This window comes from Ornithorhynchus anatinus, unplaced genomic scaffold (genome assembly GCF_004115215.2).
Source record: "Ornithorhynchus anatinus isolate Pmale09 unplaced genomic scaffold, mOrnAna1.pri.v4 scaffold_224_arrow_ctg1, whole genome shotgun sequence".
NCBI lineage: Eukaryota > Metazoa > Chordata > Mammalia > Monotremata > Ornithorhynchidae > Ornithorhynchus > Ornithorhynchus anatinus.
The window spans coordinates 1340299-1412387 of NW_024396724.1; the positions used below are offsets into that span (position 1 = coordinate 1340299).

Here is a 72089-nt window from a genome sequence, read left to right on the forward strand (position 1 = left end):
GGTTCTAATCCCACCTTTTCCACTTATCAGCTGTGTGACTTTGGGCAAGTCACTTAACTTCTCTATGCTTCATTTACCTCATCTGTAAAATGGGGATTAAGACTATGAGCCCCACTTGGGACAACTTTATTACCTTGTATCTACCCCAGCACTTAGAACAGTGCTTGGAACATAGTAAGCACTAAACAAATACCATCATCATTATTATTACTTAGGAAGGAGAGAATAAAGAGGCATGAACCCTACCGACAAGAGAAGCAGCTTGGCTTAGTGGATAGAGTACGGTCCTGGGAGTCAGAAGGACCTGGGTTCTAATCCCTGCTCTGCCACATTCTGCTGTGTGAGCTTGGGTAAATCACTTCGCTTCTCTGGGCCACAGTTACCTTATCTGTAAATGGGGATTAAGAGTGTGAACCCCATGTGGGACTTTTGTCCAACCAGATTAATCTATCTATTGAACCTGATATCAAAGTGCTTGAGAAGAGTGCTTGAGAAGAGTGCTTGGTATATAATAAGCACTTAAGAAGTACCATAATCATGATTATGATGATGATTAAGAAGCTGGGGGAGAGGATCATAAAATTATTTACAACTGGAGCGGTCAAAATAAATGATTAAGTTCGCTTAAATACATCCCAGGACTTAGTACAGTGCCCGGCACATAACTGTATATATCTTCGTTACCCTATTTATTTTGTTTATTTTGTTTAATGAGATGTACATCACCCTGATTCTATTTATTTGCCATTGTTTTTATGAGATGTTCTTCCCCTTGACTCTATTTATTGCCATTGTTCTTGTCTGCCTGTCTCCCCTGATTAGACTGTAAGCCCGTCAAAGGGCAGGGACTGTCCCTATCTGTTGCCGATCTGTACATTCCAAGCGCTTAGTACAGTGCTCTGCACATAATAAGCGCTCAATAAATACTATTGAATGAATGAATAAGTGCTTAACAAATACCACAGTTATTGTTATTACTATCATTATTATTATATTTTTATTATTACATGAATGGGCAGCAAGTTCATAAGTGACAAGAGTTGACTGAAGCAATGGTACTGCTCAGGGTCCCAGGAAGTCTTCAGGGAAAGTTTATTGTTTCCAGCCCTGCACAAACATTTAATTTCGTCAGGTCTAGCCTGGGGTGCACCATGCAGGCAAAGGGATCTGACCCTCTCATTCCTGAACAGAGCTGCTCACAGTCCATACCTCTATCCCTCCAACCAAACTGTCCTCTCCCTCCCTGGTCCTCAAGGGGATCTCAATCTAAGATTGTGAGAGGGGAGAGAGGACAGGCAAAGATACATTAAGTAGGATGAAACCATTAAAGAAAAAGATGTCAGAGGGAAGGAGAGAGAGAAGGAGAGGAGTCCATACTTCACTCTGCTGTCCGGATCATTTTTCTACAAAAACGTTCATGACATGTCACCACCCCCTCCTCAAAAGACTCCAGCTCCATCCACCTCTGTATCAAAAAAAACAAACTCCTCACCATTGGCTTTAAAGCACTCCATCACCTTACCCCCTCCTACCTCACTCCACTTCTCTCCTTCTAAAACCCAGCCCACGCTTTGCTCCTCTAGTGCTAATCTTTTCAGTGTGCCTCGAGCTCACCTGTCTCACTGCGTACTCTAAGCCCACATATTGCCTCTGGCCTGTAATGCCCTCCCTCCTCAATCTGACAGAGAATTACTCTTCTCCCTTCTAAGTTTTATTGAAGGTGCATCTCCTCCAAGAGGCCTTCCCAGACTAAGCCCCACTTTTCCTCATTTCCCACTCCCTTCCGCATCACACTGACTTGTTCCCTTTGCTCTTCCCCCCTTCCAGGGCAGCAGCACTTATGTACATATCTGTAATTTTATTTATTTGTATTGATGTTGGTATTCCCCCATCTAGATGGTAAACTCACTGTGGGCAGGGAATGTCAGTGTTTATCTTTGTACTGTACTTTCCGAAGTGCTTAGATCAGTGCTCTGCACATAGTAAGGACTCACTAAATATGATTGAATGAATGAATGGTGGAACTGGAATTAGAACCCACGACCTTCTGCCTCCCAGGCCCCTGCTCTATCAACTACGCCATGTTGCTTCCCTGTTCACAAAGAGTTCACAGTCTACTAGGGAAGACAAACACTGAACTTAATTGTAGGTAGGATGGTACAAAAAAGTGTAAAAAGATCTACACAAATGCAACCGAAAAATGTGAGTACCCAATTAGTTGGGTAACTCTGAAGGGCTTGGGTGGAATTTGGAGTTGTAGGATGGAGGATGAAAACTTGACTGGGGAAGACCCACTGCAGGAGATGCGATTTATAAGGCACCAAACACCTACAGGCTTTGACCTTCTGCTTCCGTAGGGACTGATGGTCTTCTAAACAAGTAGCATGCCTTAATGGAAAGAGCCTGGAGGCAGGGGAGCTGGGTTCTAATCCCAGCTGCACCACTTGTCTGCTGTGTGACCTTGGGCAAGTCACTTTGCTTCTCTGAGTCTCATTTCCCTCATATTTAAAGTGGCAGCTAAGGTTGTGGGCTCTACGTTGGGCAAGGAATTTGTCCAACCTGATTATCTTGTATCTGCCCCAGTGCTTAAAACAGTGTTTGATATATATTAACTGCTTTAAACCTACCACAAAAAAATCCTATCTCCCTCCTCAGTCAGGAACCTTCCTAGTGTACCTCTAGATTAAAGAGGGAGAAGGAAGCATAGCGTAGTGGGAAACATACAGGACTTGAAGTCAGGAGACCATGATGTAGTCACAGCTCTAACCATGTTGTGTGATCAAGGGCAAGTAGCTTAACCTCCCTGTGCCTCAATTTCCTCATCGGTAAAGTAGGGAAGAGATTGCTGTCCTCCCTACCCCTTAGACTGGAGCCCTGTTTGGGACAGGGACTATGTCCAGTCTGAAAAACTTGTATCTACTCCTATAATTTGTAAAAAGGAAGTGCTTAATAAATGTCACCATTGTTATTATAATTAGTGTGAGCATTATCATTATTTTCACTGTTATTGTTGTTGTGGTTGTTCTATCTGGGAATTTAAGGAAAACACGGAGAAAGTTGATAGCTTAGATCTTCAGAATGGACACGTCACTGAGAGATAGTGGGAGCTTGATAAATACATCACTTAAATTGTATTTGGATCCCCAAATTGCTTCCTGTTTCTTCACCTTTAGATGTAGTTCAGTGATTCCACTCCTTGACAACTAAAGTAATGGCAACTAATTACCTCTGGGTTTTGCAATCCCAGGCTGATGGGTAGCAGAGGTCCAGATCTGAGTGTCAGCGCTGATTAATGCACATTGAGTCACTCATTCACACACACACACACACACACACACACAGGTCACTCCCTAAGGGAGGGAAGAGATGAGGAGAGCAGCTGATAAATGCTGCCTAAGCCTCATTCGTGTTCAGCAAACTACCCTTCCAGTCAACCAGAGAGCAGGGAACAGGTGAGTAAGACAGAGGTACTTCTTGCCTCTTTTCTCTTTCAGCCTCAGGGACCAGACATGTAATGTATAGCAGGGTAGGATGTGTGTGCTGGGCTTGGGACCTTTGGAATGATTGGGCTGGGAGATGGTGAGAATAGAGCAGAGGATTGGAACTTGGGTCTTGCCTGGGATTGAAGAGTACAGATATAGTTATATATCTGAGCAAGAGCTGAGTTGATAACTTACTAAGTCACTGTTGTCCTGTTTTTTTTTTTCCCACCCAAAGACAGAAGGCTCCTGGAGTGGGTTAGAAGCACCTCTTGTGGGCACCTTAGGGACTTGGATGGGTACAAGTGATCGGCAGACAAGATCCTCCTTCTCAACCACACCCTCCACTGAAAAGTCTGCTCCCTCCATTCCCCACCCCAGTTCAACCTGATCATAAGCACTATAATTCGCAGGTGACAAGTTTCACCTGGCCTCCAGCACTGTCCACCGGGTTTAAATCATCACTGCAGTGAGTGCAGCAATGGAACCTGGGACCCCACAAATTAGGCCATAGTATAGTGCCATGAGAAGTCATTAATTATCATAATCATAATCATAATAATAATGGTATTTGTTAAGTGCATATTATAAGTCAAGCACTGTTCTAAGCGCTGGGATAGATACAAGATAATTTGTACACAGTCCCTGTCCCATAAGGGCTCACAGTTTTACTCTCCATTTTACAGATGAGGAAACTGAGGCACAGAGAATTTGAGTTATTTGCCCAAGGTCACAGAGCAGATAAGTGGCCCATGCACTATCCACTAGACAATGTTACTTCCCTAAGTCATTAATAGTAGTTGTGGTAATATTTATTAAGGGTTACTTTACTAAATGCTGTGAAAGAGTGGGAATTAGACACCTTGTGGAGCTCAAAATCTGTGAATATAACTGCAATCATATCAGTCAACCATATTTATTGAGAGATTACTGTGGGAAAAGCACTGAATTGAACGCTTGGGAGATCTCATGGAAAAGATAGGAGAAGGACACTTTGGGAACAGCAAAACGTTATGGCATCGTAAGGAAAAATGACAAAAGCAAAAAATAAAAACTAAGTCAGTAGGGGCTGTGCCTAGAGGAGCCGAATCTGAGGCTTCTCGTGATTCAGATTCCACAGCGTACCCAAAGTTGCAGTAATGGAAAACTATGGCCACTAGATTTCTCGAGATCACATGGGGCCTTCAAGCTGCAGCTACTCTTCTCTTACCTCAATACTCCAAAAGGAAGCAGTTCGAGATCTACTGTCTGTGTCCCAGGTACTAGAGTGTCGAGAGTGCGTAGGGAGGTGAGGCTGTAATTGGCAGATGCTTTTTAGCCACTGTGAGGCAAACGGGTTGTGAGGAAAGGGCCTGGTGTTTTACCTTAGGAAAGATCACACTCATGTGCTGACATGTTCCTCATATAGAATGGTAACAGGAGCCGGGGGTTGTGGACGGATACTGTACCTTTCCCTTTGGACTCTGAGCTGCTCAGACTTGTGGTCAAACTGAATTTACATCATTCACTTTCAGGTTGCCTCTTGTGCACATGACTGTCTAGTTCCTAGAGCAGTAATAGTAGTAGTAGATATGGGTGGTAGAAGTAGAGAAGCAGTGTGGTTCAGTGGAAAGAGCATGGGCTTGGGAGTCAGAGGTTACGGGTTCAAATCCAGGCTCTGCCACTTGTCAGCTGGGTGACTTTGGGCAAGTCACTTAACTCCTCTATGCCTCAGTCACCTCATCTGTAAAATGGGGATTAAGACTGTGAGCCCCACGTGGGACAGCCTGATCACCTTGCGTCCTTCCCAGCGCTTAGAACAGTGCTTTGCACATAGTAAGCACTTAAAAAATGCCATCATTATTATTATTATTGCTATTTACAGAAGTAGTAGGAACATTTACAGAGCGTCCCCTGAGGTCAATACACTGTAGGATTCCTATCACCCATCGCCCGGGGATGTGTTCCTTCGTGAGTCGACGTGACGAGATAAAGAGAGAGACTGGGCTCAGAAAGGCTGAGTTTCATACAAAATTTGTTCCGTGAGGTGAATTGAATTATTTGATTAGTTTAGACACGGCAAATTGAACGTCCCTTTCAGGAGGTCCCTTTCAGAAAGAATATGATTATTTAATGATATTAGAGTTCCCTATGGGGAGAAATATATTTATGTGTTACTTGTGTGTGGCAGAACACCAAGGTTCCACCCACGAGGAATTCACTTATGCCTAGTTCACATGTGGTGAGGCAGTTACCTACCAGCCACAAAAGCTTCCTGCTCAGGAGGAATCCATTTAAGTGTTACATACCCCTGGAGAACTAATTTTATTAATGATGTATATAGATCTATAATTCTATTATATTTATTTTGATTCTATTGATGCCTACTTGTTTTGTTTTGTTTAGTTGTCGTCTCCCTCCTTCTAGACTGTGAGCCGGTTGTTGGGTAGGGATTGTCTCTATTTGTTGCCGAATTGTACTTTCCAAACGCTTAGTAGAGTGCTTTGCTAACAGTAAGCTCACAATAAATACGAATGAATGAATGAATGAATGAATGAATGAATGAATGAATGAATGAGAAGCGCCCTAGCTTCCAGCCCCATGAGTGTTCAGCAGGATATTCATTCATTCCATGGCTCCTCACTTGGTGCAGATAGAGAGGGCATCCAACGCTCTGGGCAGAAATGACATGCAGCTAAGTGCTGTGAGTCTGGATCTACCAACCAGAAGGTCAGAGGCCGGAAATATTTATCACCTGTGCTCCTAGACCATTCCAGCTTCTGGCCTCAGTTTATCTAATCTCTGCCCTCCCTCCTCCTTCATACCTACTTTGATTGGCAAGGCGGTGAGAGACACCTTCTGCATTCCCAGCTTGGGCTGTCAATCTTGCAGTTTTGGTTGTGGGGGCAGTATCCCACAAACACTTCCGAGTTCTGCCTTGCTGCCTTGGGCAGTTGCGAGATAGCATTTGACCTTGAGATGGTAGTTACCCCGGGTTCACCTCGGGGCAATCCCTTCTGTCATTAGCTCGACAACAAGGAGGGTTATGTGAATGCTACTGGAACAAATGTGGGGTTTTAACGTTTTTACACTTTGATATCAGGTTCAATAGATGCAAACACGTGTATTACATGATTTGCTTGTATCCACCTGAGTGCTACACTGAAAACACTCCCTCAAAGGTCACCAATGATCTCCTTGCCAAATCCAATGGCTCCTACTCAGCTGCCTTTGACACTTTGGCCCCCTTCTCCTGGATACATTATCCAACTTTGCCTTCACTGACTCTGTCCTCTCCTGGTTCTCCTCTAATCTCTCTGGTCATTCATTCTCAGCATCCTTCGCAGATTCATTTTCTCCCTCCCACCCCCTAATTGTGGGAGTCACTCAAGGTTTCGTTCTTGGTCCCCTTCCATTCTCCATCTACACTCATTCCCTTGGGGAATTCATTCACTCCCAAGCCTTCATTTACTATCTCTTTGCTGATGATAACCAAATCTACACCTCCTCCTCTGATCTATCTCCCTCTCTCCAGGCTCGCGTCTCCACCTGCCTTCAAAACATCTCTACTTGGATGTTCTCCCATCACCTCAAACTTAACAAAACAGAGCTCCTTAACTTCTCTCCCAAACTCTGTCCTCTCCTGGATTTGTAGATGGCACAACCATCCTTCCAGTCTCATAAGCCTATAACCTTAACTTCTCTGTGCCTCAGTTACCTCATCTGTAAAATGGGGATTAACTGTGAGCCTCACGTGGGACAACCTGATGATCCTGTATCTACCCCAGCGCTTAGAACAGTGCTCTGCACATAGTAAGCGCTTAACAAATACCAACATTATTAATATCCTTGCCTCTGTTCTCTCATACAACCCACATATCCAATCCGTCATCAAATCCTGTCAGTCCCACCTTCATAACATCGCTAAAATGTGCCTTCTCCTCTCCATTCAAACCTCTACCAGGCTAGTACAGTCACTCATCCTATACCACCTAGATTACCACATCAAAATCCTTGTTGACCTCCTAACCTCCCGCTTCTCCCCACTCCAGTCCATATTTCACTCCACTACCCGGATTATCTTTCTACAGAAACGTTCAGGGCATGTCACTCCCTTCCTTAAAAATCTCCAGTGGTTGCCTATCCACCTCCATATCAAACAAAAACTCCTCACCATTGGCTTTAAAGCAGTCCATCACCTTGGCCCCTCCTACCTCACCTCACTTCTCTTCTTCAGTAACCCAACATGCACACTTCACTCCTCTGGTGCTAACCTTCTCACTGTCCCTCGATCTATCCTGTCTCACCAACAATCTTTGGTCCATGTCCTACCTCTGGCATGGAATACCCTACCTCCTCAAATCCACCAGACAATGACTCTCCCCCGACTTCAAAATCTTACTGAAGGCACACCTCCTCCAAGAGGCCTTCCCAAACTAAGCCCCACTTTTCTTCATCTCCCACTCCCTTTCGTGTCACCTTGACTCACTCTCTTTGCTTCCCCCCCGCCCCCCCCGCCCAAAAGAGCTTTTATTATATATATTAATGGCTGTTTACTGATGTCTATCTCCCCCCCTTTAGACTGTGAGCTTGTTGTAGGCAGAGATTGTCTCTCTTTATTCCTGTACTATACTTTCCCAAGCACTTAGTACAGTGCTCGGCACACAGTAAGAGCTCAATAAACATTATCAAATTGAATTGAATAATTTACAGTTCCTACTTAGTAAGCTTAGTAAGCACTTATAAAATACCATGTTTGTTTCTGTGTTTGTGTGTGTGTTTGTGTGTGTGTGTGTGTGTGTGTGCATTGCCACAGTACTCTCTAACCTTCCCCATCCCCCAGACCATGTTCCTTTGGATAAAGTCTCCCAAAGTTCCTGCTGTGTATCCCAGAGAATGGATGCCAGCGAGATATCCTATGGGACCCTGATTCTCATAGAGCTCATTATTGGCATGTGGAGGAATGTCATCCTCCTCCTGGTTTATGCTCACCTGCTCTTCACCCACCACAAGATGAACCTGTTAGACTTGATCCTCACCCAGCTGGCCTTGGCCAACACCGTCATCCTTCTCACTCTTGGTATCCCAGAGACCATGTCAGCTTGAGGGCTGAGAAACTTCCTGGATGCTGCTGGATGTAAAATCCTCTTCTACTCTATCGAGTGGGCTGGGGCCTTGCCATCGGTAACACCTGCCTCCTGAGCATTTTTCAAGCCATCACCATCAGCCCTGGCACCTCCCGGTGGGCGAGAGTCAAAGCCAGATTACCCAGGAGCATCCTCCCTTCCTGCCTCTTCTCTTGGGTCCTCAGTCTGCTGATAGATGTGACTGCACTGCTGTACATGGAGGGACCCCACAACATCACCAATATTGAAATGACATTCGTTTTCAAATATTGCTCCTCCACCAGTCCAAATACAGTCACCACTCTGGTCAATGCCATGGTTCTCTCCCTGCGGGACCTGTTCTTTGTGGGGCTCATGAGTGCAGCCAGCAACTACATGGTGTTTCTCCTGCACAGACACCACCGGCAGGTCCAGCACCTCCACGGGCCTGGTTGCTACCCCAGGGTGATGCCCGAAGTCCGGGCAGCCAAATGTGTGGTTTCCCTAGTCACCCTTTATGTCCTCTTCTTTAGGCAAGAGACAATCACGCTGAGCATTTTAATCAACATGAGGAAAAAAATCCCCTCATCTGGTAAATTCTTTCAAGGTGTTGTCCTTTACCTCTCGGTCGTCAGTCCATTTCTCATCGTTCACAACAACCAGAGGATGAGAATGTTTGGGAGAAGGACATCTCCCATTTCCAACTCTGATTCCTCACCAGCTCCTAAGGAAGTTGCATGAACTTGGTGGATGTCACATGTTGACATCAATGGGGAGAGGAAAGGATCAGGGGTGAGGTGTGGAGAAAGATGGAGTCCTCCCGGCCCCTGATGGGGTCAAACACTCACTGCCCAGGGTTCTCTCATCCTAAGGAATGATTTGGACATGAGGGATTTGGGGAGGCACAGTGGGGCCTGAGCCTCACTACCAAGTGTTTCCTGCAGGTGAGTCAGCTGCCTCTCAGCCCTGAGTGAACTCTGATCTTAGGCACACGGGTCTTCTCAAGACACTCAGTTCATTCCTGAAGGCTTTTGTTCCCAAATTCCACCTTTTCACAAAGATCATTATGTCTTTGGTCCACCAGACCCCAAAGAACAGATGATGCAACTTAAATGGTATAGTGTGGGGAAAGAGGACGGTGGGAATGACCACTCATGGTTCATGGGGGAGAAAGACACAGGATGCTCAATGGTTGTGACTTTAAGTTATAGCTCAGCAGGAACAGTGGGAAGGCAGATGGGTCTTCACTCACAAAGGGTGATGATGGAATGGGATCCAAAGCCCTGACATGAGGAAAGGGACAGGGACAAAAGGCCCCAAAATTCCATGTCAGGCATGGCATATGGTAGTGGGACTAGTGAGAGAAGTAAGTCAAGCCTGTTTCCCACACTCTTTGAGGGCAAAGACCCTATTTCCTACCTCCATTGCCCTCACCCAAGTGCTTAGTGCAGTGGTCTGCAGGCAGTGTGTACCCCAATTATTACCATTCCTTGACATCCTGTCTCACTAAATTGTAAACTTGTACAAGTCAGACATCATGATTTATAACTCCATTATATTCCCTCATAAGCATTTGTGCACTTCAGTGTGACTTTCTTCAGCCAGGGGAATGGATGTTCCAGTTGGGAAGCAGTGTGGCCTAGTGCAAAGACCACAGAAATGGGTCCTAATCCCGGCTCAGCCACTTGTCTGCTATATCACCTTGGGAAGTCACAACTTCTCTGAGTCAGTTACTTCACCTGTAAAATGGGGATTAAAACTGTGATCCCTATGTGGGACAGGAACTGTGTCCAACCTGATTAACTTGTATGTACCACAACACTTTGTAGAGTGCCAGGCCTATAGTAAACCCTTAAAAAAATATTGTAAAATACTACTGATAATTTAAAAAAACCCCTTCAATGTGGCCCCTCTTGGAGTCCTCCAAACTAGGCAACTGTGGCGGGACTTGCTACAGCTATCACGTCAGAGCTTTCTCCATCAGAACCAATGCAAACAATGCGAGAAGCAGTGTGGCCAAGTGGAAAGAGCATGACTGGGCCTGGGATTAAGAGGGCTTGAATCCTAATCCTGGCCCCGCCCCTTACCTTCAGTGTAACCTTGGGGAAGTTACTTAGTTTCTCTTTGCCTCCGCTAATTCACCTTTAAAATGGAGGTTCAATCCTGCTCCCTGCAGTTAAGACTGTAAATCCTATGTGGAGTAGGGACTTCGTCCAACCTGATTATCCTACATCTGTCCCAGCGCTCGGAACAGTGCTTGACATAAAGTTAAGGCATAACAAATACCAGAAAAATACCTCTCTCCCTCCCCACCTAAGAGCCTTGTCAGCTAGTGTACCCCTAGATTTTAAAGGGGGAAGGCAGTGTAATCTAGACTGGAAAGCCCAGGATTGGAAGTTGGGGGGACCTGGATTCTAAGCATGGTTCAAACTCTGTTGTGTGCCCAAGGAAAAGTAATTTATCCTCTCTGAGCCTCAGTTTCTTCATTCATAAAGCAAGGAGAAGATCCCTGTCATCCCTCCATTAGACTGTGAGCCCTGAGTGGGACAAGGACTGTGTCCCATCTGAAAAGCTTGTATCTCCTCCAGTGGTTTATAAAATTCAGCACTTAATAAAGGCCCGCACATTTTTATTATTAGCATCATTGTTATCATTGTTGTTGCTATAGTATTTTTGTTGTTCTTGTTATTCCCAGTATTTTAAGGAAAGCATAGAGATAGTCAATAGATCAGATCTTCAGAATGGGCACATTACTGATTAATTCTGCAGGTAAAGGATAGATCCCTTCAATTGTATTTGGATCTCCAAATTGCTTCCTTTTCCTTCACCTTCTGATGCCACTCAGTGACTCCACCGTGTGACAACACAATTGACAGCAACTAATTAGTGTGAAGACCTCTGGGTGGTCATGTCCCAGGCTGAGGTACTGCCTGTCAGAGTTGATTACACCTCAGCGAGTCACTCATGCAGGTACACACAGTATTCATTTCCTAAGGGATGGGTGAGACAAGGAAAACAGCTGATAAATGCTGCTTCGGCCTTGTCCTGCTAGAGTTCAACTAACTGCCCTCCCAGCCAACAGGAGAGCAGAGGACAGGTGAGTAGAACAGAGGTACTTCACTCTCTCTTCTCTTTTCTTTCTGGGCCAGGGGCCAGCGCACACATAATGTATAGCTGAGCAGGAAGTGTGTGCTGGGCTTGGGACTCTTTTGAAATGACTGGGCGATGGGAGTCGAATTGAGGATTGGATCTCGGGTCTCGGCTGGGATGAAGAGTGCAGACATCACCGGGGAGGGTTGAGTTGCCAACCTACTAAGTCACTGTTGTGCGTTTTTTGGGTGGTTTTTTGTCTTCCAAAGACCCGATGATACAGACTGTGGGGGTGTGTTGGAAGCGATCTCCAAAGGCTCCAAGCAATCAAGCAAGCAAGCAATCAATCCAGAGTATTGATTGAGTGCCTTTCATGTGCACCGTAGAATTTGACAAATCAGCGGGCAAGATCCTTTCTCTCAACCACACCCTCTGTAGTAAAATCCCCCACCCCAGTCCCGCATCCCACATCCCATTTCAGCCTGGACTTTCCCATCTCAATTCGCAGGTGACCACTTTCATTTGATCTCTAACAATGTCCACTATGTTCAGGTCATTACTGTAGGGATGGTGGTGATAGGATGCCGGACCTCACGAATTACATGGACCTCTTCTGTCAAGTCATCAGTGGGGTAGTATTTATTTAACAGTTACTCTGTGCAGATCACTGAACTAGCTGCTGGGAAAGAAGACACAGATGGGTATTAGTCATGGAACTCGACCCTTGAGGAGGTCACAATCTGTGAATATTTATCAAACAATTAATTAATTGATTGTATTAATTGAGCACTTACTGTGTGCAGAGCACTTAACTAAGCATGTGGCAGAGTACAAGATAACAATATAATACCATATTCCCTGCCCGCAGCAAGTTTACAGTCTAGACTGGGGAGACCAATGTTAATATATATAAATACATACATTACGGAATTGGACAAAAGTGCTGTGGGCTGAGGCAGGATGTGAATAGAAAGTGCAAACCAGGGCGTGGCAAAAGGGAGTGGGAGAAGAGGAAATAAAAAGTCAGAGAAGGCCTTCAATAAGGCTATGAAGGTGGGGAAAGTAATTGTTGGTTGGTTGAAGAGAGAGGGTTTTCCAGGCCAGAGGCAGGGTGTGGGCGGGAAGCCCATGGTGAGATAGACAAAATGGAGGTACCGTGAGTACGTTGGCTATAGAGAAGCTAAATGTGTCAGCTGCATTGTAGTATGAGAGTAGAGATGTGAATATAGGTGGGGGCCTAGGGGGCTGTGTGCTTTAAAAACCATGCTAAGCAGTTTCTGTTTGAAAATAAAAATAATAATAATAATTATGGTACTTGTTCAATGCTTACTATGTGCCAGACACTGTACTAAGTGGTGGGGTGGATACAAGCAAATCAGGTTGGACACAGTCCATGTACCACATCGGGCTCATAGTCTCAATCCCTATTTGACAAATGAGGCAATTGAGGCACAGGACAGTTAAGTGACTTGCCCAAGCCCACAGAGCAGACAAGTAATGGAGTTGGGATTAGAATCCATGACCTTCTGACTCCCAGGCCCATGTGCTATCGACTATGTCATGCTGCTTCCCATGATGCAGAAGTAGATGAGCAACCACTGGAATTTCTTGAGGAGTGGGGAAAAATGGACTTAAAAGGTTTGTAGAAAAATAATCTGGGCAGTAGGGTGAAGTCTGGATTGGAGTGGGGAGAGATATCCCCATTTAGAGAAGCAGGGTGGCTCATTGAAGAAAGCAGGGGCTTGGGAGTCAGAGGTCATAGGTTGTAAACCCAACTCCGCCACTTGTCAGCTGTGTGACTTTGGGTAAGTCACTTAACTTCTCTGTGCCTCAGTTCCCTCATCTGTAAAATGGGGATTATGACTGTGAGCCTCACGTGGGACAACCTGATTACCTTGTACTCCCCCCCACCCCCCAGCACTTAGAAGAGTGCTTGGCACATTCTCTGCTTAGCAAATACCATCATTATTATTATTATATCTGGCATGAACTTCAGCCAGGAAGCTGATATAGGAACCAAGGAGGGATAAGTGCTAAATTAGTAAGAGATTAGTTAGGGGGAGAAAACTGGAGGCAGATACGTCAGGAGCATTGAATCATTAAAACAGCAGAAAGAACCAGGACAATGAAAACCAAGTCAGAAGGGACTGTGCCTAGAGGACTCAAATTTCAGGCTCCTCGTGAGTCAGAGTCAAAGAAATACTCCAATTCCAAGTTGCATCAAATGACTACCTTGGCCCCTAGAATTCCCCAAGTTATATGAAGCCTTCATGCTGCAGTTGCTCTTCTCTTTCCTGCAACACGCCAGAAGAAGGCAATTTGAGGTCAACTGTTTGTGGCCCTGGTAAGGGATGGATGAGGGTGTGGAGGGAGGTGAGACTGCAATTGCCAGATTTTTCATTCAGTCACGGTGGAGCAAAGGGGCTGTAACAATTTTATGTTGGGGAAAATCACACAAGTGAGCTGACATGATCCTATTTTGGAGTGGTGACAGGACCCAGGGAGCCATGAAGGGAGTCACTTTGGACACTGAGCTGCTCAAAGTTGCCCTGTGGTAAAACTGAATTCACATTCTAGTTCCTAGAGAAACAATAATAATAATTATATTGATAATGATGGTACTTGTTAAGCACCTAATATGTGCCAAGCACTGTCCTAAGCACTGGGGTAGATACAAGCTAATCAGGTTGTCCCTCATGGGGCTCACAGTATTCACCCCCATTTTAGAGATGAGGGAACTGAGGTACGGAGAAGTGAAGAGACTTGCCCAAAGTCACCCAGCTGACAAGTGATGTTAGAACCCATGACCTCTGACCCCCAAGCCCGGGCTCTTTCCACTAAGCCACGTTGCTCACCTAGCAGATGTGATAGTAGTTGGAGAGGGCATGGCTTAAGGGCTAGATCATGGGCCTGGGAGTCAGAAGGTCATGGGTTCTAATCCTGACTTCACCATTTCTCTGCTGAGTGAACTTGAGCCTGTCACTTCACTTCTCTGGGCCACAGTTCCTATGTCTGTAAAATAGGAATAGAGACCGTGAGCCCTATATGGGACAGGGACTGTGTCCAACCTGATTATCTTGTATCCACCCCAGTGCTTAGAACAGTGAGTGCCTGACACATAGTAAGCACTTAACAAAAACCAAAATAATAGTAATATTTACAGAACATCCACTGAGGTCAGTACACTGTTTTAGGTGCTTGGCAAGTCTGAAACATAGAGGCAATACTTTACCTCCCTACAAGGTGTTCACCCTCCAAAGGGAAAGACAAACATCAAATTATACATATAGTTGGCCTGAGTATTTGAAGACTGATGGCAAAATTCACCTACGAAAAAATAGGGTTGATTTACAGAGAAAACATGATATACAGAATTATTTATTGAGTAACTGAATAAACCAATACACGTATGTGCTGAAACTGGGTACAAAGCTATTGATTCATGTACCCTACATTATGATTCACTGAAGGGCATGGAAAGGTGAATGACATTCAGGATCTGTTGTCTGCAGCATAGTGCTAATGCTGGGCTATAGCTCGGCAACTCAGGAGACAGTAGCTTTTGGAGCCACTGCAACTCTTTGTGGCGCATGTCATCTTGCTATTGATCTCAAAATCCATGGGGCATGTCCATCTCGTGGAATGCCTTGGGTAGTTCTTCAGGCAGAACTGAAAATCCCTGGCACCGGCGGGATGATCTAATTCCACATCCCAGACATCCTGATACTCTGAGCTGGGCTCTTCTCCTTGGACAAAGAGCAGGCCATTTTGTCCTATTGCCAGTGGTTGTCAATCAGCCACCATATTCTGTAAATATTTTGTGGGTCCAGAGTAGGATCCCTTCTGTTGTTAGCTTGAAAACAAGGCGGGTTATATCAATGCTATTGGAACAAATGTGGGATTGGTGTGTTTTTACAATCCGATATCAGGTTCAATAGATACAAACTCATGAGTCATATGCTTTGCTTGTAACCACCCCAGTGCATATTGCATTGTCTGGCACATAAGAAGCGATTAACAAATACCACAATTATAATTATTGTTATTATCCCGAGCTAGTCATCTTTCTGTATCCTGCTGTGTGCTGCGTTTGTGTGTCTCTATGTGTATTTGTGTGTGTATGTCTTCCCACTGCACCGTCTTACTCTCCCCATCTCCCAGACCAGGTGCCTTTGGATGAAATCTCCCGACATTCCTGCTGTGAATCCCAGAGAATGGATGCCAGTGAGATATCCTATGGTGTCCTGCTTCAGCTACAGATCATTATTGGCATATTGAGGAATGTTTTCCTCCTCCTTGTTTATGTTCACGTGGTCTTCACCAGCCACAAGATGTACCCTTTAGACTTGATCCTCTCCCATCTGGCCTTGGCCAGCATGATGGTCCTTGTCAGTTTTGGAATCCCAGAAACCATGTCATCTTGGGGCTGAGAAACTTCCTGGATGCCATTGGATGTAAAATAGTCTTCTATGTCTACCAAGTGGGCCGGAGCCTTGTCATATGTACCATCTGCTTCCTGAGCGTCTTCCAGGCCATCGCCATCAGCCCTGCCACTTCTTGATGGGCAGGAGTCAAAGCCAAGTTACCGAAGTGCATCCTTCCCTCCTGCCTCTTCTCTTGGGTCGTCAGTCTGCTGATAGATGTGACATCACTGCTGAACATGGACAGACCTCTAAATTCCACGAATAATCAAAGGATATTTATTACCAAATATTGCTCCTCCATCAGGGGTAGTGCAGTCATCAACTTGATCAATGTGTTGGTCCTCTTCCTGAGGCACCTGTTCTTTGTGGGTCTCATGGGTGCAGCCAGCGGCTACATGGTGCTTCTCCTGCACAGGCACCACTGGCAGGTCCAGCACCTCCATGGTCCTGGTCGCTCCCTCGGAATGATGCCTGAGATCAGGGCGACCAAGAATGTAGTTGCCCTAGTCACTCTTTATGTCCTCCTCTATGGGCAAGAGACAGTCACGCTAAGCATTTTAATCACCGAGAGGAAACAAATCCCTTCACCTGGTGAATTCTTTCAAGATGTTGACCTTTACCTTCTCTGTCATCAGTCCATTTCTCATCATTCACAGTAGAGGATGAGAATGTTTGGGAGAAGGACATCTCCCATTTCCAACTGACATCCCTCACCATCGCTTAAGGAAGTTGCATGAACTTGGTGGATGTTCCATATAGACATCAATGGGGAGCGGACAGGAAAGGAGTGGGATGTGAAAAATCATTGTGCTCCCCTCCCCGGTGCGGTCAAACATTTCCCCGTGTTTTCTGATATGGAGGAATGATGGGATGGTACTCTTGGGTTTTGGAATGCACATGGAAATCCTATTGGGGGAAGAATTTTGTAGGTTTTTTTTTTTAAGTACATTAATTGTCTGTCTCCCCTCCCTACCCAGACTGCATGCTCACTGTGGGCAGGGAATATGTTGCAGTTGTATTGTACTCTCCCACGTTCTTAGTACAGCTGCACATCAGCCTTGACAAAGCTCTGATCTCATTGTCCAAGCTTCTTCTCAACACCCAGGGGCTCTGGTATTCCAATTCCACCCTTTTACAAAGACCATTTCATTATTGATCCATCATAATATGAATAAACAGAAGATGCAATTAAAGCGAGGCAGTGTGAGGAGGAGAAATGGCATGGAATAGCAGATAGAGCACAGGCCTTAGAGTCAGATGTTCATGGGTTCTAATCTCAGGACTGCCACTTTTCTGCTGTGAGACCTTGGGCAAGTCACTCCACTTGTCTGTACCTTAGTTCCCTCACTTGTAAAATGAGGATTGAGACTGTGAGTCCCATTTGGGTCAGGGACTGTGTCTCACTGATTTGCTTTTATCCTATTCAGTGTTTAGTACATTGCCTTGCACTTAGCATTTAACAGATGAAACAATTATTACAATTATTATTATTATTGTTGCCATTATCATTTTACTCTCCCAAGGAATTTATACCAGACCCTTCACAAAGTGTTAAATAAATATCCTTGTCTAATTGATAAGCCATGGGGTAGCCATCGGCCACCTGATTCTATCTCAAATGTATTTCCGGTCAGAGCTTAATCCTTCATACATTTATTACTGACAACAATGTCATTAATTTAGGACTTCCTATATTCTAGGAGCTTTAGTAGTTGTAAGGTAGTTATATGTAGTATAAGTAGTTATATGAGATCAAACCCCGTGTCCCTTTTGGGACTTTCAATCTCTTTCTAAACAATCTGTCTTTTTCAGTAGTGCACAACCTTCCAGTCCACTTCTCCCCAGAAAAGGGCCAGATGGAACCTGCTCCTCCACACTCCATGTTCTTCCATCCACACTCTCCCTACCTCACTGTCCACATTAGCCCTCAAGGGGGAGTCACATCTAGAAAGTCCCAAGTGTGGCCTCTGTGTTCTCCCTGCTCTTCATTCCTCCTTCCCAGGAGACCGAGTGAGCATCCCAGATGGCAACGCTCAGCACCATTTGGAAAAAACTAGTGAAATAACCAGTAGGAACATTTATTTAATTTTAATCCCTTACCTCTCTTTACAGCAAGCTTGATTGGATTTTTTTCCAAGTTCTTCATTTCATTCAATCTAGCAGTCTTACCTACTAAGGGCTGACTGAGTACTAATAATAATAATGTTGGTATTTGTTAAGCGCTTACTATGTGCCGAGCACTGTTCTAAGCGCTGGGGTAGACATAGGGGAATCAGGTTGTCCCACGTGGGGCTCACAGTCTTAATCCCCATTTTACAGATGAGGGAACTGAGGCACAGAGAAGTTAAGTGACTTGCCCACAGTCACACAGCCAAGTGGCAGAGCTGGGATTCGAACTCATGAGCCCTGACTCCAAAGCCCATGCTCTTTCCACTGAGCCATGCATGCTGAGCACCTGGGAGAGCACCATTATACTATGACCCACATTCCCTGTCCTCGAGGAACTTACCCTCTAATGGGTGCATTATTATTAAGAATTGAACGTTTAGGTGGTGTTCAGGCATTTTGGAGGCTACATTTTGAGATGACCATTCATAGTAAGTGTAAGCTTGAAGCAAATCAAGTAACCGTCCGGATAATACTCTCTTTCCCCTGTGACTGTTATGGTCTGTGTATCCTCTCGGTTCTACTTCACTCTAATGGGGCTGGGGAGATGCCAGATATGCATCACTGCTGAGAGCGAACAGTCCTTGAGTTTAGGATCATTCCAAAAAGAAACAGTGTAGCTCCTCATCTCTACAGCCCTTCTGTCAAGCCCAGTGATTTGTGATCTTCATACTGATCCTTTATTTATTAATTTTTTGACACTCTTTGCTATCAGCCATAGGGCTATTTGATTTCGTGATAATCTCCTCTTTCTTGAACAGTGGTGAAAAGGTGGGACATTTTCCACTTTAGAGCAATCACATCTCTACTTTACAAACTGTTACTCTGATTGAATCCCCTCTGATGATCTCTTTTTTTTTCCTAGTCAGGCAGTGTTTCTCTTTGATTATTCAGTTTTGGGTTGATTGGATTTTTGCTCTCTGGAACACTTTTACCCAAGCCTCTAGTCTTGTCTTATGCTATCGAGTCATCTTTTATCCATTGCGTCTTCATGAATAGATCTCTTGCAGAATGCCCCACCTCCATCTTTAGTTGATCTGGGAGGTGTACCCATACAGTTTTCTTGGTAAAAATACAGAAGTGGTTTACCATTGCCTCCTTCCATGTGGTAAACCTGAGTCTTTGCTCTCGCATTCTCCCAGGACACTGCTGCCCAACACAGGTGAGTTTTGACTTGTAGCAGATTGTCTCCCAATCACTAGCCACTGCCCAAATTAGGAATGGAATGGATGTGCCTCTGCTTGACTCTCCCTCCCTTAGTCGAAGCTGGTAGAGTTCTGGGAAATCTCCAGGTGTGACCCTGAGAGGTTGAGCCTAAAACAGTGTTTTAGATTGATCTAAAACAGTCTCCCCATTTCATGTACCAAGCAATTTGGTTTTGAGCTATTTTTAAATGGATCACTTTCTTATAGCATAGTCACAGTAGCTGGGGAAGCGTGGTTTAATGGATAGAGCATGGGTCTGGGAGTCGGAAGGACATGGGTTCTGATCCCGGCTCCACCACATGTCTACTTTGTGGTACCTTTGGCAAGCCACTTAAATCTCTGGGACTCATCTGTCATATGAGATTAAGCAAGTGAGCCCTATGTGGGATAGGGACTGTGTCCAACTAGATTAACCTGTATCTGCCACAGTGCTTAGAACAGTGTTTGGCAGGAGTTTTGCAATTGCCATAGTTATTATTAGCAGCAGGAGTATCATGTTTGAGAGGGACACATGGTGATCTTCATAGCAATAGGCTTTGAGAAAGTACAGAATACAGAGGCTACCTGTACCCTGACCACAAGTAGCTTTCAGGCTAACAGGGGAGATGGATCACATCATCCTTCGGGGGGATGGATGTTGGGGTGGAAGGGGGCAAGAGATGGTAGTATCCCTATTTTACAAGTGAGGAAGCTGAGGCTGAGAATAAAAATAATTATCCTATTTGTTGAGCACTTACGACGTGCAAAACACTGTTCTAAGAGCTGGGGTTGATACAAGGTAATCAGTTTGTCCCACGTGGGGCTCACACTCTTAATCCCCATTTTACAAATGAGGTAACTGAGGCACAGAGAAGTTAAGTGACTTGCCCAAAGTCATACAGCTCATAAGTGGCAGAGGCAGGATTAGAACCCATGACCTCTGACACTGAAGCCTGTGCTCATTTTTCTGGGCCTCAGTTACCTCATCTGTAAAATGGGGATTAAGAGTGTGAGCCCCCTGTGGGACTTGTGTCCAATCTGATTAACTTGTATTTACCTCAGGGCTAGTGAACAGTTCTGGGCATAAAGTAAGTGCTTAACAGGTATTATTATTATTGTTGTTGTTGCTGTTGTTATTATTAAGGTGCTTAAACTCTGATGGGGGAGAGAAGTATAAAATGAATTACTACTGAAGTGGTCCAAATAAATAATTTAATTTATATCTGTTCTGGGTTTTAGTATAGTGCCTGGCACAAAGTAAGTGCTTAACAAATACCACAGTTCTTATTATAATTATTATTATTTAATTTGTATTACTACATGAATGTGCAACAAGTTCATAAGTTACAGAGTGGATTGAAGTGATGGTAAGGCTCAGGCTCCCGGGAAGTAATCAGGAAAGGTTTTTTGTTTCCAGCTCTGCTAGAAGGTTTAATTTATTCATGAAATGATCACAGTGGCAGAATGCAACTCTCAGTTCAACTTCCTAAACCAGTACCAGGCATCACTATCTTCCAACAATTTGTTTCCTCTCTGCCACGACTTACCAGGAAATACCCCAACTGCGATTACTATTACTCTCTCATGCACTTATTCCAGTGCTCTGTACATTCTGTTACTATCAATATTAAATTTCATTATTACTACAACTATTAGTTCTACTATTATCTTCTCCAAAATACAACCCCTCCCAACCCTCCCCCGCCCACCTGGTCTATAAAACATTAAAAGACTTAATTTAGACTTGAAGTGTTTAGTAGTTTTTGGGGCTCCCAATAAGTGCGCAGTCAGTATGTTTAGACTGAAAGCTCTCTTTGAAGAGGGATCATATCTACAAACGCTGCTGAATTCTGCCAAGTACTTAGTGCAGTGTTTGGGATGCAGTAGGAACTTAATAAATACTATTGAATGATTTGTACATTAATTAGGGTCAATCAATGGTATTATTGAGCACCTATTGTTCAGAGTTCACAAACACCCCATTTACTATTAGAATACTCTACTAAGCCCTTGGGAGGGAAGAAGATGTAATAATAACCACAACTGGGTATTTTTTAAGCATTTACTCTGGGCCAGGCTCTGTACTAAGTGCTGGTTACAAGGAAAGCAGCATGGTGTAGGGTATAGAGCACGGGTCTGGGAGTCAGAAAGCCATGGGTTCTAATAACTGCTCTGCCACTTGTCTGCTGTGTGATCTTGGGCTAGTCACTTGACTTCTCTGAGCCTCAGTTACCTCATTTGTGAAATGGAGATCGAGACTGTGAGGCCCACGTGGGACAAGGACAATGTCCAACCTGATTTGCTTGTTTCCTCCCCAGTGCTAAATACAATACCTGGCACATAGTAAGCACTTAACAAATACCAGAATTTTCATTATTATTATTACAGGCAAATCACGTTGATGTCCAACTCGTGGAATGCCTAGGGCAGTTCTTCAGTCAGAATCCTAAATCCCTGGCACCAGTAGCAAGATCTAGATCTAGAACTCAGACCTCCCGATACTCTAAACTGTCTACTTCCCCTGGGACAAACAGCAGGGCATCTTGTCCTACTACCAGTGGGTTTTAATCAGCCACCATATTTGGTAAATATTTTGTGGGTCCAGAGAAGGATCCCTTCTGTAATTAGCTTAACAATGAGGTGGGTTGTATGAATACCATTGGAACAAATGTGGGATTTGTGCATTTTCACAATTTGATATCATGTTCAATAGATACAGACACCTATATCATATGCTTTGCTCTTTTCCACCCCAGTGCTTAGTACAGTGTCTGGCCCATAGTAAGTGCTTAACAAGTACCACAGTTGCAATTATGATTATTATTATCTTGAGCCAGTTGTCTTTCTGTGTCTTGTTGTGTGCATGTGTGTGTGTCTGTGTCTCTGTGTGTGTATGTTTGCTTGTTTGTGTGTCTTCCCACTGCAACTTCTAACCTTCCCCATTCCCCAGACCAGGTAACTTTGAATGAAGTCTCACGACGTTCCTGCTAAGAATCCCAGAGAAAGGATGCCACCAAGATAACTTATGGCATCCTGCTTCTGCTACAGATCATTAATAGCATCAGGAGGAATGTATTCCTCCTCCTGGCTTATGCTCATGGGGTCTACACCAGCCACAAAATGTACCCTTTAGACTAGATTCTCTTGCCACTGGTCTTGGCCAATCTCACCTGTCTTGCAGCTGATCCCTAGCTCACATCCTGCCTCTGGCCTGGAACGTCCTCCCTCCTCTAATCTTACAACCACTCTCCCCGCTGCTTCAAAACCTTTTTGAAGGCACATCTCCTCCAAGAGGCCTTCCCAGACTAAGTCCCACTTTTCCTCATCTCCCACTATCTGACTTCCTCCCTGTGCTCTTCCCCCCTCCAATCTGAAGGCACTGAAGTACATACCTGAAATTTTATTTATCCCTTTTCATTTCCCCACTCCCTACCCCAAAGCAATTGTGAACATAACTGTAATTTTATTTATATGTATTGATGTCCGTCTCCCTGACTCTAGAGTGTGAGCTCTTTGTGGTCAGGGAATGTCACTGTTTATTCTTGCATTGTACCTTCCCAAGAGCTTAGTACAGTGTTCTGCACATAGTAAATTCTCAAAATATACGACTGATTGGTATGAATGAATTACTGGTCCATCACATATGACAGAACAGATGATGTAATTAAAATGGAGCAGTTTGGGGGAGGAGAGACAGCATGGCGTAGTGGATAGAGCACAAGCCTGTGAGTCAGTAGGTCATGGGTTCTAATCTTGGCTCTGCCACTTGTCTGCTGTGAGACCTTGGACAAGCCACTTCATTTCTCTGTGCTTCTGTTTTCTCATCTGAAAAATGGGGATTGAGACTGTGAGCCCCATGTGGGACAGGAGCTGTGTTCAAACCAATTTGCTTGTATCCACACCAGTCCTTAATACAGTGCCTGGCACATAATAAGTGCATAAACAGATACTATTAATATTATTATTATTATGAACAATGGTGGGAATGACCACATGGGGTTTTAGGGGGAGAAAGAAGCAGGGCGTTTGATGGTTATGACTCACATTTACATCTCAGCAGGCAGCAATGGGAAGACAGATGAGTCTTTACTCATAGGGGCTGGAAGAGAGAATGGGATCCAAAGCCAGGAGTTTGGGAAAGGCATCCTAAGGTCCGGGTCTGGTATGGGATAAGGTAGTGGGACTAGTGAGGGAAGTCGAACCTCCTTCCCAAACTCCTTGAGCACAAGGACTATATTTCCTACTGCCATTGTCCTCACCCACATGCTTTTTACAGTGCTCTGCAGGCAGTAGGTATTAAGTTATTATTCCTTGAAATTTTATCTCAGTATGTTGTAAACTGCTAGAAGGCAGGCATCATGTCAAATACAATTGAATGAATGAATATTTTATAATTCTATTATACTCCCTCAAGCGCCAATGTCCTTGGAGGTGCTTTCCCTAGCAATGGGAATTGATGTTCTGGTAAAGAAGCAGCAAGACCTAGTGGGAAGACCTTACCCCTGGTAGTTAGAAGACCTGAATTCTAAACCCAGTTCCACCTCATGACTGCTGTATGACCATTGGGGAAGTCACCTAATTACTATGAGTCAGTTATCTCATTGTGAAACGGGTATTAAAACTCTGAGCCCTTTGTGGGTCAGGGACGATGTTCGAACTGATTAGCTTGCATCCATCCCAGCGCTGTGAAGAGCTCCAGCTATATAGTAAAGTCCTAACAAATATTTAAAAAACAAAACAAAAACACCTGAAGCTTTTGATGCTGTCCCTTTTTGACTCCTTTAGGTTAGGAAACTGTATGAGGGCTCGTTACAGCTCTCAGAGCTTTCCCCAACTGAATCAATACAGATAAAATGTGAAGCAGTGTTGCCAAGTGGAAAGAGCACGGGAGTCAGAGGACATGAGTCCTAATTCCGGCTCCACCATTTGGCTGCTGTATGACCTTGGGGAAGTCACTGAGCTTCTTTTTGTCACAGTTATCCCGTCTGTAAAACTAGGGTTAAATTCTGCTCCCTGCAGTTGAGACTGTGAGCTCAATGTTGGGTAATGACTTTGTCCAGCCAGACTATCTGGTGTCTGCCCCAATGCTTAGAACAGTGCTTGACATGCAATAAGTGCTTAATAGATACTCTAAAAATCTCTATCTCCCTCCCCAATCAGAAGCCTCAATAGCTAGTATAACACTAGATTACAGAGGGAGGAGGCAGAACATCTTAATGGGAAGAGCTCAGGCCTGGAAATCAGGAGACCAGCATTCTAGTAATGGCCCTTCCCCTGTTATGTGACCAAGGGCTAATAAAGTATGCTTTCTGCATCTCCATTTCCTCATCCGAGACGCAAGGAGGAGATCCCTGTCCTCTTTCCCTCTTATACTGATTATGATGTGATAGTTGTGATTTTTGTTATTACTATGGTTGTAGCTGGGAATATAAGGAAATGCCAGAGATAGTCATTAGCTCAGATGGTAAGAATGGGAATATTATTGACTGATACTGGTGGGAGTCAGAGGTCATGGGTTCGAATACTGGAACTGCCACTTGTCAGCTGTGTGACTATGGGCAAGTTACTTCAATTCTCTGTGCCTCAGTTACCTCATCTGTAAAATGGGGAATCGGGATTAAGACTATGAGCCTCAGGTGGGACAACCTGATTACCCTTGTTTCTTCCCCAGCGCTTAGAACAGTGCTCTGCACATAGTAAGCACTTAACAAATACCAACATTATTATTAAATGATAGATCACAAAAAGTGTATTTGGATCCCAAAATTGCTTCCAGTTTCTTCAGTTTTTGATGCTCCTCAATCCTCCACCCTGTGACAACACAAGAAACAGGTAACATAAAGATCTCTGGGTTGTTCAGTCCCCAGCTAATGGGCTGCAGAGGAGAAGATCCCTGTCATCCTTTCTTCTTAGACTGTGAGCCCCAAAGACCCAAAGTCACCACTCCCCCTCTTGTCTCCCCCCCGCCAACCCTCTTCCCTACTTTCCCATCTTTCTCTGCAGTATCCTCAGAGGAGATCTCCTCCCTCCTCGCAAGTGCCACCCCCTCCACCTGTGCCTAGGTCTCCATTCCCGCTCACCTTATAAAAACCATCACCCCTGCCCTCCTACCTTCCTTAACTTCTATCTTTAACCATTCAATCTCCAATGGCTTCTTCCCCTCTGGCTTCCTCATCCTAAAAAAAAAACCTCTCTCGGTCCCACTTCCCTTTCCAGTTATCGCTCTATCTCCCTACTACCCTTCCTTTCCAAGATCCTAGAATGAGTCGTCTACACTCGCTGCTTAGAATTCCTTAACTTCCATTCTCTCCTGGACCCCCTCCAATCTGGCTTCCATCCCTTCCACTCTACCGAGATTGCTCTCTGTAAGGTCACCCATGACCTCCTTCTTGCCACATCCAATGGCTCCTACTCTATTCTAATCCTCCTTGACCTCTCAGCTGCCTTTGACACTGTCGATCATCCCCTTCTCCTCCACACCTTATCTCACCTTATCTCACCTTAGCTTCACGGACTCGATGCTCTCCTGGTTCTCCTCTTATCTCTCTGGCTGGTCATTCCCCGTCTCCTTCGCAGGCACCTCCTCCCCCTCCCATCCTCTAGCTGTTGGAGTTCCTCAAGGGTCAGTTCTTGGCCCTCTTCTGTTCTCCATCTACACTCATTCCCTCGGTGTACTCATCCGCTCTCACGGCTTCAACTATCATCTCTATGCAGATGACACACAGATCTACATCTCTGCCCCTGTCCTCTCCTCCTCCCTTCAAGCTCGTATCTCCTCCTGCCTCCAGGACGTCTCTACCTGGATGTCTGCCCACCACTTAAAACTCAACATGACCAAAACTGAGCTCCTCATCTTCCCTCCCAAACCAGGTCCTCTCCCACACTTCCCTATCACCATGGACGGTACAACCATCCTTCCCGTCTCTCAGGCCCGCAACCTCGGTGTCATCTTTGACTCGGCTCTCTCGTTCACCCCACACATTAATTAATGTTGGCATTTGTTAAGCGCTTACTATGTGCAAAGCACTGTTCTAAGCGCTGGGGAGGATACAAGGTGATCAGGTTGTCCCACGTGGGGCTCACAGTCTTAATCCCCATTTTACAGATGAGGTAACTGAGGCACAGAGAAGTGAAGTGACTTGCCCAAAGTCACACAGCTGACAAGTGGCCGAGCCGGAATATGAACCCATGATCTCTGACTTCCCAACCCGTGCTCTTTCCACTGAGCCACGCTGCTTCTCTTCAATCCGTTACCAAAACCTGACGGTCTCACCTTTATAATATCGCCAAGATCCACCCTTTCCTCTCTACCCAAACGGCTACCTTACTGCTACAGGGTCTCGTAATATCCCGGCTAGATTACTGTGTCAGCCGTCTCTCTGATCTCCCTTCCTCCTCTCTCTCCCCGCTCCAGTCTATTCTTCACCCCACTGCCTGGCTCATCTTCCTGCAGAAACGCTCTGGGCATGTCACTCCCCTTCTTAAAAACCTCCAGTGGTTGCCTATCTCCACACAAAACAAAAACTTCTCACTCTAGGCTTCAAGGCTCTCCATCACCTTGCTTCTTCCTACCTCTCTTCCTTTCTCTCTTTCTACTGCCCACCCTGCATGCTCTGCTCCTCTGCCTCCCACCTCCTCACCGTCCCCCGTTCTCGCCTATCCTGCCGTCGACCCCTGGGCCACGTACTTCCGCGGTCCTGGCATGCCTTCCCTCCTCACCTCTGCCAAACTAATTCTCTTCCCCTCTTCAAAACCCTACTTAAAGCTCACCTCCTCCAAGAGGCTTTCCAAGACTGAGCTCCCCTTTTCCCTCTGCTCCCTCTACACACCCCCATTCACCTCTCCACAGCTAAACCCTCTTCTCCCCCCTTTCCCTCTGCTCCTCTCCCTCTCCTGTCCCATCCCCTCAACAATGTACTCGTTCGCTCAACTGCATATATCTTCATTACCCTATTTATTTTGTTGAGGAAATGTACATCACCTTGATTCTATTCATTTGCTATTATTTTAATGAGATGTTCTTCCCCTTGATTCTCTTTATTGCTATTGTTCTTGTCTGTCTCCCCCGAGTAGACTGTAAGCCCGTCAAAGGGCAGGGACTGTCTCTATCTGTTACTGATTTGTACATTCCAAGCGCTTAGTACAGTGCTTTGCAAATAGTAAGCGCTCAATAAATACTATTGAATGAATGAATGAATGAATGAATGTGGAACAGGGACTGTTTTCCATCTGAAAAGCTTATATCCAGTCCAGTCATTTGTACAAAAGAAGTGTTTAATAAAGGTCATCATTATTGTCATTGTTATTGTTATCATTATCGGTGGTGGTGTTGCAGCTGTTCTTGGTGGAAATTTAAGGAAAGCACTGAGAAAATCAGTTGCTGAGATCTTCATAATGGGTACATTATTCAGTGATACTGGAGGCAAAGGATGAATTGCGTAACTTGTATATGGTTCCTAAAATTGCTTCCCATCCCTTCACCATCTGATGCCACTTAGTTGTCGTTAATTGAGTTGTTACAGTGTGGAATCACTAATTAATAATAATAATAATAATAATAATGTTGGTATTTGTTAAGCGCTTACTATGTGCCGAGCACTGTTCTAAGCGCTGGGGTAGACATAGGGGAATCAGGTTGTCCCACGTGGGGCTCACAGTCTTAATCCCCATTTTACAGATGAGGGAACTGAGGCACGGAGAAGTTAAGTGACTTGCCCACAGTCACACAGCCGACAAGTGGCAGAGCTGGGATTCGAACTCATGAGCCCTGACTCCAAAGCCCGTGCTCTTTACACTGAGCCACGCTGCTTAGTATCAGGACCTCTGGGTACCTTGATCCCAGGCTGATGACCAGTAGTGGTCCTGGTCTGGGTGTCAGAACTGATTAATGCTCAATGAGCTATTCATTCACCCACATGCACTAATCACTAACTCATTCTCTGCCCCCAACAAGATTACAGTCTAGAGCGAGAGAGACAGAGAACAATACAAATAAATAAATTGCAGATATGTACAAAAGTGATGGGGAGCTGGGACGGAGGAAGAACATAGGATGCAAGTCAGGGTGATGCAGAAGGTAGTGGAAGAAGAAGAAACAGGGGTGAAGGGCTTTGTCTGGGAAGATGTCTTGGAGGAGATGTGCCTTCAATAAAGCATTGAAGGGTAGAAGGGTAATTGTGTGTTGGATTTGAAAAGGAAGGGTATTCCAAGGCAGAGGCAGGATTTGGGCTAGAGATCAGCAGCTAGATAGGCCACGTTTTTGGTCCACCAGACCTGACAGAACAGGTGATGGAAATGGACTGGTCTGAGGAAAGGAGACGGTGGGAATGACCACTCAGGGACCATGAGGGAGAAAGAAGCATGACCCTCAGTGGTTATGACTCTCAGTTACACCTCGGTAGGAGCAGTGTGAAGGCAGATGGGTCTTCTCTCACAAGGGATGGATGATAGAACGAGATCCAAAGCCCTGAGATGGACAAAGGCACAGGGACAAGAAACGCTAAAGATCAGGGTCAAGCATGGCATATGGTAGCAGGACTAGTGAAGGAAGTAATTTAGGCACTTTCCCTTCACTCCTTGAGGACAAGGACCATATTTCCTACCTCATTCATTCATTCATTCAATAGTGTTTATTGAGCGCTTACTATGTGCAGAGCACTGTACTAAGCACTAGGAATGTACAATTTGGCAGTACCTCCATTGCCCTCACTCAAGTACTTAGTACAGTGGCTGCAGGCAGTATACACTCTAATTATTACCATTCCTTTACCTTCTATCTCATTATATTGTAAACCTGTACAAGTCAGGCATCATGATTTATTGCTCCATTGTACTCCTTCACAAGCATCTTTGCACTTGAACTTGACTTTCTACAGCCAGGGAAATCGATGCTCCGTTAAGGAAGCAACATGGCCTAGTGGAAAGATGCCGGGCATGGGAATCAGAGGATCTGGGTTCTAATCCCATCTCTGCCACTTGTCTGCTGTATGACCTGGGGCAAGTCACTTTACTTCTCTGTGTCAGTTATCTCATCTGTAAAATGGAGTTAAGACTGTGAATTCCATGTGGAACAGTAACTGTGTCCAACCTGATTAGCTTGTATGTACCCCAGGACTTAATAGAGTGCCAGGCCTGTAGTAAGTCCTAAGAGAATAGTAATAACAATTTAAAAACCTTCAATGCGGCTCCTCTTGTTGTCCTCCAAGCTAGGCAACAGTGACAGGACTTGCTATAGCTATCAAGTATCAGAGCTTTCTCCATCAGAGCCAACGCAAACATTGTGAGAAGTACTGTGGCCAAGTGGAAAGAGCATGTCCAGGCCTAGGATTAAGAAGGTCTGAGTCCTAATCCTGGCCCCACCCCTTGTCTGCTGTGTAACCTTGGAGAAGTCACTTAGCTTCTCTTTGCCTTGGCTAATTCACCTATAAAATGGTGGCTAAATCCTGCTCCTTGCAGCTTAGGACTGTGAGTCCTATGTGGAGTCCAACCTGATTATCCTATATCTAAACAGTGCTTGACATAAAGTAGGGGCTTAAAAATACCACAAAAAACCCTATCTCCCTCCCCAATCAAGAACCTTGCCAGCAAGTGTACCCCTAGATTACGGAAAGGGAAGGCAGTGTAACCTAGAGGGGAAAGCCCAGGACTGGAATTTGGGAGACCAGGCTTCTAGTCAAGATTCAATCCCTGTTGTGAGACCAAGGAAGAGAAACTCATTCTCTCTGTGCTTCAGTTTCACATTTATTAAGCAAGGAGAAGATTCTCGTCGTCCCTCCCTCTTAACTGTGAGTTCTAGGAGTCATTGTATCATTTAATCCCCGTGTCATTGTTATATGACAAGGACAGTGTCCCCTCTGAAAATTTGTATCTATTCTAGTGATTTGTAAAAGTCAGTGATTAATAAAGGCCATCATTATTAGTAGTATTAGTATTGTTGTTATCATTATTATTGTTGTAGTTATTTTTTGTTGTTGTTGTTGCTTTTTCCGGGATTTTAAGGAAAGCATAGAGATAGTAGTTCAGATCTTCAGAGGGCACATTATTGAGTGATACTGCAGATAAAGGATAGATCTCTTAATTTGTATTAGATTCCCCAAATTGCTTCCTGTTCCTTCACCTCTGATACCATTCAGTGACTCAACTGGGTGAAAATGCAATTAATTACAACTAATTAGTGTGAGGACTGTTGGGTTGTTTGGTCCCAAGGTTAGGTACTGCCCTAGTGTCAGAGCTGATTACTCCTCAGTGAGTTACTCATTCACATACATACAGTGTTCATTCCCTAAGGGAGGAGAGAAATGAGGAAAGCAGCTGATAAATGCTGCCTCAGCCTCATCCTGCCAGAGTTCAGCAAGCTGCCTGTCCAGCCAGAAGGAGAGCAGAGAACGGGTGAGTAGGACAGAGGTACTTCTCTCTCTTCTCTTTTCTTCAGGACCAGGGGCCTGCACATACATGATGTACAGAGGAGCAGGATGTGTCTGCTGAGCTTGAGATTCTTTTGCACTGACTGGAGTGGGAGATGAGAGTTGAATAGGGGATTGAATCTCGGGTCTTAGCTGGGCTGAAGACATAATGGGGAAGGCTGAGTTGCTAACCTACTAAGTCTCTGTCATGTGTTGTTTTTTTTCCTTCCAAAAACCAGAGGCTCCAGACTGTGGGAATGGGGTGGAAGCTATCTCCAAAGGCTTCAAGCAATCAGACAAGCAAGCAATCGATCTAGAGTATTGATTGAATGTTTTTTGTGTGCACCCTAGAATTCAAGAAATCAGTGGACAATATCCTTGCTCTCAACCACGCTCTCCATAGTCACATCTTCCCCCAAAACACCACATCCCAATTCAGCCCGAATTTACCCATCACAATTGGCAGGTGACCACTGTCATTTGATCTCCAAAGATGTCCACTGGGTTCAGGTGATTACTGCAGAGATGGTGTTGACCAGCCGCTGGACCTCATAAATTAGGTGTTAACTAACTGTCATGTCAAGTCATTAATGGTAGTAGTCATGGTAATAGTATTTAGTCATTGGTTACTGTGTGAAGATGACTGTACTAAATGCTGGGAAAGAATACAGAGGTGGGGATTAGACACAGAACCCGAACCTGGAGAAAGTCAAAATCTGTGAATAATTAATGAAACCATCAATCAATCATATTGATTGAGCACTTAATGTGTGCAGAGCAGTGAACTAAGCTTATGGGAGAGCACAAGATAACACAGCACTTATGTACATATCTATAATTGTATTTTTTATATTGATGCCTATTTACTTGTATTGATGTCTGTCTCACCACTTCTAGAGTGTGAGCACGTTGTAGACAGACATTGTCTCTCTTTACTGCTGTATTGTATTTTCCAAGCTCTTAGTACAGTGCTCTGCATACAGTATGTACTCCATAAATAAGATTGAATGAATGAATGAATGAATGAATGAATGAACAGTGTAATAGACACATTCCTTGCCCATACGAACTTACAGTCTAGAAAGGGAGACCGATATTAATATATATAAATAAATAAATAAATTACGAAATTATACGTAAGTACTGTGGGGCTGAGGGAAGGTGTGAAAAAAGGGAGCGAACCAGGGCAACGCAGAAGGGAGTGAGAGAAGAGGAAATGAAGGCTTAGTCAGAGAAGGCCTGTTGAAGGAGATGTGCCTTCTGTAAGGATTTGAAGGGTGGGGGGGTGTAATTGTCAGTATATTATGAATAGAGAGGGTGTTCCAGGCCAGAGGCAAGGTGTGGGCGAGAAGCCAGAGGCGAGATAGACGAGTTGGAGGTACAGTGAGTAGTTTGGCATTAGAGATGCTAAGTGTTTGGGCTGGACTGTAATAGGGGAGTAGTCAGGTGAAGGTAGGAGTGGGGAAGTTTGTTGTGTTGTTTAAATCCCAAGGTTTCTGTTTGATTTAGAGGTGAACTGAGCAACCACTAGACTTACTTGAGGAGTGGAGAAAAATGGAATGAAGAAGTCTGTAGAAAATGATCCGGGCAGCAGGATGAAGTATAGACTGGAGTGGGGAGAGAGGTCTGCAACTGGCTGAAACAGTAATGAAGGCAAGATAGGAAAAGTGCTAAGTTAGGGATTAGTTGAGGAGGAAACTGGAGGCAGATACATCGAGAACAATGAAACATTAAAATGGCAGAAGGCATCAGGACAAATGGCCCAAATTAAAACCAAATCAGTAGCGTCTGTGCCTAGAGAAGGCGAATTTCAGCTACTTGTGTCCAAGAACTACACAAAGTTGCAGCAAACAACTACCCTGGCCACCAGTTTTCCCAAGTTATTTGAATACCTCGTGCTGTAGTTGTTCTTCTCTTTCCTGCAACACGCCAGAAGGAGGCAATTCGAAGTCGACTGTCTGTGGATCGGGTCAGCAGTTGATGAGAGTGTGTAGCAAGGTGAGGCTGAAATTGTTGTATTTTTTGTTCAACCATGGTGTGGCAAAGGGGTTGTGAGGAAAGGGTCGGCAATTTTATGTTGGGGAAAATCACACTTAATGCTGATGTGATCCTAAGTTTGGAGCGGTGACGGGACCCAGGGAGCTGAGAAGGAAGGCTCTACCTTACCCTTTGGATTCTGAACTGTTCCGAGTTGCCCTATGGTAAAACTGAATTCGCATCATTATCTTTCAGGTTGCCTCTTGGCCATGTGGCTGTCTAGTTTCTAGAGCAGTAGAAATAGATGCAGTTGTATTAATAGTTGGAGAGAACAAGCCTAGTGGATAGAGCACGAGCCTTGTAGTCAGAAGACCATGAATTCTAATCCTGTCTTTGCCTCTTATCTGCTGTGTGACCTTTAGCAAGTCACTTCACTTTTTCAGGCCTCAGTTCCCATATCTGTAAAATAGGGATTAAGTCTTATGTGGGAAAGGGATGGAGTCCAACCTGATTATCTTTAATCTACCCCATCACTTAAAACAGTGTGTGGTACATCGTAAGGACTTAACAAATATTATAAGTATTTCTAGTAGTATTAGTAATAGCATTTACAGAGCTCCACTGTATCCATCCACTGAGGTCATTACACTGTTTAGGCAACTAAGAAGTCCAAAACAGAGGTTTTGCCCCTACCACAAGCTGTTCGCCCTCCAAAGGGAAAGACAAATAAAAGTATACATATAGTTGTCCTCCATATTTGAAGATTATATCATTATTTTCAAGTGCTGTCAAGTCGTTTCCGATTCATAGCAACTTAATGGATATATTTTCTTCAGAACATCCTGTCATCTGCCATAATCCATAACCTTTCTTAGGGGTTCTTCCATTATTGTCGTTATGGTCTCAGAATCTAGCTGCTGTCTGCCTCTTCCATGTTTTCCCTGACCTTTTCCAGAGAATTAGTCTTCCTGATTATATGCCCAAAATATGCTAATCTAAGTCGAGTCATTTGGTCTTCCAAAGACCACTTTGGCTTAATTTGTTCCAAAATTGATTTGTTTGTTTTTCAGGCAGACCTTGGCATTCACAAATGCCTTCTCCAACACCACATTTCACAACAATCAATGCTCTTTCTATCCTGTTCTTTCACTGTCCAGCTTTCAGGTTCATACACTGTTACTGGAAACACCATAGAAATGACAATTTATATTTTTGTGGTAGCACATTTCACAACTTTTTTCCAGGCTCTTCATAACAAGTCTTGCTAACATTAATCTCAGTGTATTTCTTGACTCTTAGTTCCTTTATTATTGATTATCAATCCCAGGAGAGAAAAACTGTCAACTCTTTCAATCTCCTTTACACTCCATTACAAATGTGTTAAAACTTCTAGTTATCATGATCTTTGCTTTCTTGACATTCAAATTTAGGTCCATCATTTTGCTCAGTTCCTTAACTTTTAATAATGAACCTTCAAAACTTCTTTACTTTCTGCTAGTAGGGTAGTATCGTCATTCATTCATTCATTCATTCTTTCATTCATTCAATTGTATTTATTGAGCTCTTACTGTGTGCAGAACACTGTACTAAGTGGTTGGAAAGTACAATTCAGCAGCAGATAGAGAGAAACCTTACCCAACAACAGGCTCACAGTCTAGAATGGGAGGCAGACAGAAAATACAACAAGTAGACAGGCATCAATAGCATCAAAATAGATAAACAGAATTATAGATATATGCACATCATTAATAAAATAAATAGAATAATAAATATGTACAAATATGCACAAGTGCTGTGGGGTGAGGAGGGGGGTAGGGCAGGGGGAGGGAGTAGGGGCAATGGGGAGGGGAGGAGGAGCAGAGGAAAAGGGGGGCTCAGTCTGGGAAGGTTCAATACCCCCACAGTTGTTCCTCAGCCTGCCCTTAGAGCACGGAGGGCAGGGGGCTGGTAGCCACAGCCTCAGTCTCTTTGGGACCCTGGAGCCATTGGTGGGGGCCAGTCTGGATGAGAAGGTGTTGGCAATAAAAAAGTCATTTGATTCACAGAAATCAGTAAGTCAGTCTCCAGCTTGATTCTGGTTTCCAAGGCCCTATTTGCCAACAACCTTCATTTCCATTCCATTACTAACTTTTGTATTCCAATCCCCAGTGATCACCAACACATCTTGCCTACAGTTTTTATCTCTGGACTTCATTGTATTTCTTGCTCTGCACCTGTTGTTGGGGCATACTCCTCAAGTGTTGTCATACTGAATTGTTTCCCTCTGAATCTAAGAGATATGACTGACAGTATTATACCCAATAACTGTCATAGCAAGTTCTTTGTCAAATTTACCACTATGCCATTTCTTCTTTTTTCAGCATGAGCAGATTAGTAGATACTGTGCTCATTTGATTGTAAATACCCAATACCAGTCCATTTCAGTTTGCTTATTCCTAGGGTGTCGATTTTCAACTGGGCCATTTCATTCTTGAGTATTTCCAGCTTTCCCTGGTTCATGCTCCATGTTCTAATATTAAGCATATCTTTACAGCTTCAGGTAGTCATTTCTTGTACGGCAACATCAGCGACTGAAGATCCCGAAAGGCTCTATTCTGGCCACATCGTAAATACCCATGATATTCTGAGACATCGTCCACTCAACCCCAGTAGCTCCTTGAGTGCCTTCTGACCTGAGGGGCTCATCTTCCCACACTATATCTGTAGTCATTCTGGTATGTGGATCCTTAAAGTTGTCTTGGTAAAAATACAGATGTGTTTTACCATTGCTTCTGCACAGCGAAAACTTGAGTCTCTTCCATTTTCTTTGATCAACAGTTTGATCCTTTGATCATCCACCTTTGACTCTTTCCCTTGTCATTGCTGCCCAGCAGAGGTGAATCAACTTTGTTGAATGCTTCAGCTTAGACCTTTCCATTACAGGTAACCCTAGTGAGAGTATCTCTTGAAGGAATAGCTCTAAGTTTCATTGGCATTTGCAAACTTTCCTGCCACGGTAAGGCATTGATTATAGGAGAGGGAGACTATATCACTGGTGGTAAAATTATCCTATGAAAACATAGGGCTAATTTACAGAGAAAACAATATAAAGGGAATTATTAATGGAATAACTGAATAAACCAATGCACATACATGTTGAGGCTGGGTTTCAGAAAACAGAAAGTGATCAATTCATGTACCTACAATATGATTCACTGAAGGACACAGAAAGGAGACTGACATTCAGGATTTGTTGTCTGCAGCACAGTGCCAATTCTGGGTTGTAGTTCTGTGACCCAGCAGTCTTTGGAGTCACTGAACCTCTTTGTCACCCACCTCCGCTCACTATTGTTCTCATAATCCATGAGATATGTCCAATTCGTGAAATACCTTGGGTAATTCTCCAGTCAGAATCCTACACCTCTGGCACTGGCAGGGAGGCCTAGATCTAGAACTCAGTTCTTCTAATCCTCTAAGCTGGGTTCTTCTCCTTGGGCAAACACCAGGGCCTCTTGTTCTATTCCCAGTGGTTTTCAATCAGCCACTGTATTCAGTAAATATTTTGTGGGCCCAGAATAGGATCCCTTATTTTTTTAGTTTGACAGAGGTGGGTTATGTGAATACAATTGGAACAAATGTGGGATTTGTGCATTTTTACAATTTGATATCAGGTCCAGTAGATACAAACACAAATACTGCCTGATTTGCTTGTACCACCCCAGCACTTGGCACAGTGCCTGGCACCTAGTACTCAACAACTACCAAAATTATAATTATGATTACTATTATCCTGAACTAATGGTCTTTCTGTGTTTTGCTGTGTGTTTATGTGGGAATGTTTGTTTGTCTTGCCACTGCAACTTCTAACCTCCCCATCCCCCAGACCACGTTCCTTTGGATGAAGTCTCACAAAGGTTCTGCTGTGAATCCCAGAGAATGGACGCTAGCTAGATGTCTTATGGCATTCTGCTTCTGCTACAGATCATTATTGGCATCTGGAGGAATGTCTTCCTCCTCCTGGTGTGTGCTCGCATGGTCTTTACCAGCCACAAGATGTACCCTTTAGATTTGATCCTCGCGCAGCTGGCATTGGCTAATACCGTCATCCTTCTCACTCTTGGAATCCCAGAGACCATGTCAGCTTGGGGGCTGAAGAACTTCCTGGATTCCTTTGGAGGTAAAATCCTCTTATACCTCTACCGAGTGGGCCGGGGCCTTGTCATCTCTACCACATGCCTACTGAGTATCTTCCAGGCTGTCACCATCAGTCCCAGCAGACCCCGGTGGGCAGAGGCCAAAGCCAAATTACCCAGAAGCATTCTCCCCTCCTGTCTCTTCTCTTGGGTCCTCAGTCTGCTGATAGCGGTAACTATACCGATGTACATGGAGAGATCCCGCAACCTCACCAATATTCAAATGACGTTTATTATCAAATATTGCTACTCCATCAGTCCAATTACAGTCCCCACTCTGGTAAACACGGTGGTCCTCTCCCTGCAGGACTTGTTCTTTGTGGGGCTCATGAGCACGGCCAGCGGCTACATGGTGTTTGTCCTTCACAGACACCACTGGCAGGTCCAACACCTCAGTGGATCTGGTTGCTCCCCTAGGATGATGCCCGAGGTCAGGGAGGTGAAGAATGTAGTCACCCTGGTCACTATGTTCTCCTTTATGGACAAGGGACAGTCACGCTGAGCATTTTAGTCAACATGAGGGAAAAATCCCCTCACCTGGTGAATTACTCTAAGATATTGTCCTTCACCTTCTCGGCCATCAGTCCATTTCTGATCATTCACAGTAACCAGAGGTTGAGAATGTTTGGGAGAAGGACATCTCCCATTTCCAGCTCGAATTCCACATCAGCTCCTAAGGAAGTTGTATGTCCTTGATGGATGTTCCATATAGACATCAACAGAGAGAGAAAAGGACAAGGGGTGGGATGTAATAACAATAAGAACAATAATTGTGGGGTTTTTAAGCATTTAGTATATGCCAGGATTGTACAAAGCACTGGGTAGATACAAGGTAATTGGGTTGGACACAGTTCCTGCCGCACATAGGGCTCACAATCTTAATCCCCATTTTACAGGTGAGGTAACTGAGGCACAGAGAAGTGAAGTGACTTGCCCAAGGTTACACGGAAAACAAGTGGCAGAGCCTTCTGACACCCAGGCCCATACTCTACCCATTAGGCCACACTGCTTCTCCATGTGGAGAGACATGGAGCCCCACACCCCAATGGGTTTGAACACTCACTGCCCAAGGATCCCAGATATGGAGGAATGATGAGATGGGTCACTTGGGGTTGGGGGGATCCACATGGAACCACGAATGTGGTTGCAGTCTCACTGCCCCTCTGCTTCCTAGAGATGAGTCTGCTGAGAGACCTCCCAGTCTTGAGAGACCGCTGATCTTATTATTCAAGGCTCTTCTCAAGAAACCCATTCCAGTCTGGGCGATCTGGGAACCCAAATTCCAACCTGTCACAAAGACCACTTTATCATTGGTACATCAGATATGATGGGAAAGACAATATATACAAAATGGGGCAGTGTGGGGTTGGGGGACAATGGGAATGAACCATTCAAGGTCCGCAGGGGTGAAAGAAACAGGATGCTTGATGTTTGTGACTCCCAGTTACATCACAGCAGCAACAGTGGGGAAGACAGATGGGATTTTGCTCTCAGAGGCCGGAGGATAGAATGGGATCCAAAGTCCTGAGATGGAGACAGGCTCAGGGATAAAATGGCCCTAAAGACCAGGATCAGTCATGGAATATGGTAGCAGAATAGGTGAGGGAAATCACTCAAGCCTTTTCCCACAATCCTTGAGAGCAAGGACTATATTTCCTACGTCCCCTGCCCTCACTCAAGCGCTTAGTTCAGTGCTCTGCATTCAGTTGGCACTCAATTATTACCATTCCTTGAACCTCTGTTTCCAGTATGCTCTATACTCTTAGAAAACAGGCATCATGTCCTATGGCTCTATAATGTTCTTTCAAGTTTTTGTTTGCTTGGATGTGACTTTTTGCTGCCCTGGGATTGGTGGTCCATTAAAGAAGCAGCATTGCCTAGTGGAAAGATCACAGGCCTGAGAGTCAAAGGAATTGCTGAGTTCTAATCCCTCCTCTGCCTCTTTTCTGCTTTTTGACCTTGGACAAGTTACCAGCAGACCCTGTCCTTTCGTCTCTGCTTACATCACCACCCTCTGCTGGATCCTCTTGTCTGCATGGTGTTTTTTTTCAAGCTTGCCTTTCATATGAGGAAGGCTTTCTGGGGAGTGGTGGAAGCAAGGGCTATTCTCAGAAAATCTCTCAAAATATTAAAGGAAGAAAGGCTAAAACCTGAAAATCTCCCCTTCTGCCGATCAGGAAACTGAATTTCTAATATTTTGAGGCATTTGGAAGTGAGGCAGTCCATATTTCCATGTAATCACCGAGGAGGTCAAATGGTGCAGCAACTATGTAATAAAGCAGAGTTTGCCTACAGAACCATGGCAAAGGAAATGTAGATCCACATAGGGTGGGGTGAGATCCAAAAGGTGCTCCTTGTCTAAAAATGTCATGGTGCATCCTCAAAAAAACTCCTCAACATCTTGACCCAGAGACCCCAACCTCACACCCAACAAATAAACCACAAGTACCCCACGTGTGCACCTCTCAGGGTCGCACCTGGAGAGTTTCCAGTACTCTACCAGTCTCGACTATGGGAGGGAGAGTCAAATGGAGGTCTACCCATTCCATTCCTAGTTTGGGCAGTGGCTAGCAAGTGGAAGGCAATCTGCTACAAGTCAAAACTCACCCATGCGGGGCAGCAGTGGCATAGGAGAGTGTTGAGGTTGGAGACTCAGGTTTACTGTGCAGAAGAAGGCAAGGGTAAACCATTTCTGTATTTTTACCAAGAAAACTCTATGGATACACTGCCAGAATGAGTATAGATTGAGATTGAGCATCCTGGGAAAGGTGTGTCCATGGCATCGCTGGGGATAGGACACAACTCGACAACATAAGGCAACAACAACAAGAAGTCCACATGTGAAATGGGTATTGGCAGTGCCATCTTTGAGAGAAGGCACTTGGTAGCATTTTCACAAGAGGGTACCTACCGTCACGTGGCCATTTGTGAAGAAAAGTGGCATAGCAGCCATTATGGGAAGGGCTGGATGATTACCATCTTTAAAAGTTCCTCTATGGCAGCTCATTTTGGGGAAATCTTCATTCATTTTTTCATTCAATGAATCGTATTTATTGAGCATTTACTGTGTGCAAAGCTGTAGTAAGCAGCAACCTCTTGGGAGAGTACAATAGAACAACAGACACATTCCGCCCACAGTGAGCTCACAGTCTAGAGGGGGAGACAGACAGTCTAGAGGGGCAGGATTTACAGGTAGGAAGTGTTCTGCATCTAGTGTAAAGTCTTTGCTGGAGGCAGCCTAGGAGAAGCAACCGAAGATTTAGCTTCCCACCTGCTATTACACCCTACCACATCAACAGAAGGCAGGAAAAACAGCTCTGGATTATGGAGAAAGAATGAGATTGAGTTGGAATCTGAAGGGCTTCACTAATCTGTCCTCCAGAGGCAGAAGCCTGGTCCAGGAGGAAAATGCAGTGTCAAGCCCTTGCCCGTCATATTCATCTATTCATTTGATTGTATTTATTGAGCATATTTACTTAGCTTACAGTGTGTAGAAACTGTACTAAGCACTTGGGAGAGTACAGTATAACAATCAACAGACTCATTCCCTGCCCACAATAAGCTTACAGTCTGCAATTCAAGTCGGGGTGATGCAGAAAGGAATGGGAGGAGGGGAAAGGGTGGGGGGGGCTTAGTTAGGGAAGTCCTCCTGGACAAGTGCCCTCCAGAAGGCTTTGGAGTAGGGGAAAGTAATTGCTTGTCGAATTTTTAGAGGGAGGACTTTCCAGGGCAGAGGCAGGACATGGGCAAGAGGTCAGAGGCAAGATAGACAAGATCGAGGTACATTGAGAAGGTTAGCGTTAGAGGAGCGATGTGTGTTGGCTGGGTTGTAGGAGGAGAGAAGCAAGGTGATGTAAGAGGGGACAAGGTGATTGAGTGCTTTCAAGCCAATAGGTGGTGGTGAATAGGCAACCACTGGAATTTTTTGTGGAGTCCTGAATGTTTCTGTAGAAAAATGACTCGGGCAGCAGAGTGTAGTATGGATTAGAGTGGGGAAAGGCAGGAGGCTGGGATGTCAGCAAGGAGGCTGATGCAGTAATTAAGGTGGGGTAGGATGAGTGATTGTACTAATGTGGAAGCATTTTGGATGGAGAGGAGAGGGCTGATTTTAGCAGTGTCATGAAGGTGGGACTGACAGAATTTAGTGATGGATTGAATATGCGGGGTTGAATGAGAGAGGAGTCAAGGCTAAGAGAGGAGTCAGCTTCTGGCAGTCTAGACTTGCCTCATCTGGGTGAGCAGCGGACTGAATTCAACTCTCTTACGGCACCTGAAAAGAGCTCTGCAGGCAGTAGAAGAGTAACTCTGAATGATCAGTGTGAAGAGGGTAGAAGTCACTTTGACCATTAAAAATTCATTATGCTAATTATGCTGCTCTTCCTTTCAGCTCTATCAGGGCTCTGCTTCTATGGTCCAGCCAAATTCCAGGAATACTCAAACTTCCTAGAGATGCTATTCCCTATCAAAACAATATTCCCCAGACAGTCAACTCATGCTTGTGGGACAGAATAGGAACTTTGGGCCCCAGAGCCAGGCTGACTTCAAATTTCTGACTGAATAAGATAGTTTTGATTAGGGTAGCAGGATGATAAGGAATCTCTTTTTCCTTCTGACCACTGAAACTCTCTCCTAACTGCTTCAAGCCATATGTGGCCTCCATTAGTACTTGATGTACTGGAGCAAAGGATTTTCCCAGGATCCTATTGGTCCAGCGTCAACTTGTGGAGTTCCCTCTTTGAGAATGCCTGAGGACCAGAACTGTATTCTCCCTCACAAACTAGTGGAATCTCTGGAGGGGGAAAGTACACTCCTTTTTCAGAAGGCAATGCTGCCCACCAGCCCACATTTGGCTCTCCTTTTGGGTGCGAGGGTCCCTAAGTCACCAACTACAACATAGTATGAGAATGCCCCTCTAACACCCACATCAATTCTCTGTCAGGCACAGGTAAATGCTATTTGGGGGTAGAAACTCATTCTTTTCTATTTACTCCTCCCAAGATCCTACCTTAGGGCTCTACACTCAGTAAGTACCAAGTGCCTTAGGTACTCGGCAAATGCTATTACTTATGGTGATAGACCTTTGTGTATTTTCTGGAGGTATGACAAATTTCCTGATGAATCTGTGTAAATGTGGCTTCTAGGATGTGTCCAATAAATGCTGCTAATGTAAAGAAATGGTGCCAAGCTCTTTCTCTTTGGTAAAGCCAGTAGTCATAATCACTACTACTCTGAACACTAGTGAGTAAATATTTTCAAAGAAAATCTGTAAGACCAAACCAGCAACTCGATAGTCACTGAAATGAATATTCCAGTATTTTTATAGGATTGTGGGTCTTTGCATCATTTCCCCAAGGCTTCATGGATACCAAACGTCCTCCTCTCCCCATCTCAGTCTCTCCAGTGACTTCTCCCCACTGGCTCACCCTCAGCTTCCCGAAGGACCAAATGGGATCTGGATAACTTGAATTGTAATGGACAGACCCTGCTCTGATGTGCCTCCTTCTTCCATCACACGCTAGTGGATCCTCTTTGTTCAAGTTTTGTTTTTCAAGCCTGCACATCAAAGGAGAAAGCATTTATGAGGGTGTGGGTGGAAGAAGGCATGGAATTATCAGAAAATATCTCAAGATAAAAAGGAGAGAAGAGGTAATGCCTGCAAAATTGGCCCCGAGCTGATCCAGAAACCGATCTCCTAACCTTCTAAAAGCTCACATCATCATTATGGTATTTGTTATGCACTTACTGCATTCTAAGCCCTGTAACAATCACTGATTGAGAAATAACAAGAACAGGTCAAACAGACTGTAAGCCTCATATGGGATGGGGACTCGAAGTGAGTGATTGAAAATGAATGCATTACTTTTTATAGAGGCAGGGTTTTTGCAATGCTTTACAAACCTGAAGCATTTTGAAGATCTAAACAGACTGTGGAGTCAAATACAGTTGTCCAATTACTGTGTAGGCCAATGGGACACTCACTTCATTGTAAAACCCAGCTCTACTCTAACTACATGGCAAAGTGAACCTCGAACCACACAGTGTCCACTGTAGTATCACTGACCCCATGTCTGAAAAAGCACTGTCAAAAACTGTATCTTTAGATGTGAAGAAGAGCAACATAGATCATAATTGGATTGCAGGAAAGCACTAATATATCCTTATCAACATTGTTGCAAACACTGTAATCATTATCATTATTCCTGTCCTTTGGTAGATGATGACTTTGTGACAAGCACTATACTAAGCACTGGGAAAAGATACTCGGATATTGAAGTATATGCAGCACCATGGTATGCTAGCAGATGAAAGGAATTATGTGTCTCTCAAAAAAGCACCTTGAACAACTCAACTCAACTCATATTTGGGATGGGCATTACCACCACCATTTTTGGGAGAAACTACCTGGAAGCCATCATGCAGAAAGGGTTACGGCAATAAATTTGAATAAGACTGCATGATTGGTCCTCACAAAATGATTGGTTACAGGGGAGCTTTTAAAGATGGCATAGGGTCCACCCTTTCCACACTGCACCATGGGAGAAGCCTTCTTGGTGGAGTTGGCCTGGAAGCCGGTTTGAAAGCATGGGAGAAGACAGACCAGGAGCAGTAATAGAAAGGTGTGCTCCCTTCCTCCTACTGAACCAGTCCTTATCTCCAAAGCGTGGGGAGTATGGCCATGAAAAAGAGAGGAAGCATGAGGCTGCGTGTGAAACTGGAGGGAGGAGCCTCATCAAGGACAATACACATGAGTGTCTGTAAAGACCCTTCCAATCGTGTCCAGCTTGATGCCAGTATAGGTGGGCCCTACCTAATCCTGCTAAGGTGCTGACATGAGCTTTGCAGGCAGCAAAGGAATAATTCTGAATGTTTGACCCTCTCCCCTACTTTCCCATCCTTCCCTGCAGTATCCTCAGAGGAGATCTCCTCTCCTCACAAGTGCCACCCCCTCCACCTACGCCTCGGACCCCATTCCCGCTCACCTTATAAAAACCATAGCCCCTGCCCTCCTCCCCTCCTTAACTTCTATCTATAACCACTCACTCTCCAATGGCCTCTTCCCCTCTGCCTTCAAACATGCCTTTGTCTCCCCCATCCTAAAAAAACCCTCTCTCGAACCCACTTCCCCTTCCAGTTATCGCCCTATCTCCCTACTACCCTTCCTTTCCAAGATCCTAGAACGAGTCGTTTACACTCGCTGCTTAGATTTGTTCTTATCTGTCCGTCTCACCCGATTAGACTGTAAACCCGTCAAAGGGCAGGGACTGTCTCTACCTGTTACCGATTTGTACATTCCAAGCGCTTAGTACAGTGCTCTGCACATAGTAAGCACTCAATAAATACTGTTGAATGAAAGGAGACCAAAGACAATCTGTTTATAATTAACTCAGTGTGCTGTTTCTCCCCTGATCCCCTTCAGCTCTGAGCCTAGACTTGGCCTAGAGTAATGAGGAACAGATTCTAGATTTCCTCATACCACTCGGGGATGCAATTCTCTTTCAATACAAGATGTCCAGAGAGCTCAAAAGTCATGGGGGTAAGTATTTAGGCGTTTGGAGCCCAGTGCATATTAAGTAATTTCATCAAATGAATCGATGGATAAAATTTGTTAGATGTTTACTTTGAGGAAATCTCTGTATTCATTCTTCAGGACAATATGATATGGTTGCTAGACATGATCCCTGTCCTCAAGGAACTTATGGGGAGACAGATAGTGAAATATATTAAAGTTTAGGAAAGCAACAAGGATAGGGATAGGTACTTGAGTGTTTTGAGGTTTAGGATGGCATGAGTACTTAAGTGGATATTGGTTGGCTTTAAAGCATTTTAAAGCCAACCAATGGCTATAAACCACTTAATTATCTTGCCCCCTACTATCTCACCTGGTTACTCTTCTACTACAACCTAGCCTATACACTTGTTTTCTCTAATGCTAACCTTCTCACAGTACCTCGATCTCATCTATCATGCCACTGACCTTTTCGCCAAGTCCTGCTTCTGCCCGGAATGCCCTTCCTCCTCGTATCAGACAGATTATTGCTCTCCCCCTACTTCAAAGCCTTACTGAAGGCACATCTTCTTCAAGAAACCTTCCCTGACTAAGCCCTCCTCTCCTCTTCTCCCACTGCCTTTTGTGTGGCTCTTACTTGCTCCTCCCTCCCATTCCCCCAGCACATATGTATATATCTGTATATATCTGTAATTTATTCATTTGTTTATTTATAGTGATGTCTGTCTCTTCCTCTAGACTGTGAGCTTGTTGTGGGCAGGAATGTGATTGTTGTTATACTGTACTCTCCCAAGCGCTTAGTACAGTGCTTTGCACACAGTAAGAGCTCAATAAATATGAATGAATGAGTGAATGAATGAAAGTGGGATGGAGGAAGCAGTACAGGAAGAAAATAAGGTGGGGGGATGACGGCTTATCCTGGGGGACCTCCTGGTGGAGGTATGATTTCATTAAGGTTTTGTAGCTAAGGAGAGTATTGATCTATAAGGTACATAAAAGGAGGTATTCCAGGCAGGAGGGAGGGTGAAGAAATGGTCAGTGGCAGGTGAGTTGAGAGCCAGGAACAGTGAACACATTGGTATTAGAGGGATGAAGTGTGTGGGCTGGGTTGTAGTGAGAGACAAGCGAGGATAGGTAAAGTGGAGAGTGTTGACTGAGGACCTTGAATCTGATAGTGAGGAGTTTGTGCTTGATAGAGAGTTGAATGGGCTGCCATTGGAGGCATTTATAAAGCAGGAGAGAGTTTCAGGCCAGAGTATGGATGTCAACAAGGGGTCACCAGCTTGATAGGCAAGATTGATTGTATTTATTGCTATTGTTCTTGTCTGTCAGTCTCCCCCGATTAGACTGTAAGCCCGTCCAAGGGCAGGGACTGTCTCTGTTACCGATTTGTACACTCCAAGCGCATAGTACAGTGCTCTGCACATAGTAAGCGCTCAGTAAATACTATTGAATGAATGAAGATTGAGATACAGTGAATAGATTGGCATGAGATAAGGAGAGTGTGGGGGCTAAGTTGTGGTAGGAAATCAATGAGGAAAGATAGTATTAGATAAAACGATTGATTTTAACGATTCTTTAAGAATCTCGAGTGATTGCCCATTCTCTTCCACATCAACAACAACTCTTTGCCACTGACTTTAAAGCATTCAATCACCTAGCCCCCTCCTACCTCACCTTGTTGCTCTCCTATGACAACCCAGCCCACACATATTGCTCTTCTAATGGCATCTTTCTCACTGTACCTCGATCTCACCTATCTCACGGCTGATCTTTCCATCACATCCTGCCTCTGGCCTGCAATATCCTTCCACTCCATATCCTACATATTATACTCTTCCCACCTTCAGACCCTTATTGAAGATACATTTCCTCCAAGAGACCTTCCCTGCCTAAGCCCTCCTTTTCTCTTTTCGCACTCCCCTTGGTGTCACTCTAATTCTCTCTCTTTACACCCCACTCCCTCAGCCCCACAGCCCTTATTTACATATTCATAATTGATTTATTTATATCAATGTCTGTCTCCCCCTCTAGACTGAGCTCTTTGGGGGCGGGGAATATTTAACCAACTCTGCTGTAATATGTCTTCTCCCAAGTGCTAAGTATCATGTTCTGCACATAGTAAGTGCTCAGGAAATAATAACTGACTGATTGGATTGAAATGGGGACAGGCAGGAGGCTGGGCTGTCAACAAGGAGGCTGATGCAGAAGTCAAGACGGATATATAAGTTCATTCAATAGTATTTATTGAGCGCTTACTATGTGCAGAGCACTGTACTAAGCGCTTGGGATGAACAAGTCGGCAACAGATAGAGACAGTCCCTGCCGTTTGACGGGCTTACAGTCTAATCGGGGGAGATGGACAGACAAGAACAATGGCAATAAACAGCGTCAAGGGGAAGAACATCTCGTAAAAACAATGGCAACTAAATAGAATCAAGGCGTTGTACAATTCATTAACAAAATAAATAGGGTAACGAAAATATATACAGTTGAGCGGACGAGTACAGTGCTGTGGGGATGGGAAGGGAGAGGTGGAGGAGCAGAGGGAAAAGGGGAAAATGAGGCTTTAGCTGCGGAGAGGTAAAGGGGGGATGGCAGAGGGAGTAGAGGGGGAAGAGGAGCTCAGTCTGGGAACGCCTCTTGGAGGAGGTGATTTTTAAGTAGGGTTTTGAAGAGGGAAAGAGAATCAGTTTGGCGGAGGTGAGGAGGGAGGGCGTTCCAGGACCGCGGGAGGACGTGACCCAGGGGTCGATGGCGGGATAGGCGAGACCGAGGGACGGTGAGGAGGTGGGCGGCAGAGGAGCGGAGCGTGCAGGGTGGGCGGTAGAAAGAGAGAAGGGAGGAGAGGTAGGAAGGAGCAAGGTGATGGAGAGCCTTGAAGCCTAGAGTGAGGAGTTTTTGTTTGGAGCGGAGGTCGATAGGCAACCACTGGAGTTGTTTAAGAAGGGGAGTGACATGCCCAGATCGTTTCTGCAGGAAGATGAGCCGGGCAGCGGAGTGAAGAATAGACCGGAGCGGGGTGAGAGAGGAGGAAGGAAGGTCAGAGAGAAGTCTAATATAAGTATTAGAGCATGGGTCTCATTTGTGTACAGAGGGATCGAAGGGGCCATGCATGGAGCATTCTGGGTTGGGCTGGGGTTTGCCATGTTGTAAATGTGGATGGAAAGACTCTAGGCCGACCCCATCTAGGCCAACAGGGCCACACATCTGACAATTATGGTACCAGTGGGGTGGTTGTTTTACGCACCTCCACACCAGCTGGATGTATTCGCTGCCTGTCACCAGCTGCATGGCACAAATCTTCTGGCACATTTGTACGCCTCTTTCATTAACTCACTCCAGCTCCACTACTGTCATGTTATCTCCAACTCCACCTTCCCAGGTACTCCTTCCCGAATGATATTTTTTTTCCCCAGACATGGCTCCTTTCCCTGCCACAACCCCTCCAGATTTCCTGAAACCCAAACCTCTGCTCAACCCTTCCCCATTCAGTTCTGATCCATTTCTTGCTTCTCAAGACAGCAGAGCCTGAGCAGAGTGACACGTTTAACAAACACATGTGGGACAGGCTTGAGATTTTGGGTTGTGGAGCCAACACAACGTCTTCCATTGGGTTGTGGATAAATCACTCCTCTGTCCCCAGCTGCCCCACTTGAAATGGCTACTGAAAATTCAAATCCCATGGCCAATTAGGCCATAATGGAGAACCCACCTTTTCTACCGTCTCAAACGTGAGAGAGCCAAAATGCCATACTCCTATCCTTCTAAGCAGGGAGAGGAAGCATAGCTCAGTGTAAAGAACATGGGCTTGTGAGTCAGAGGTCATGGGTTCTAATTCCTGCTCCACCACTTGTCTGCTGTTTGACCTTGGGCAATTCACTTAACTTCTCTGTGCCTCAGTTACCTCATCTGTAAAATAGGGATGAACACTGTGAGCTCTACGTGGGACAACCTGATTATCTTGTATCTACCCCAGCACTTAAAATAATGCTTGGCACATAGTAAGCGCTTAACAAATACCAACATTATCCTTCACATCTCTCTTCCACTGGCCCCATGGCTCACCAGTATAACCCAAAGGGAGATATCAACATCTCCCTTCCTCTTAAACAGAAGGTCTGGAGGAGGTGATTACACCTTCCCTGTGCCCAATCCCCTCCCCTCAATTCCCATCTTACCTGGACGGTGGGGCAGTTGAGGAGGTCATATCGCCCCCGACCTGTAAAGCTGGGAGAGAATGCAGATCTGAGGTAATGCTGCTCTGTCCACAGAGCATTTTCCAGTGAAAGTGGGAGCCCGTCAATTCTACATCTTCCACCTGGGAAACTTCATCGAGTCTTAGCCTAGGCCACGCCATTGCCCAGTGATGGCCCCCCAAACCCTGTTCTGTTGTGGAACACATGGCATTGTGATGTCACCACTCCCAAGGGGATGGGGCCCTTGCCTGGGGTGAAGCCGTTCAGGGCACAATTTCCTGTGGTAAGAAAGATGTCAGTATGGGTCTCGGGGATGAGCACAGAACAGAGCCAACCTGACTCTTGCCATCTACTCCCCAGAATCAGTCTTTCATCTGCAGCTTGAGAAAAATGACTGAGTAGAAAAAAGTTTAATCACTTAATAAAGCAACTTTTGTCTCAGCTTGAGTGAATTCATCAGAAAAGTAGATCTACATTGTTCTTCCTAGTCCATTTCTCCTTATTCTCTCAGTGTTTTTGGCCCTTCTTCCGCACCTCTGAATTGCCTTCCTTTCTCCCCAGTTCCCAAAAATTCTTTTTGCGTGAAATTTATTTTTGCAAGTATTTGTCATGCTGTTACAACAATCAATCAATGGTATTTACTGTGTGCTTACTTTGTGCAGAGCAATATACTACGCCCTTGGGAGAGTACAATACAATAGAGTTCATAATCACAATCCCTGCCCACAATAAGTTTACAGTCTATAGTGGACAACAGACAATATGAATGAATAATTTATAATACATAATTTTAGATAGGTAAATAAGTGGTGTGTGGCTGAGGGTTGGGTGAATATCAAATGCACAAAGGTCAAAAAAACCAAGATAACACTTGAAGGAGAGGGAACTGGAGAAAAGAGGCCTTTATCAAGGAAGGTCTCATGGAGGATCTTAATGAGTTGACTTTGCTTTGTCCACTCTCCAACCTCTTCCACACCCAGCAGTCTTCACCCTCTAGAGTTAAAAAGATGAGGAGGGTCAAAGCCTGGGAAGCAATGCTTGGGGGAGAAGAGAGGTTTAGAGGGTGGGGGTTATTTAAGGAAGAAAGAGTTGGGGAAGGGAGAAAGTTGGAGAAAACCCAAGGTTAGTGGGGTCAGGATTTTGGATGATGGGGAGCACAGAGGAAGGGTGCCTTAGAGAAGGTGGGCATGCAGAGATGGAAAGGAAGCTCGGTGATGATGAAGGAAGCCCTTTCTCCTCCACCTCTGCCTTCCTCTTCCCCCATCCCAATCTGGTTTCAACTCCTTCATGTGTCAAGCCCAGGTAAAGGGGGCAGGAGGTAGTGATGAGCTCTGTAGTGATGGCAGCAGGAATGGTAGAGCAGGAAGTGGAAGGTGAGAGATATGGGGGTGTGTATGTGATGTAGGGAGAGAGGACAGGAAAGCTGAAAGCCACAGAATCCCTGGGAGAGACAAGACTCACATGGACTCTAATGGGGTTGGGATGGACGGGAAAGGGGGTTGAACACATATCTTCAGAGGCTTCTAGAGGAGTAACTCTCCTATGATGGAGGAAGATCTGGCTTCTTTCCCATCAGCCCAACTAATGTGCTACAACAGCTCTCTAATTCATTGATTCAATCGTATTCATTGAGCACTTACTATGTGCAGAGCACTGTACTAAGAGCTTGGAATTCTCTCTAATGTTTGTGAAGAAACAAAATCAGGGTTCCACCTCAGAATGGGATCTAACTGAACTAATGACACCAAAGAGATTTCACTTCCAAAACCATCTGAAACAGAGAGATCGATTAATGTCTAGTGACTCCCCACAAAATAGGGTTCCACTTCTATGCAGATTCAGATAAAGAAGAGTCATGGAGAAATAAAAACTAGCCAGACTATGCAACCAAATAACCAATTTTATATGACCCCCCAAATGCAGTCTATACAGGCAAAATAAAACCTCTTTATAAACGGGGGCAGTGTCAAAGATATGGGTGGCTTTTCAGCTTAGCGATTTAGTCTCCTGTGGGAAATGACAGGTGAAACTCAGTCCAGTCAAAAACACTGTGGGCCTGAGAACATGCATGAAGGAGTTGATTCGAATGCTAATGGCTTCTCCAGCCCCTCACACTCTCTATACCAACTGTGTTGTCCTGGGACATCAGGTATGCCAGGCAAGAATGTTGCACAGTACACAATACCTGTAAGAATTTTATCTTTAAAGGTTACTTATGGACAAAGTGACAGGGCATATGTTGACGCTGTATAGACCGTTAGATCACTAGGCAATTGCCAGGAATATGACCTTGGTAGATCTGCAGATTTAGGGGTGGTCTGTGGGAATAGCTTGAGTCAGAACACTGAAAATCCCTTTATTTTGCTCCCTTTATTCACCACCCCCAACTCAGCCCCACAGCAAGTATGTACATATTTGCAATTTAATGATTTATATTGATGCCTGTCTCTCCCTTTAGCATATAAATTCACTGTGAGCAGGGAATGTCTCTACCAACTCTGTTATAGTGTACTCTTCCAGACAGTACAGTGTTCTGTACCCAATAAGTGCTCAGGGAATATGATTGACTGATTGACTAAAGACCCCTGGATATGGAGTTAAGAGGGGGATTGTGTCATCTAAGATGAGGAATGGGGGAAGGAGCAGGGGAAGCACACAGGGGAAGGAAAGGAGGAATAGGGGACAGAAGGAGATGGGGACTGGAAGGAGGGGACAAATGCAGGGAGATGGATAGAGAGAGGAAGGTCAGGACACTAGCTTTTGATGATCTCCTCTCTGTGCTCCCAAATGCCCTTCCTGCTCCGATGGGATCATGGATTGTTGCTGATCAATGGTGACTTGGTACATGACTGAGAGGGGGTAGGGACTGGTTTCTACCAGGCCATGGTAACTGCAGTCTCGCTCCCCCCAGTGACAAGGCTGCAGAAAAAGGGAGGGGAAACTGCGGGGCACAGGAAGATGGGTACTGTGCAGCCGCCTCTCTCTGCCCCAGTCCTGCCTGCCAGTCACCACCTGGTTGCTACCTAGGGCCCGTCTGACTTTGCAGTGGTCATCTGATGGCAGCACGTTGTCTCCTATGTATCAAGATTAAAACCAGTTTTTTCCCAAGACCTCGAATAAGAGAGGGTCCAGGCTAATGCTGAGGAGCCTCTGCTCCAAAGGTCCAGGGATTGGGAAGGTGGAAGCCTTTGAAGAAGGCTCTTCAGGAATGACCAGCCCTGGCTCTCAGGGCAGGAGTTCCTACGAAAAGCCTGAAACCACACTGAGAAGAAAGATGACCTTATCCTACTCACAAGTCTCTATCACTTATTGCTAGCTCGGACAGTCAGACTCTGTTAGGACAAGCCCGAGGCCGCATTTATCAGCTACTTTCCTCTTCTCTCTCCTCCCTCAGGGAGTGGTTAGTGTGTGTGTGTGAATGAGTGACTCACTGAACACTAATCCACTCTGACACTCGACCTGGAATTTCTAGAAATGCTCAAATTCCTTCCCAGATCTCTCCCCAGATCCTCTGGTACTTGATCCATCAGAGATGCCCATGGAGAGGCAAGACAGCCTCAGTGTCAATATTCTGCAGCCCCCAGGAACATGCCAGTTCCTACCCATGGTCCATGGGTGTCTGACACCCTCACTCTAAGGGTCACACGTGGTCACAGATGCTCCTGTGTTATAACAGCCCATCAGCCCCCTCCTTATCTGCACATCTCTTCCTGCTAGCTTTCCTCAGGAAGGGAGTGTCATCTCAAAAAGGTTAGAGTGACAGCTGCCCCCCTCTCCCTGATTCCCTTCCTTCTCCTCTCCCTCCCTCTCTTCAGCCATCCACAAGCAGGGACCACAACCTCGCCATCCTTGTTCCTGTATCCTGGGCCTTCCTTTTTTTATGGTATTTGTACAGCGTTTACTATGTGCCAAACACTGTTGTAAGCCCTGGAGGAGGTACAAGATAATCAGGTTGGACACAGTCCACGTCCCTCCAGGAGGTCTCAGCTTTAATCCCCATTTTACAGATGAGGTGACTGAGGCCCAGAGAAGTTAAGTGACTTGTTCAAGGTCACCCAGTAGACAAGTGGAAGAGGCAGGATTCGAAGACAGGTCCTCTGACTCCCAGGCCTCATTCTCCTTTTCCTACACCACAGCTTCCTCCCTCCTTCCAGAATCAGGTGTGGGGAAATTTTGACAGTTCCTGAGACTTTGGACTGTTACCCAGGTGATCACACCATCAGCCCAGTTCTCTCTACCCCTCAACTCATTACTTTGTTCTCAGGAATCGAGACAGGTCTTCCCCACCCACATTTTGGGGACCCAGTAGACTGTTAATTCATTGTGGGCAGGAAATGTACCTGTTTATTGCTATAATGTATTCTCCCAACCACTTAGTACAGTGTTCTGCACAAAGGAAGCATTCAGTGAATATGATTAAATGAATGAATGAATGAGAATTGTGGTCCATAAAGCCGAGGAGCCTTCCCAATAACTCAGTAGCTGGGAAAGAGGAGCCATTAGTGTTCTTGCTTGCCCTCCTTTTTTTAAAAGATATTTGTTAACTGCTTACTATGTGCCAGGCACTGTACTATGCACTGGAGTAGATACAAGCTCATCATCCATATCCCAAGTGGGGCTCACAGTCTTATTCACCATTTTAATCCCAATTTAATCTCCATTTAATCCCCCCTGAGGTAACTAAGGCATAGAGAAGTTAAATAATTATATAATAATGATGACTATGGTATTTGAAAAGTGCTTACTATGTTCCAGGCATTATACTAAGCGCTGGGGTGAATCCAAGCAAATCGGGTTGAACACAGTCCCTGTCCCCGGTAGGGCTCACAGTCTCAATCCCCATTTTACAGATGAGGTCACTGAGGCACAGAGAAATGAAGTGACATTCCCCAGGTCACAAAATAGACAGTGGTGGAGCTGGAATTAGAACTCAGGTCTTCCGAGTCCAGGGCCATGCTCTTTCCTTTAAGTCATGCTGCTTCTCTCTTCTCACCTCCTCTTATTCTCTTCTCTTCTTCTCCTCTCCCTCTCTCCTCCTCTTCTCCCCCAGAGTCCTGAAGACTACCAAACCTTTGGTAGCACTGTACTGAATCAATCAATAGTTTTTCGTTAGCACTTATTGAGAGCACAGTAATGTACTGAACATTTGGGAGGGAATGATAAAATTTCCTGGATCTTCCCTCTGCCCTCAAGGAGCATACAGTCTAGTGAAAAACTGATACCATTTTGGAGAAAACTCGGTGTCTAGGAATATCATCCCAAATTGCCAAAAGCAACTATTTTGTGTAGGTGGGATATGACACCTTGACATTTCTGCACACTTGGACTTTCACACCCTTCTATTTAAATGCTTACTCCCTCACATATCCCACCTAGGTTTAGGGTTTGAGCTGGGGTCTTTCATCTGTATTTATCTTGGCTCGGTCTCCCTACTAAGTCTGCAAGTTCCTTAAGGACAGAGATCAGATTTTCGAGCTAAACTGAAATCCCCCAAGTGCTTAATACACAGCTCTGCAAAAAGCAGGCATTCAGTCAATGCTATCTCTTGATTAATTCATTCATTTCCATTAGCAATGATCTCTGCTTCCTCATTCTCTGTTGTTACATCTCACAGTTTGAGTTTCTCTCCTACTACAACCCGGCCCGCACACCTCACTCCTCTAACGCTAACCTTCTCACTATACCACAACGTCCTCTATCTAGCCACTGCCCTTTCGCCCACGTCCTGACTCTGGCCTGGAACATCCTTTCTCCTCTTTTCCAACAGACAATGACTCTCCCCGTCTTCAAAGCCTTATTGACGGCACATCTCCTGCAAGAGGCTTTCCCTAAGACCTCCTTTCCTCTTCTCTCACTCCCTTCTACATCACCCTGACTTGCTCCCTTTATTCATCCCTCCTCCCAGCCCCACAGTACTTATGTACATATCATTTATTTATTTATTTATCTATTTATTTATTTATATCAGTGTCTCTCCCTGTAGACTGTAAGCTCACTGTGGGTAGGGAATGTGTCTGTTAGATTGTTAAACTGTACTCTCTCAAGCGCTTAGTACAATATTATGTACACAGTAACTACTTGAATATATGAATGAATGGATTTTCCAAGCTGGGGAAACACCCCCATTCGCCATCAAGTCACTCTTAATCGGTCCTGCCTTAGGCACACTGGGATTCGGAGCAGTGCACCATCCTGGATGAGGTCTTGCCATAACAGACCTTACGGTCACTCCAGCGGGACCCAGTGGGAGGGTGGTGGCCTCTCTGGAATCCTAGGAGGGATCTACTTCGGATCCAGGAGATCCCCTTCTACAGAACATTCTCATCCGCCTGTCGCTCATGATCATCAGGAATGGACTTACGACCGAGAAGGCAAACCCCAGCACCATGTGGATGTTCATCAGCAGGGGAGAAATCCCCTTCACGTTTATCAAAACGCTCAGCATGATGGCCTGCCGCCCGTAGAGGAGGACATAGAAGGTGACTAGGGTGATGACCCTCTTGGCTGCCGTGACCTCGGACATCACCCTGGAGGAGCGGCCGGTCCCGTGGATGTGTCGGACCTGTCGGTGGTGCCTGTAGAGAATGAGCACCATGTAGCCACTGGCCAGGGTCATGAGTCCCACGAAGAACAGGTCGCGGAGGGCCAAGGCGACCGCAAAGGCCAGGACACTCGCTTCACTGGCACTGATGGTCGAGCAGTATTTGAGATCCAGTGTGAGTCGGACGCTGCTGCTGTTCTGGGGACCGGTCATGTAGATCAGGGCAGTAACGTCAATCAACATGTTGAGGAGCCAAGAGAAGGCACAGAAGGGGGCGATGCACTGGGGTAACTTGACTTTGGCTCCCGCCAACCAGGAAGTGCTGGGGCTGATGGTGATGGCCTGGAAGACGCTCAGGAGGCAAGTGGAGGAGATGGCAAGGCCCCGGGCCACCCGGTACAGGTAAAAGAGGATTTTACATCCAACCGCATCCAGGAAATTTCTCCAGCCCCAAGCTGACAAGGCTTCCGGGATTCCATAGGTGAGGAGGATGATGATGTTGGCCAAAGCTAGGTGGGCGAGGATCAGGTCAGGGGAACTGGGCTTGAGGCTGGCGGAGGTGATGCTTGCATAGAACAGGAGGAGGAAGACATTCACTATGGATCCAATGCTGATCTGCAACAGAATCGCAATGCCGAAGGAGAGATCTGTGCCATCCATCCTCTCCAAACCTCAGTTAGAAGCAGAAGAGGGCTCTAGCAGAGTGACCTAAAATGGGGAACGAGAGAGAGAGAATATGAGTAGACACAGAGAGCACTCCAAGCATCCTCAGTCCCTGGAACCCTGGTCTGCCTTGGGGACGTGGTGAGTGAACATAATAACAGCAGTTTGGTCCACTACTACTAAAAAAAATTGTATTTAAGTCCTTACCATGTGTCAGGCATTGTCCTAAGCGCTGGGATGGATAAAAGCAGATTAGCTTGGGCACAGTCCGTGGCCTGCACAAGGCTCACGGTCTTAATCCCCATTTTACAGTTGAGGTAACTGAAGTCCAGAGAAGTTATGTGATTTGTCCAAGGTCACACAGCAGACCGATGGCAGAGCTAGATCTAGAATTCAGGTTCTTCATTCATTCATTCAGTCATATTTATCGAGCGCTTACTGCGTACAGAGCACTGTACTAAGCACTTGGCAAGTACAATTCAGCAACAAATAGAGACAATCCCTGCCCTCGATGGGCTCGCAGTCTAGCAGGGGGGAGACAGACGTCAAAACCGGTAAACAGGCGGGCCCGTGTTCTATCCACTGGAAAGACCATGGGCCTTGGATTCACTATATTCTCCCATGTGCCTAGTACAGTGCTCTGCACATGATAACTGCTCAATAAAAATGATTGACTGTCTGAATGACTGACTAACGGAGGATCTGTACTCTCTAATCCAGGTTCTGACAATTACATGCTGTGTGACCTAGGGCAAGTTACTGAACTTCCCTTTTCCTCAGTTTCCTCAATTTTAAAATGGAGATTCAGTACCTGTTCTCCCTCCTTCCTAGACTGTGAGCGCCATGCGGGACAGGTACTGTGTCCAGCCTAACCTACCCCACTGTTTAGAGCAGTGTTTGATGCATAGTAAAGTGCATGACAAATATGAAGAAAATTCCAACCTGGCCCAACTGGACAAGAAGACTTGGCATGTGCCAGGCTAAAGGCCCAAAGATCAAAACATCTCTAGAATCTGCCCTTTCCTCCCCATCCAAACTGCTATTATGTGGATCCAATCATTTATTGTATCCCAACGTGACTACTGGATCAACATTCTTGCTGGTTTACTTGCTTGCAGTCTTTCCTCACCCTACCCCTTTCTCCATTCTGGTGTCCTCATCATTTTTCTAAAAAAAAGCCCATTCAGTCATCTCCCCACTCCTCAAGAGCCTCCAGTGTTACTCATACACTTCCACATGAAACAGTAACTCCTTATCATCGGCTTTAAAGCCCTCAATCATCTCTCCTACCTACCTCGCTGATTTCCTACCCTAACCTGGCCCATATATTTCACTCCTCTATCATCTACCTACTCACTGTACCTCTGTCTTGTTCTCCTTGATGGAGTCCCCTTGTCCATGTCCCCGCTCTGACCTGAAACTCTCTCTTCCTTAAATTCCTCTCTTGTTTTGCTCCAAAGCACTCAATGAAAAGTTGGGAGGGAAGGGCAAGAAGAGACTCTGGAATTGAGGAGGAAACTTGAGGGAACTTGTTGGAAAAATAGAGGACCTGTCTCTCTCCCCAAGACCAGGAGTATGGAATTCAGTCAATCAATAAATCAATTTATTGAGCACTTGAGCAGCGTGGCTCAATGGAAAGAGCCCAGGCTTGGGAGTCAGAGGTCATGGTTTCTAATCCTGGCTCTGCCACTTGTCTGCTGTGTGAGGTTGGGCAGGTCACCTAACTTCTCTGTCACTCAGTTACCTCATCTGGAAAATGAGGCTTAAGACTGTGAGCCCCATGTGGGGCAGTATGATTACCTTGTATCTACCCCAGCACTTAGAACTGTGTTTGGCACATAGTAATTGCTTAATAAATACCATTATTATTATTATTATTATTATTATTATTATTACTGTGTGCAGTTCACTATACTAGGTGCCTGAGACAGTACAATATAAGAGAATAGGTAGACACTCTCTGTGCCCACAGTGAACTTATAGTCTACAGAATTCCTCCTGGGACATTTTAAAAAATATTAAGTGACAAACAACAGTATTTATTGAGCATCTATAGTGTTCACAGCCCTGTACTAAGTAGGTAGAAACTAAAAATAGAGGTTTTAAATGCTATCCCCTTCCTCATGGAGTTTTTAATCTAGCATTACTGATTGTCTGTTGGGTGCAGAGAGCTTTAGGAGAGGACAAGCAAATCAGTTGATAGGATCCTTGCCATCAAACATTTAACTCTAAATAGAAGAGTCTCAGCACTTACTGAATGCAGAGAGTACTGTATTAACCATCTAAACACATAGAATAGAATTGATAGTTCTCAAGAACCTTACAATCTAGCAGGACAGAGAGACATTGGATACCAGATTTGTCTGATTTCTTTTCCTGTCATTAAAACATAGATTATCATATTCCTTTACAGTTCCTAATGAACCAGTGCTATTCTATCTTGTCCCACTTAAGTTCTTAAACATGGGCCATGTTTATTGCATATTGTATACTGTTTCTTATAATATGTTTGAGTACTGTTCTGGTGCATTTAGCTTGGACAAGGAAGGATTCACACTCCTGCACCACCCCATCTGTGTGAATACCCCTCTCTGCACTGCACTTTGAGAGAAGAGCACAAGTCTGAGATGGGAGACAAGCATGAGGAGGAAAGGGTATAGGCTCATCTAGTTTTGGAAGGAAAGAACAACAATGAAGGAAGGAATAGGTCAAGAGGACAAGGAAAAAGCATTACCTAATGGAAAGAGCAAGGGTCTAGGCCACAGAGGGGGCCTGTGTTCTAATCCTGACTCTGATACTTACCTGTTGTGTAACCTTGGGCAAGTCACAGAACTTCTCAGTGCCATAGTTTCCTCAACTGTAAAAAAGGGATTCAAATCCCGTTCTCCCTCCTAGTCAAATTATGAGTCCTATGTGGGAAAGGGACTGTGTCCGACCTGATTGATTGGGTACACGTCTACCACCTCTGTACTACTTTACTCTCCCAAGCACTTAGCACAGTCCTGTCCACAGAGTGAGTGCTCAATCAATACATCGATTCATTGATTAGCATTGGTATCTATGCCAGTACTTAGAACACTGCTTAACACACAGTGAGGTTTTAACAAATACCATTATAAAAAGAGAATGGAGGGAAGAAAGGAGATAAAGATAGGGAAGGTAGAAGGAAGACTAAAGGGAGGTGAATGCAGTCGGGAAGAGAGGAAGGACACTGAACACTGACTGACTTACAAGAGAAGCAGCGTAGCTTAGTGGAAAGAGCATAAGCTTGGGAGTCAGAGGTCGTGGGTTCTAATCCTGCTCTGCCTCTTGTCAGCCGTGTGACTTGGGACAAGTCACTTAACTTCTCTGTGCCTCAGTTATCTCATCTGTAAGACTTTGAGCCCCACGTGGAACAACCCGATTACCTTGGATCTACCCCAGCACTTAGAACAGTGCTTGGCACATAGTAAGTGCTTAATAAATACCATCATTATTTTTGTGGCTCCCAGAGCTCAGTGGAGATCTCTATGGTCCTGCAATCTCTGCCCACCACCCTTTCTCTTCCTCTGGGACTGTGGAAATGCTGCTGTGTCAGTGGTACCCCAAATGGTGGCTGAGAGGGACAGGAACTATCTTCAACTGGTCTCTGCAGTCCCGCTACTCTGAGAGATAAGGCTGTGGAAGGAGGGAGGGGGAACCATGGGGCACAGGGAGATGTGTGTTTTGCAACTACCTCTCTCTGCCCCAGACATCTCCACCAGCCGACACCTCAGGGTTATATGGGAGCCATTCTAAGCTGCTAGTAGCCACCTGAATGACAACAGTTTGTCTCCTTCATATAGAGATTAGTTATCTAGATATCTTAGATATTAAGGATTAGATATTAGATATCTGAGATCTTGGACAGGAGGAGATCCAGCATAATAATGAGGGGTCTCTGTTCCAAAGGTCCTGGGAATGGAAAAGTGGGAGCCCTAGGAAAAGTCTCTTCAGCCCTGATTCCCAGCCCAGAGCTTCAGTCTGAAGCTGCAGCTATTCTGAAGGATAGCCCTGAAAAAACACTGATAGAGAGACAGCTTCATCCTACTCACCCATCTCCATCACTCGTGCTGGCTGGGCGGGCAGCTCACGGACAGTCAGACTCTGGCAGAACAAGGTTGAGGCAGCATTTATCAGCCTATTTCCTCACTTCTCCCCTCTCTCAGGGAGTGATTAGTGTGTGTTGTGAATGAGTGACTCTCTGAGCACTAATTCACTCTGACTTCTCTGGAAATGCTCAGAGCCCCCTCCCTGCTGCCCACCAATCAGGAAAAAGATGAGCCCAGATCTCTCCCCCTAGTCACCTGCTGCTAAATGACCATCAAAGATATCCATGGAGAGATATGGCAGCATCAGGGCTGCATCCTGCAACCCCGGGGACGTCGCAGCTCCCACCCACAGCACAACTCTGCCAGGGGCCAAGCCTGTGTCCCTAGTGGGTGTCTGACAGTCTCACTCGCCGGGTCACTCAGGGTGACAGGTGCTACTGTGCCCCAGCCCCCCATCACCTCCATACCCATCTTTGAATCTCAACGTCATCTATATGCTAAGCCGGAGGGAGGGAAAATTTGGAGGGGAGCCAATGGACTGATTGGAATCTGCTCAACCTTATTCCAAATTTTTGAGCCCAGAAATGAGCTCTTTCCTCTGGGAACCCAAAGAGCTTCCTCTCAAAGAACTCTCACAGCAGGAACCTTCCTCTATCAACAGGCCCAGGACAAATCATTCAGTCAGTTAGTAGTATTGATTGAAAGCCTATTGAATACTCATTGTTAGAACATGTCTAATAACTGTTATTTCATACTCTCCCAAGTTCTTAGTACAGTGCTCTGCACACAGTAAGTGTTTAATAAATATGATCGATTGATTGATTGAGAACTGAGGAAGACAGATGCCACAGGGGAGGCTGGAGGCAGGGAGGCCAGTTAGAAGGTTGAGGCACCAGTCCAGGTGGGAGGTGATGAAGACCTGAAACTTAGTGGTGGCTGTTTGGGTCAATCAGTCAGTCAGTCATATTTATTGAGCACTTAGTGTATGCAGAGCACTGTACTATGAGTTTGGGAGAGTACCATATAAAAATAAAACAGACATATTCCCTGGGCACAATGAGTTTATAATCTAGAGGGGGAGACAAACATTAATATAAACATTAATATAAATAAATAAAATTACAAATTTTAATTTGAGTCCTCTCAAAGTCCTCAGAGGCTCAGAATCCTCTCCTATCCCATCCCGGACCCCTTAGGTCAGTTCAGCCAGTGTGGTGACCCTTTGGAAAAAGTCCCCAAACATTCTGGGCATGAAAGAAAAGTAAAAGAGGCAGAAGAAAAAAAATACAAGTGCTCACAAACCACAACTCAGATTCAAACCAAGGTTGCTGTGGCCACAACACAGAGTACTAACCACTATAAGATCACAGTGCATCACTTATAAAATTGCTTTAACCCACAGATAGTTCTATAATTTGCTGCATCCTGCTCCTTTTACTTGTGATCATTCTCTCCAAAGTTCTTCAAAAATTTGTAACTTTCCAAATTCCTGCCCCAGAACCTCTCCACCTCTTAGGACATTTACCTATAATCAATCAATCAATCAATCAATAGGATTTATTGAGCACTTTCTGTGGGCAGAATACTATAGCTAGCACTTGGGAGAGTACAATACAACAGTTGGTAGACGCAGTTCCTGCCCACATTGAGCTAACAGTCTAGAGGGGGAAACATACATCAATATAAATAAATGAATTATAGATATGGACATTAGTGTTGTGAGGTCTCTGGAGAGTTTCAACAACACTGTGGTTTATTGGCTTGGCAAGTGGTTTTTGGTGTGCATGAGCATTGGTTTGCATGAGTTTGATGTTTGCTGTTTGGGGAGTATGGAAAACCTCTACCTCTCCCCAGCCAAGATTGGGCTGAGGTTCCAGTGGACAAGAACTCAAACAGGCCAGTTGGTCCCCTCCCTTGCCAATCTACCCAGAAGAGAGAAGAATGAGGCCCAGAAGAGGGAAGCAGGTTTTTATTATTACTATGGTATTTATTTACCACTTACTATATGACAGAAACTGTTGTAAGTGCTGGGGTAGATAACAATATAATCAAGTTGGACATAGCACCTTTCCCACATGGGCTCACTGTCTTAATTCCTATTTTACAGATCAGATAACTGAAGCATTGGGTCCCACTTTGGGATCTCCATACCCCTCTAAGGGCTTGGAAGTCAGCAGGCCCTGAGCACTCACTCATCCCTCTCTGCTCTTCCAATCAATCAATCAATAATATTGATGAGCTCCTACTGAGTGCCCAGCATTGTATTAAGCACTTGGGAGAGTAAAATAGAATTAATAGACATGATCCTTAACCTCAAGTTGCTCACAATCTGTTGGGGAAACAGATATCTGGACTCCTATTTATTAAGATCACAAAAATCAAACTGAAAAAATCAATCTTTTTCTCAATTCACAAAAAGCAATTTGCACTCAAAATGGGACTCAAAGCCACAATCTCTGACTTTAGAAGGACAATCCTTATCCATTAGACCACCAGGGCCCTGCAGGAGGAATATAGATAGATCAATTGATAGACTGTTAGACCAGTAAGTGCTGTCGGGCTGGGAAGGAGAATGAATAAAATAATTAAGTCAGGACACTGCATAAGGGAGTGGGAAAAGAGGAAAGGAATGCTTAGTCAGGGAAGGCTATTGGAGGAGATGTGCCTTCAAATGAGGTTTTGAATTTGGGGAGAGTCATTGCCTGTTTCAGGGGAGAGGAAGAAACTGAAATACCTCTTCTCCTTCCTACTTAGATGATGACCCCATGCAGGACAGAGGTAGATTCCAATCTCTTTATCCTTTAGCTACCCTAGGGCTTGGTACATAGTAACCATTTAACAAATACCACAGTTATTATTATTGTGTTAAACAAGTCCATTGTATCATAGTTCTCCTTACCTTCAAAGCACTCCTAAAATTACACTTTCTCCTGGAAGCTTTCCCCCATCTTTAATGAACTTATTTATACCTTCCTCAGTTCTCATATATGTAGGTGTACTCATTTATTTCTTTTGAGTGCTCTTGTTGTAAATGTTTTTGTTTGTCTCTCCCATTACAGTTTAAACTCCTTTTTAGGCAGGAAATGTCACTTCTTTATTCTATTTATTTATGCTTTATTTTCTAAGCATCTGGTACAGTGCTGCTTCAGGTGGATACTTCATAAATACTACTCGTATTAATTTCTGAATTAATTTCCATTACCCCAAATCGAGCAAACCCAATGCATAGCATTATACAGTCATATAGTAGTGATGGCCTGAAGGATAGGATTTCTTGTCTGCTGTGTGATCTGGGCAAGTAGCTTCACTTCTCTGTGCCCCAGTTACCTCATCTGTAAAAAGGGATGAAGACTTTGAGCCCCATTTGGGACAGGGGCTATATCCAACCTGATTTCCTTTTACTCACCCCAGAACTTAATAATGTGTCTTGTACACAGTAAGAGTTTAACAAATCCCATTATTATTATTATTACTACTGTGTTTCTAGTAGAGTAGAGTAGAATTAATAGGCAGGATGTAGACTTTAAGGTCCCTGTGGGCAGGGAACAAGTTGTATTGTACTCTCTCAAGCACTTAGTAACTGCTCTGCCCAAGGTACATGCTCAATAAGTATGACTGAATGACTGAAGGATCCCTCCCCTCAAAAAGCTTTCAATCTAATGTGGGGGAGGACTGATACTAAGAGAAAAAAGGAAAAGGGTTTGCAGAAATGAGTTCACACTTAAATAACAGACAGTATAAGCTATGTGTGGAAGTATTCTCAGATGTCGAGTGCACAAGAGCTTAGGTGACTACGGCCCTGAGGCCGAAAGTCTTCTCCTTCCCCACCCCATATTACTGAGGGAGGTCCAGGCTGTCTGGTGTCTTTGGAGAAAGTGCCCACTCTTTCCCTCTGTTCCTCGTTTCAACTGAACAGATAAACTACAAATATTAGTGAATATGGCAGACCTGGAATTTTGTTCTGAATGTTTCCCTAAAGCAGTAAGTGTGTTGGGGAATTAGCTCAGGTGGTAGAACACTCAGTTAGCATGTGAGAGGTAGTGGGATTGATGCCTATATTCTCCAATTTTCTTGAAACCCCTATTTTTTGGATAGATAAAGGTCCCAGGAAGACATGGTGGGATCTCAGCCAGTTGTATTTATTGAGAACTTACTGAATGCAGAACACTGTACTAAGTGAATGAGAGTATACATACAAGAGAGTTGGTAGATACATTTCCTCTCCATGGACATTCAACTGATGGAATTTATGGGTGCTTATAGTGTGTAGAGCACTGTACTAACTGCTTGGGAGTTTACAATATAACAAGAGATGGTACATTCTAGAGGTGGGAATTGCTCCTTTATTTCATTCCCACTCTGGCGGCAGAGGAACTGAGTTGGGATTTTTCTCTTAAGTGTAATCAAGCTCAGAGCCTGGTCCAGTATAGCTTCCCAGAACCGGGGGCATCAAATACTCTGGCTTGGTTCCCACATACATTTCAGGAATGAAAGAAAAGAGAAAACTATTCAAGTGCCCACATGCCATGACTCAAATTCGAACCTAGGTTGCTGTGACTACAATGCAGATTACTAACCACTCTATGTTTGCGGTGCACCACCAGGACACAGCATACTCTAACAGACCCCTCTTCTTCAGATCGATCTATAAATTGCCTATTCCTGCTCCTTCTGCTTACTATCATTCTCTCCGAAGTTTTTCAGCTTCGAGTTTCTGCCCCAGAACCTCTTCAGCTCTTAGTGCATCCCCTTTTAATCATTCAGTCAATCAATCATATTTATTGAGGGCCTACTGTGTGCCGAGCACTATACCGTACAGAAATATTCTTGGAGACTTGAGTGCACAAGGGTTTTGGTAACTCCATGGACCCGAGGCTCAGGGGCTTCTCTTTCCCCACCCCGTATTACTTAGAGAGGTCTAGGCAGTTCAGTGACTCTCTGGAGAAAGTGCCCACCCTTTTCCTTTGTCCTTCGTTTCGACTGGACAAGTAACTACAGATATTGGTGAATATGACAGACCTGTGATCTTGTTCTATGAGTGTTTACTTTAAGCAATAAGTGTGTTGGGGAATTAGGTCAGATGGTAGAGCACTCAGCATGTGAGAGGTGGTGGGATCGATGCCTACATTCCCCGATTTTCTTGAAATCCCCGTTTTTTCAAGATAGATAAAGAACAGTGCTTGGCACATAGTAAGTGCTTAACAAATACCATTATTATTATTGTAAAGGTCCCAGGAAGACATGGCGGGATCTGAGCCAATGGTATTTATTGAGAGCTTCCTGGGTGCAGAGCACTGTACTGAGTGAGAGAATACACCGCAAGAGAGTTGGTAGATATGTTCCTTCCCATGAACATTCAATCAATGATATTTATTGGGAGCTTACAGTGTGCAGAGCACTGTACTAACTTGCTTGGGAGTTTACAATATAACAAGAGTTGGTACACTCGAGAGGTGGGAGTTGCTGCTTTATTTCATTCCCACTCTGGCAGCAGAAAAACCTGAGTTGGGCTTTTTCTCTTAAGCATAATCAAGCTCAGAGCCTGGTCCAGTATAGCTTCCCAGAACTGGGGGCATCAAATACTCTGGCTTAGTTCCCACATACATTCCAGGAATAAAAGAAAAGCAAAGAGAAAACCATTCCAGTGCCCACACGCTATGACTCAGATTTGAACCGAGTTTGCTGCAGACACAACGCAGAGAACTAACCACTAAATGATCACAGCGCACCACCAGGACACATCTTACTCTAACAACTTTCTCTTCTTCAGATAGATCTATAAATCACCGAATCCTGCTCTTTCCCTTTACTATCATTCCCTCTGAAGTTTTTCAGTTCTGAGTCCCTGCCCAGAACCTCTCCACCTCTTAGCACATCCCACTTTGATCAATCAATCAATCCATTGTATTTATTAACTGCTTACTGTGTGCAGAGTGCCATACAAAGCTCTTGGGAGAGTACAAAATAACAGAGTTGATAGACACATTCCATGCCCATGAGCTTACAGTCTAGAGGGACAGACAGATATCAACATAAATTAATTCCAGCTATTGACATTAGCACTGTGGGGTCTCTGGAGAGTTTTGACAATGCTCTTTGTCTTTCATTAGCTTGGTAAGTTGTTTTTGGTGTGCTTGGGCATCTGCTTACATGAGTTTGGTGTTTGTTTTTTAGGGAGTGGTAAGAAACCCCTCCTTCTCCTCAGTCAGGTTTAAGCTGAGTTTCTCGTGGAATCAAACTCAAAAGCCCAGTTGGGTCCCCTACTTTGCCAATCTACCCAGTAAAGAGGAGAATGAGGCCCCAAAGAAGGGAGAGTGTTTTTTTATTATTATTATGATATTTGTTAAATGCTTACTATATAATAATTATAATTATGGTATTTTTTAAGCACTTACTATGTGTCAAGCACTCTTCTAAGCATTGGGGTAGATACAAGATTTTCAGGTTGTCCCACGAGGGTCTCACAGTCTTAAACCCCATTTTACAAATGAGGGAACTGAGATACTAGGTCCCACTTTGGGCCCTCCCTCCCAATCCAAGTACCTGGAAGTTGGCAGGCTCTGAGGACCCTCCTTTCTCTCTCTCTGCTCTTCCAATCAGTCAATCAATTAACCAATCAGTCAATCATTCGTGTTGATGAGCACCCACTGAGTGTCGAGCATTGTATTAAGCACTTGGTAGAGTAAAATAGATTTAGTAGACATGATCCTTAAACTCAAACTGCTTACAACCTGCAAATGGACATCTGCACTCCTATTCATTATAATAACAAAAATCAAAAATGACTTCATCATTTTCTCAATTAAAAGAAAATCCCTTGCACCCCAGAAGGGACTCCAACCCACCATCTCTGGCTTAGGAGGCCAATGTTTTATCCAGTAAGCCACCAGGGCTGTGCAAGAAGAGGTGTATAAAAATTTCTCCCAGTGTTGATAGATCATTCCCAGGCACTAATCTGTATTATTGATCAATCAACTGCAGAGACCTGTACCCTGTTGCTCCCTCTTATTGGTAATTTATTTCAGTGCCTGCATTTCTAGACTGTAAATTCGACTTCTAATATGCAAATTCACTGTGAGCAAGAAACATTTCTATCAACTCTACTATATAGTACTCTCCCAATTAGTAAGTACTGATCTCTGCACTCAGTAAACATCCAGTAAATACCACTGATGGATTGACTGATATCTCCTGCTACATTGCAAAACTCTTGAGGACAGGGATCATGCTAATTAATGATATTATTGCATTCTTCTAGGGCTTAATTGAGTCCCCTGCACACAGCCATGTTCAATAACTTAGTTGTTTACATTTATAGTTTATATTATTAATTGTCTGTCTCCCCCTCTACACTGTAAGCTCACTGTGGACAGGGAACATGTCTGTTTATAGTTATATTGTACTCTCCCAAGCATTTAGTACAATGTCCTGCACTCAGTAAATGCTCAATAAATACCATTGAATGAATGGATAACTACTACTGATGGATTGCCTTGTTTGAAAATCTGATGGGGAGAGGAAAAGTGACCCTTTGAAAATCAGAGGTGGCACAATACAAGAGATCTCTGAACATAGAGCTATTTTATCCTCAACCATTTTGCACTGTGGCTTAGTGGAAAGAACACAGGCTAGGGAGTCAGAGGTCATAGGTCCTACGACCTAACCCAGCTCTGCCACTTGTCAGCTGTGTGACTGTGGGCAAGTCACTTAACTTCTCTGTGCCTCAGTTACCTCATCTGTAAAATGGATATGAAGACTGTCGGAGCCCCACCTTATATCTACCACAGCACTTAGAACAGTTCTTTGCACATAGTAAGGAAGTACGAAATACCAACATTATCATTATTTATTTCTGAGAAACCAGAATAAACTCTTGAGTGCATTCTGTAATCCTCGAGGCAATGACTGCAGAAACACTACCTCAGTGGTCTAGAAGAGGTTTTCAAAGGTAACCAGCAGTGTCTCTGTAGTGTAGTGGTTAGCACCTGATTTTTAAAAAGCAATGGACCTAAGTTCAAAACTCCTTGGGGCTCATTTACTTTCTTTCCTGGAAGCATATGAAAACAACCTTTTTTCCCCCCTCATCTCAGAGATCCCCAGGGAATTGAGGAAATGATAATCCTTGCTGGTCTCAGCAGCACTGTCCTGAGCCCTTGAGGTCATCTCTATCTCCCTGCTCCATTCCCATCCAATCCCCAACACTCCAGCCACTTTCCCTCTTGAGACTGTACAGAGGACAGAACTGCAAGAATCCAGACGTTGGGGCTGAGGATCGCAAGGGAGAGCAAAAGCAAAGCATTTAGACCTGTGTTCTTCACACAGTAAGCCCTCAATAAATCCAACTGGTTGGGATTAAATTTGGTTTGGGACTTTTGTGTAGGCAACAAAATTACTCAAGAGTGGGCTTGAACCACCAACCTTTTGGTTACCAATGACACACAGTAACCAAGTGTACCACAGAGACAACTGTAATGCCAGCTCCAGGCATAATCCACTCCAAATTCTCATGATTTGCCCCATCTGCCAAATAGAGACTAGCATTGTGGTATTGATTAAGTATTTATTAAAATGTCAAGCTCTGTTCTAAGCAGCGGGGTAGATGCGAGTTACTCAGGCTGGACACAGTCCCTGTCCCACATAGGGCTTATGGTGTTAGTCTTTATAATGACATCTCCTCCAAGAGGCCTTCCCCCAAGTAAGCCTTCATTTCCCCGCTCCTCCCTTCATATCATCCTTACACATGGCATTGAAGTCTTTAAATACCCTCAGCCCCACAACATTTATGTGCATAGCTATATTTTACTTTAATGTCTGTTTCACCTTCTAGGCTGTAAGTTTCCTGTCGGCAGGGAAGACATCTATCAACTCTGTTATAGCAAGCACTCAATAAATACAACGAAGTTTTACTACAGTAATAATTGTGATTATGGTATTTGTTAAGCACTTACTATGGGTCAAGCACTGTTATAAACACTGGGGTAAATACACGATAATCAGGTTGGACAAAGTCCCTGCCCCTCAAGGGGATCACAATCTAATTAAGAGGGAGAATGGGGATTGAATCTCCATTTTACAGATATGGAAACTAAGGTACAGAGAAGTTGTCCAAGGTCATTAAGCATGCAAGTGGTGGAGTCAGAATTAGAACCCAGGCCTTCAGGGTTAGAACCAAGGCCTTCTCACTCCCAAGCCTGCACCCTTTCTACTAGGTCAGGTTCCTTCTACTCTCCCAAGCACTTAGTACAATACTCTGCTCTCAGCAAGTGTTCAATAAATGCATAGATGGTTAGACCCAAGATCATCATCCAATAATCATCTTTCAGCGCCTAAGAGAAAAGGAGAGCAGTTATGATAATCCCCACTTGACTGATGAGGAAACCAAAGTCTAGAAAGATAATGGTTTCTTGTTTACCCCATTAGAAGTGTCAGGGAGTTAGAGGTACATATGTAAATGTACGACTGAATAAAATCTGAGGATAGCTATAAATACATTCAGGAGAGCTTGCTAGGGCTGATACACTGTATTGCATGGTTGGGTTTGATTGATTTGCGTAAATCTTTAATTCTATTTATTTATGTTGATGCTATTGATGCCTGTCCACTAGTTTTGTTTTGTTTTGTTGTCTGTCTACCCCCTTCTAGACTCTAAGTCCATTGTTGGGTAGGGATTGTCTCTATTTGTTGCCGAATTGTACTTTCCAAGTGTTCAGTACAGAGGTCTGCACACTATAAGTGCTCAGTAAATATGATTGAATGAATTGAATGAATGAATGAATGATTGATTGATTGATGGATTGTTTGGAAGAGGACAAGAGAGGAAGTGAATAAAAAGAACCCCTACTGTTAGGGGATTTATAATCTAGTGTTGGACAAGGGCATATACACACATACAGACATGAAAGTAATGTACAGAGAAGATGACAAAAGTGGATTTGTAGCTGAGAAATTACATAGGTGGGGAGGGCAGGAATCTTGTCTATTAACTCCATTGCACTGAGATAGGGCTTTTTCTTATGGTATTTTTTAAGTTTACCATGTGTCAAACTCTGTTCTAAGTGCTTGGGTAGGTACTAAGATATGACACAGTCCCCATCCCATAAGGAGCTTACGGTTTAAGTACACAGTAATAGATACCACTGATTGATTAATAGGTAATAGGGCATATTGGCTCTGTTGAGAAGTAGCGGGTAAGACTATGTAAGACCACCGTTGATGCAAAAGGGAGGAGGAGGTGGTAAAAAGTCCTAAAGTTCTAAAGTGACCCCCATAGAACCCCAGACCTCAGGGATTAGCACGAGAGACAGCTCTTCGGAGAGACAATAACGGGAGCTAAATGCAGCATCCTTGAGTTAAAAGACTATACAGACACCTGCAAGCAGAGGGGATATTGTACTCTGTAGGTGATTGAAGGGCACAATGGGTGTGTGGGGGAGAGAGAGGGGGTTCTGGGCGTTAGCATTATCTGTGAAGTCTGCAGCGACCTAAAGTACAAGTTCCTCCTAAAGAGTGGATATATTTTTCTGGACTCTTCTGCCAACACAATCAATAAATGGTATAACAGTGCCAATTTATTTATATTAATGTCTGTCTTCCCCTCTAGACTGTAAACTCGTTGGGCATAGGGAATGTGTCTGATATATTTTTGTAATTTACCCTCCCAGGCGTTTAATATAGTGCTCTGCACACAGTAAGCACTCAATAAATACGATTGACTGACTGACTGCATACTATGGACACTTTAAATCTCTCTGCAGTCGCTAGGGGTCACTGGGGTCAAGTACACCTTTCCTGGCCTTGGGTTTTAACTTGTGTGTCCCCCACCACCCAGAGTTGTGTTTCTTTTTCCGTGAGGCATTGTGGAACCCAAAGGGTAAGGAGTGAAGTACAGGGACGGGATGGGGCAAGACTAAAAATAAAAAAGAAGACAGGGTAATAATAATAATGTTGGTATTTGTTAAGCACTTACTATGTGCAGAGCACTGTTCTTTGCGCTGGGGTAGATACAAGGTAATCAGGTTGTCCCACGTGAAGCTCACAGTATTCATCCCCATTTTACAGATGAGGTAATTGAGGCCCCTAGAAGTTAAGTGACTTGCCCACAGTCACACAGCTGCCAAGTGGCAGAGGTAGGATGCAAACCCATGACCTCTGACTCCCAAGCCTGGGCTCTTTCCACTGAGCCACACTGGTACTCTAAGCTTGTGTGGGCAGGGAAAGTGTCTACCAACTCTGTTACATTGTACTCTCCCAAGTGCTTACTGCAGAGTTCTGCACATATTAAGCACTCAATAAGTAAAATTGATTGACACTGATTGAAGGGGTCAGGGGACACCACAAAGCAGCAGAAATAGGGCCATTCTTTTGAAGGTGATCCTGTTACCGGAGGCAGGGAGAGAGCTCAGCAAGTAAAGAGGTAGAGTGGAATAAGAGCATGGAGAAGGGGAGGAGGGAGAAAGGAGAAGATGAAGAAAGAGGGGAGCACGCAGGAAATGTGGAAGCAAGAAGGGGATGGGAGAAGAAAGCAGGGAGAAGAGAGAAAAAGAAGAAGAGGGAGAGGAAGACAGGATTTTTTCTGTTAGTACAGTGCTTTACATACAGTAAGCACATCATTATCATTATTATTATCATTATTATTGCAGAGACCTCAAAATGATCCTCAAAACCATCACACACTGTAAAACCTTATGACAGGTTATGGCAGACGCGTGATTGGGAAGGGTCAGGTAGGAGAAAAAACATGCATTTCCATATGGAACAATAAACCTCCAGATGGAACTTATGATAGCTCAGTCGTTAAAGCTGACAATAATAATAATAATAATTTTGGTATTTGTTAAGAGCTTACTATGTGCAGAGCACTGTTCTAAGCGCTGGGGTAAACACAGGGGAATCAGGTTGTCCCACGTGGGACTCACAGTCTTAATCCCCATTTTACAGATGAGGGAACTGAGGCACAGAGAAGTTGTGACTTGCCCACAGTCACACAGCTGACAAATGGCAGAGTTGGAATTCGAACTCATGAGCCCTGACTCCAAAGCCCGTGCTCTTTCCACTGTGCCATGCTGCTTCTCTACAAGCTGACACGCTGACAACTGTAGGGGCTTTTGTTTCTGCACATTTTTAGGCTGCTG

At 44.6% G+C, this 72089-nt stretch overlaps 1 protein-coding gene, 1 long non-coding RNA gene, 2 other non-coding genes and 4 pseudogenes across 4 annotated transcripts; 5 read left to right on the plus strand and 3 right to left on the minus strand.

Moving 5' to 3' along the window:
• Positions 1-8354: 8354 nt before the first annotated feature.
• Positions 8355-9304, plus strand: LOC114808781 (annotated as a pseudogene).
• On the plus strand, positions 15868-16743 carry ORNANAV1R-PS3176 (vomeronasal 1 receptor ornAnaV1R-ps3176 pseudogene; annotated as a pseudogene).
• Positions 19416-19553, minus strand: LOC114808794. The gene has a single exon (XR_003756564.1). It is a non-coding gene; the product is annotated as a small nucleolar RNA SNORA7 (small nucleolar RNA).
• ORNANAV1R-PS3175 (vomeronasal 1 receptor ornAnaV1R-ps3175 pseudogene) lies at positions 22431-22589 on the plus strand (annotated as a pseudogene).
• Positions 36722-37690, plus strand: ORNANAV1R-PS3556 (vomeronasal 1 receptor ornAnaV1R-ps3556 pseudogene; annotated as a pseudogene).
• On the plus strand, positions 39438-39575 carry LOC114808793. Its single transcript, XR_003756563.1, has one exon. It is a non-coding gene; the product is annotated as a small nucleolar RNA SNORA7 (small nucleolar RNA).
• A 2687-nt stretch (positions 39576-42262) lies between these two features.
• LOC114808785 lies at positions 42263-48867 on the minus strand. Its single transcript, XR_003756556.2, has 2 exons — positions 48667-48867; positions 42263-42531 (listed from the first exon to the last, which is right to left on the minus strand). It is a non-coding gene; the product is annotated as an uncharacterized LOC114808785 (long non-coding RNA).
• Positions 48868-54955: 6088 nt separating this feature from the next.
• LOC107547498 (olfactory receptor class A-like protein 1) lies at positions 54956-55885 on the minus strand. The gene has a single exon (XM_029056681.1). It carries the CDS (start codon positions 55883-55885, stop codon positions 54956-54958), a length of 930 nt encoding a protein of 309 aa, XP_028912514.1.
• Positions 55886-72089: the final 16204 nt, after the last annotated feature.

Coding starts and splice junctions, on each gene's coding strand:
- LOC107547498 (XM_029056681.1), bottom strand. CDS start 55,885: ATGGATGGCACAGATCTCTCCTTCGGCATTGCGATTCTGTTGCAGATC.